We start from the raw sequence: 60,948 nt of genomic DNA, 5'->3' as shown, positions 1-60,948 counted from the left end.
TCCGCAGTTTTTTTGTTTTTATCTCAGTGAGTTGAGAGTGACTGTGCTTGACATCAGGCAGCATTTGACCGAGTGAGGCATCAAGGAGCCCCAGCAAACCTGGAGTCAATGGGAACCGGGATTCTCCATGTGTCTGTTTTGATGATGATGATTCTGGTCCGATCCTGCCCCCACTCGGCCTTTCGCCATGACTCAGAATATTTGGATTGCTATTTGAGAGAGCAAGTGCGGGCAGGCTGGGCCGAGTGGCCGTCCTCTGTGCTCTAAGATTGCCAATCGCATGGTATAGATGACAGGATCATGGTTTAAAGTCTCCGCCGTGTCGGTTACTAGGGGCGGGTCCGCGTTTTAAGTTCCCCCGTGCTCCGCCCCCCCGTCCCAGGTATATAGTTCCGGGTGCTGAGGGCCCCGGTATTCCGACAGTATGGTTACCAGTTCGGAGGCTCTGATCCTTGGCTCTCGGGTTCTGCTCTGCGCTGTGGTGGTGTTCGGGCTCCTGAGAGCGGCGGAGGCGGGAAGAAAACTGAAATTCGTCAACCTGGTGAGTGAGAAACAGGGAGAGAGGTGGAGGCGGGGAGAGTTTCAGAGACACAGATTGATTAGTGAAAGGAGACATGGACAGACCCAGGTGGATGTGAGAGAAAGTGAGATGAGCCATATGGGGGAGAGAGATACAGAGAGAAATTTTAGGGTGAGAGCTAGAGATGGGGAGTGAGATTGAATAGGAATGATGAGTGGAAGAGAATAAGATGGATAGAGGCAGGATGATAGGGGAGAGGGAGGGATGGAGAATGGGGTGAATAGGAACGATGCATTTAAGGGAAACTGGGCAAGTGTATGGGAGGGAAGGGAATAGAGGGTTTGATAGTGGATCTAGATGAGAGGAGGTGTGAGTGGAGCGTAAATACTGGCATAGATTGATTGGGCTGAATGGCCTGTTTCTTCATACTTATGTAATCTGATGTAAACTAAAAACAATTTATTTGGTTGTTGTCTCATTGCTGTTTGGGATCTTGCTGTGTGCAACTTCGTTGTGGTGTATTTGATATTATAACAAGTGTCTACCCTCAAGCTGGTGCATTGTCTATAGAGAGCTTTACCCTGAGGCACTAAAAAGGATGATAGAATACAAGTTTGTTCTTCAGCCATTGCCTAACCTGTTCTTAACTGTTGGCAATCTCTGCTTTAATCACGAACCTTGGAGTACATTCCACAATCCCAGGAACCCTTTGTGTGAAACAAGCTACTCCTGCTCTCTGCCCTAAATCTCTTGTGTTTGATTGTCTATGTCCGCTTGTTGTAGACCTCTCAACCACTGGAAACAGTCTGTTTGGTGCATGAATCAGTGACTTGTTTTACACCATGCCTTGTTTTTTTGTCTTTACCACTGATGTTGAGCATGGAATGATTCCATTCTCTCTACTCTGCACCAGTGCTTCATCACTTACAACAGTTCCATCGAATCACTGTGGAAGAGCTGACCAAGAGGATCAGCAGAGGTGAGCCACAAATACAAGCTGGCGTCTGAAATTGGCACTTTAACAAATTCAGTGACTTGTAATTTTTGCATCGGGTGTCTTTCATTGTGGTAACTCTTATTCACTGTGTCCAGATATGCTGCTTTATTTTGCACTTCTCCTCTTTCTGATTTCTTTGACTCTTTCTCTGTCTTGTACTTTTCCTTTTTACTGTGACCCTATTTTGTCTCTTTCCCCCTTTCTTGTGTTCTTTGTTTTGTGTCACCTCTCCTTGCATCCCCCTTGCCACTCTAGGGCAGAAAGAAATAAAACAGTTGACTGGGAATAAAATTGGGGGAAGTCAAGTGGTAACAGTGCAGACTGTCTACCTGGAAGGAACCATGAGACACTCTAAGGATAAGAGGGAGTTATAATAATAATCTGGGTAAAGGATGAAGAACTCTACTGGGCTATGTGATTTGAAAATGAGAAACAAGGGGCTGGCAGAGCGATGTTTATCAGGGAGAGTTTATGTCTTCAGAAGAAGAGGCTTGCAATTTTTTTTATTCATTCATGGGATATGGGCTTCGCTGGCTGGGTCAGCATTTATTATCCTTTAGAAGGTGGTGGTGAGCTGCCTAGGGGGAACATTTTTACTAGAATGGTTGGGGAGGGTTTAAACTAAAATGGCAGGGAACCTATGTAAGGAGTCAGAGGAAGGGGAATCAAAGACAAGAACAAAAGTGGAATAAGAAAAGTGATAGTCAGAGGAATCAAGGGCAAGAATCAAACAGGGCCTCAGTGAAAACTAGTGGGATGGTTAATGTTAAAGTAATGTTAAAAAGACCAGCCTTAAGGCTTTGTGCCTTAACGCAAGGAGCATTCGCAATAAAGTGGATGAATTAACTGCGCAAATAGATATAAACAGGTATGATATAGCCGGGATTACGGAGACATGGCTGTAGGGTGACCAGGGATGGGAACTGTACATCCAGGGGTATTTAGTATTTAGGAAGGACAGACAAAAAGGAAAAGGTGGTGGAGTTGCATTGCTGGTTAAAGAGGAAATTAACGCAATAATGAGGAAAGATATTAGCTCCGATGTGGAACCTGTATGGGTAGAGCTGAGAAACAGTAAGGGGCAAAACACATTAGTGGGGGTTGTATATAGACCCTCAAACTGTAGTGGTGATGTTGGGAATGGCATTAAACAGGAAATTAGAGATGCACATAGTAAAGGAACATCTGTAATTATGGGTGACTTTAATGTGCATATGGAATAGGCAAATCAAATTAGTAACAATACCGTAGAGGAGGAATTCTTGGAGTATATACGGGATGTTTTTCTGGACCGATAAATTGAGGAACCAACAAGAGAACAGGCCATCCTTGACTGGGTATTGTGTAATGAGAAAGGAATAATTGGTAATCTAATTGTGCGAGGCCCCTTGGGGATGAGCGACCATAAAAGGATAGAATTCTTCATCAAGATGGGGAGTGACGTGGTTGATTCTGAGACTTGGGTCCTGAATCTTAATAAAGGAAACTACGATGGTATGAGGCTTGAGTTGGCTATGATGGATTGGGAAACATTACTTAAAAGGATGACAGTGGATAGGCAATGGCAAACATTCAAAGAGCGCATGGGTGAGATGCGACAATTGTTTATTCCTGTCTGGCGCAAAAGTAAAACAGGAAAGGTGGCCAAACCATGGCTTACAAGGGAAATTAGAGATAGTATTAGATGCAAGGAAGAGGCATATGCATGGGCCAGAAAAAAACAACAGACCTGAGGATTGGGAGCTGTTTAGAATTCAGCAAAGGAGGACCAAGGGATTGATTAAGAAGGGGAAAATAGAGTACGGGAGTAAGCTTGCAGGGAACATAAAAACTGACTGTAAAAGTTTCTTTGGTATGTGAAGAGAAAAAGATTGGTGAAGACAAATGTCGGTCCCTTACAATCAGAAACAGGGGAATTTATAAAGGGGAACGAAGAAATGGCTGACCAGCTAAATAATACTTTGGTTCTGCCTTCATAAAGGAGGACACTAATAGCATACCAGAAATGTTAGGGAACACAGGGTTTAGCAAGAGGGAGGAACTGAAAGAAATCAGTATTAATAGGGAAATGGTGTTGGGGAAATTGATGGGATTGAAGGCCTGATAATCTACATCCCAGAGTACTTAAGGAAATGGCCCTAGAAATAGTGGATGCATTGGTGGTCATCTTCCGAGATTCTATAGACTCTGGAACAGTTCCTACAGATTGGAGGGTAGCTAATGTAACCCCACTATTTAAAAAGGGAGGCAGAGAGAAAACAGGGAATTATAGACCAGTCAGCCTGACGTCGGTAGTGGGGAAAATTCTAGAGTCCATCACAAAAGATTTAATAGCTGAGCATGTGGAAAATATTGGCAGAATCGGACACAGTCAGCATGGATTTATGAAAGGGAAATCATGCTTGACAAATCTACTGGAATTTTTCGAGGACGTAACTAGTAGAGTTGATGAGGGGGAGCCAGTGGATGTGGTTTATTTGGACTTTCAGAAGGCTTTCGACTAAGTCCTACATAAGAGATTGGTGTGTAAAATTAAAGTGCATGGGATTGGGGGTAGTGTATTGAGATGGATAGAAAACTGGTTGGCAGACAGGAAACAAAGAGTAGGAATAAACTGGCCTTTTTCTGAATGGCAGGCAGTGACTAGTGGTGTACTGCAGGGATTGGTGCTGGGACCCCAGTTATTCACAATATATATTAGTGATTTAGATGAGGGAATTAAATGTAATATCTCCAAATTTGCAGCTGACACAAAGCTGGGTGGGATGGTGAGCTGTGGGGAGGATGCAGAGATGCTTCAGTGTGATTTGGACAAGCTGAGTGAGTGGGCAAATGCATGGCAGATGCAGTAAAATGTGGATAAATGTGAGGTTATCCACTTTGGTAGCAAAAACAGGAAGGCAGATTATTATCTGAATGGCTATAAATTGAGAGGGGAATGTGCAACGAGACCTGGGTGTCCTTGTACACCAGTCACTGAAGGTAAGCATGCAGGCGCAGCAGGTGGTAAAGAAGGCAAATGGTATAAAAACAAAAAAACTGAGGATGCTGGAAATCCAAAACAAAAACAAAAACTATTTCACCCCATCCCCACTAGAGCTATCTGTACCTTGCGTGTCCTGCCATCCATTCTTAATTAGCACATTCTTTTAGATAATATCACCACCTTCAACACCTCTTTGTTCTTTTGTCTGTGACATCTTTTGATTATTTGCTCCTATCACTGCTTACTTGTCCCTACAACCACCTTCCCCCCACTTCTCTCCCCCACCACCCCCCCACCTTAAACCAGCTTATATTTCACACCTCTCCTATTTTTACTCAGTTCTGTTGAAGTGTCATGAGGACTCGAAACGTCAACTTTGTTCTTCTCTGCCGATGCTGCCAGACCTGCTGAGTTTTTCTAGATAATTCTGTTTTTGTTCTGGATTTCCAGCATCTGCAGTTTTTTATTTTTATCTCCGTTTAATTGACTGCCACTTCTCTTCAAGAAATGCCTACCTTGAAGAAGTATTGCTATTCTCTCCAACAGGATTTCTGTATCTCTCTTTAGCCTTGTTCACCTTCATTGCTTTCCATTTCTCTCCTGGTGTTTGACAAGGTGTTTACTAACACCCGCTTTCACAGCCATATTTCCTTTCTCAGTGACTGTCTCCGTCTCCGACTTACCCCACGTGGATTTCAACTGAAATTCCATCCCTCATGTCTTGAACCCACCTAGGATTACAGGTATCTCCGGGACATAAAAAGTTTCTCGGACTGCTGTTCCCATCGCATTCTGAGATCCACACTCAGTGCCATGCACTGCCATATGAACACACTCAACCTCTCCCTCCAGCAGCACCGAAGCACCCTTTTTCAAAGCTGCACGTGCCCCCAGTTTCATTTTATTCTTCGTCTCATCCGACGCCTCAACAAGAAACTTTTTCTCTTTCTCCTGTGCTAAGGAATGCAAGCTCCAACAACTCATCAACACCAACACCCACCAAGCACCCTTCACCCCTGCCTGTCCCTCCGTCCCCACCCATCTTCCAATCCCAGCCCCGGCCGTGTATTCACTATACCCCCTGACCTTCTCCTCTCCGATACTGAACGTTCAGTGCTCAGCAAAGGACTTAGTTTCATTCCCTTACGCCCTTATCTCAATGAATTTCGGGCTCGGCACGATGCTGAATTCTTCTTCCGCCGCCTTCATCTCCGTGCTCACTTCTTTGGGCAGGAGTCCTCTCCCCGTTCAACGGATCCTTTTACCCACCTCCAATATTCTTCCTCCACCTGGACCCCTCCCTCTGGATTCTTACCTTCTCTTGATCTTTTCATTGAGAACTGTCGGCGTGACATTAGTCGTCTCAATTTCTCTGCTCCTCTCACCCATTCTAACCTGCCTCTCTCTGAACTTACTGCACTCCCTTCTCTCAGGTCCAACCCTAACATTGTCATCAAACTCGCTGACAAGGGTGGTGCTGTTGTTGTCTGGCGCACTGACCTCTACCTCGCTGAGGCTGAGCGTCAACTCGCAGACACTTCCTCCAACTTCTCCCTGGACCATGACCCCACCACTGAACATCAAGCCATTGTTTCCAGGACTGTCACTGACCTCATCTCCTCTGGAGATCTTCCTCCCACAGCTTCCAACCTCGGACGACCCGCTTCTACCTCCTACCCAAAATCCACAAACAGGACTGTCCTGGCAGACCGATTGTGTCAGCCTGTTCCTGCCCCATGGAACTCATTTCTCGTTATCTTGACTCCCTTCTCTCTCCCCTTGTCCAGTCCCTTCCCACCTACATCCGTGATTCCTCTGACACCTTACGTCACATCAACAATTTCCAGTTCCCTGGCCCCAACCGCTTCCTCTTCACCATGTACGTCCAATCCCTCTACACCTCCATCCCCCACCAGGATGGTCTGAGGGCCCTTAGCTTCTTCCTTGAGCAGAGGCCCGAACAATCCCCATCCACCACTATTCTCTTCCATCTGGCTGAACTTGTTCTCACACTGAACAATTTCTCCTTTAACTCCTCTCACTTCCTCCAAATAAAAGGTGTGGCTATGGGTACCCGCATGGGCCCCAGCTATGCCTGTCTCTTTATGGGGTATGTGGAACATTCCTTGTTCCAGTCCTACTCCGGCCCCCTCCCACGACTCTTTCTCCGGTACATCGATGATTACTTCGGTGCTGCTTCATGCTCTTGTTGGGACCTGGAAAAATTTATTAATTTTGCTTCCAATCTCCACCCCTCCATCATTTTCACATGGTCCATCTCTGACACTTCCCTTCCCTTCCTTGACCTCTCTGTCTCAATCCCTGGTGATAGACTGTCCACCAATATCCATTACAAGCCACCGACTCCCACAGCTACATCGACTACAGCTCCTCACACCCCACTTCCTGTAAGGACTCCATCCCATTCTCTTCAGTTCCTTCACTTCCGTCGCATCTGTTCTGACGATGCAACCTTCAAAAACGGTTCCTCTGACATGTCCTCCTTCTTCCTTAACCGAGGTTTTCCACCCACGGTCGTTGACAGGGCCCTCAACCGTGTCCGGCCCATCTCCTGTGCATCTGCCCTCAGGCCTTCTCCTCCCTCCCAGAAACATGATAGGGTCCCCCTTGTCCTCACTTATCACCCCAACAGCCTCCGCATTCAAAGGATCATCCTCCGCCATTTCCTCCAACTCCAGCATGATGCCACCACCAAACACATCTTCCCTTCACCCCCCCGGTGGCATTCCATAGGGATCGTTCACTCCGGGACACCCTGGTCCACTCCTCCATCACCCCCTACTCCTCAACCCCCACCTACGGCACCTCCCCATGCATACGCAAAAGATGCAACACCTGCCCCTTCTTCCTCTCTCCTCACCGTCCAAGGCCCCAAACACTCCTTTGAAGTGAAACAGCATTTCACTTGCATTTCCCCCAACTTAGTCTACTGCATTCGTTGCTCCCAATGTGGTCTCCTCTATACTGGAGAGAGCAAACGCAAACTGGGCTTTGCAGAACACCTTCGGTCTGTCCGCTAGAATGACCCAAACCTCCCTGTCACTTGCCATTTTAACACTCCACCCTGCTCTCTTGCCCACATGCCTATCCTTGGCTTGCTGCATTGTTCCAGTGAAGCTCAACGCAAACTGGAGGAACAGCACCTCATCTTCTGACTAGGCACTTTACAGCCTTCCGGACTGAATATTGAATTCAACAACTTTAGATCTTGAACCCCCTTCCCCCATCCCCACCCCCTTTCCGTTTCTTCCCCCTCCCTTTTTGTTTTTTCCAATAATTTATATAGATTTTTCTTTTCCCACCTATTTCCATTATTTTTAAATCTATACCTTTTATACCCTGTTAGTCTTATTTCACCCCACCCCCACTAGAGCTGTACCTTGCATGTCCTGCCATCCATGCCTAATTAGCACATTCTTTTAGATAATATCACCACCTTCAACACCTATTTGTTCTTTTGTCTGTGACATCTTTTGATTATCTGCTCCTATCACTGCTTGCTTGTCCCTACAACCACCCACCCCCCCCAACTTCTCTCCACCCCCCCCCCCACCCCACCTGAAACAAGCTTATATTTCACCCCTCTCCTATTTTTACTCAGTTCTGTTGAAGTGTCATGAGGACTCGAAATGTCAATTTTGTTCTTCTCCGCTGATGCTGCCAGACCTGCTGAGTTTTTCAAGGCAAATGGTATGTTGGCCTTCATAGCCAGATGATTCAAGTACAGGAACAGGGATGTCTTGTTGCAATTGTACAGGGCCGTGGTGAGACCACACCTGGAACATTGTGTGCAGTTTTGGTCTCCTTATCTGAGGAAGGATGTACTTGCTATAGAGGGAGTGCAGCGAGGTGTCCGGCCCATCTCCTGTGCATCTGCCCTCAGGCCTTCTCCTCCCTCCCAGAAACATGTTAGGGTCCCCCTTGTCCTCACTTATCACCCCAACAGCCTTGCATGTACCTTGGATCATCCTCCGCCATTTCCTAAAGTGCCTAGTCAGAAGATGAGGTGCTGTTCCTCCAGTTTGCGTTGAGGTTCACTGGAACAATGCAGCAAGCCAAGGAGTGCACTGATTCCTGGGATGGCAGGACTGACATATGATGAGAGATTGATTCGATTAGGATTATATTCACTGGAGTTCAGAAGAATGAGAGGGAGATCTCATAGAAACCTATAAAATTCTAACAGGACTGGACAGGGTAGATGCAGGAAAGATGTTCCCGATGGTGGGGGAGTCCAGAACCATGGGTCACAGTCTGAGGATATGGGGTAGACCATTTAGGACTAATGAGGAGAAATTTCTTCACTCAGAGTGTGGAATTCGTTACCGCAAAGTAGTTGAGACCAAAACATTGTATGCTTTCAAGAAGGAGTTGGATATAGCTCTTGGGGCGAAAGGGATCAAAGGATATGGGGAGAAAGCGGGAGCAGGCTATTGAGTTGGATGTTCAGCCGTGATCATAACGAATGGCGGAGCAGACTCGAAGGGCCGAATGGCATACTCCTGCTCCTAGCTTCCATGTTTCTTGAACCACTGCTGTCCATGTGGTGTAGGTTATACCCACAGTGCTGTTCGGAAGGGAGTTCCAGGATTTTGACTCAGTGACAGTGAAGGAATGGTGATATATTTTCAAGTCAGGATGGTGAGTGACTTGGAGGGGAACTTCCAAGTGGTGGTGTTCCCACCTATCTACTGCCCTTATCCTTCTAGATGGCAGTGGTTGTGTGTTTTGAAGGTGCTATTAAAGGAGCCTTGGTGAGTCGTGGAGTACATCTTGTAGATGGTACACACTGCTGCTACTGTGCTTTGTTGGTGGAGGGAGTGAACGTTTGTGGATGGCTCGGAGATCTACCTCCGGGGGTTGGGGGAGGGGTGGTTGGGGTTGGGGGGGTGTTGGGGGGCGGGGGGGTGGTTGGGGGGGCAACAAATGTGTAATAAAGAAAGAATGTGTAACTTTATTGTGTTTTCCAGAAGATTCTAAAGCACTTCTTAGCTAGTTAAAGTAGTTTTTTGAATATAATGTCAAGAAAGTGGCAACTAATTTGCACATAACAAACTGCCATAAACAGCAATGATATCATGATGATGTGATTGAGGGATAACTGTTGGCGAGGAAACCAGGAAGAACTGTTGGATCTCTGACAGTGTAGCTCTAACTCCCTCAATACAGCACTAGAATATGTGCTCAAGACCTGATAGTAGCACTTGAACCTAAGCATTCTAACTTGAGCTTAGTGGTAGCATTCTCTCTCCCATGGATGGCACTTCATCAGATGTAATGGTAAGGGATTTTAATCTACCTGACAAATTGGGACAATCTATATGTGTATGAGACACTTCAAAAACCTTTTCTTAAATATCAAGTGAAGGAGCGTGTGGGGCAAAGTGATATTGGCTTTACTCCTGCGTTAGTCAGAAACAATGAGCCAAGCTGAAGTAAGGGAGATCTGATCTGAAGGTCATTAGTTTTCAGGTTGGAATGAAGGCAGATCATTAGCCATTGAGAAGTAGTCTTTGAGGGCAAGAAATGTTCCTGAAAGGGAAGGATATGGAAGGGAGATAGAAATACTTCTGAGGCAATATTGTGGAGGCATCTTATCTCAGAAATCAGTCAAGAATCGAATGATCCTGACATTGGATAACCAAGGACATCACAACTACAGAACAAAAGGGCTCCCAATACTGAAATGTACAGAGACAGGATTACTATAAACCAGAGTGAAGAAAGGCCAGGGAAGTGATGAGAAGTGTAAAGAGGCTGAAAATATTCAGGGTGACGGCAAGAAAAGGAGCATTTGAGGAAGTGGTGTCTCAAGACTCAAGTGCTGAAATAGTTTTATCTTGTGATCGTTTGTGGTTTACCATTTTGAAAGTTTGGAAGAGATGCCTGATTCACAGTGACAGTCTAAAGCAAACTGGTGAGGAAAGGTTTATTAGGTTAAGAGCACCTGAGGTAATCCAAAGCTCCAGGGGAGCAATATTCGGAGTGAGTTTAATGTGGGAGAGAAAAAAGAATTGCACAACATAGCATAGAGCAGACTCCGAGTCCAGCATCAAGATCATAAGTGAACCACCATGTATTGACTTCCCGTTCTACCTATATTTGCTTGTGCAATGACCAAACCACAAAGCAGATGCAGATTTCATTACATAAAACCTTGCTGAGTTGCACATGTAGAGTGCAGTCCAGCTGATTTGGACAGTCACTAACTACAACCAGTCACAGGGAGTAATCAAAAAGTGCAAATACACACAGTCTCTGTGCTTTGGAGTGAACGTGCTAGGTGACATGGTGCTAGAGTTGTTGAGAACAGAAAGTGTGGGCGGGGGGGGGGCTTAAATTGGTCCTGTGTGGTATTCGATCTAGCCGCCATCTTATAGAAAGATACAGAGGCACTGGAGAGTGTTCAAAAAAAAAATTTCCAAGGATGATACCAGAACTATGGGGGTATACAGGAAAGGAATGATAGCTTTGGAGGTCTTCGCGCGAAAAGAGAAGACTGAAGACAGGTGTTTCCTGGTGACAGGAATCCAGGAGGTGTTTGTCCCCTCTCCCCAACCCCCTTCATCAATGGCAGGCCACATTTCCTGTCATCAAATGTTGGGAACTTAATTTGAATGCATTTGCATCTCCTCATTATTGTGCCCACACGCTGGAATCATCCCTCCATGTCAGCATGAAGTTATAATGGCATAATTTGAAATTGCCTTTAAAAGATGTGCACCTGGTGACCTCAACTTCAAGGGGAACTTGGAGGTGAATGCATTGATGATCCCAATAGAAGGAAGAGGCTCTGGATTCAGTGGGGAGTGGTCAAAGGCTAGACCCCACAGTAGCTTCTTCGGTTTTGGTGCCAGGTCAAGGGGGGAAAAGGGAACCTTGGCAAGGGCGACAGTGCAAGGCGGGGGGTCATGGCAGCACGTTCTGAAGGTTTAATACAAACAAATGTTGGGGGGGCAGGGAGGAAGGAAACAGCCAGGCAGATGTCAAAGCATGTCAAAAATCAGCACTCTTCCGCAGCTGAGAACGTTTAGCTTGAACTCAGTTGACATGCTTGGAGTCTGCCTAGTCAAGTGATTATGTTCTCTCAAGCAGCACTACTTCCTCCCAGTGCCATGATTGCTCCTCTACTGTTAACCCCTTGCACACACCATTCAAACTTGAACAGGTGGTATGGTGCTGCAGAACCATTGGGTGACTGGAGGCTGCTTCACCTGTTCCCTTCAGCATCACACCTTCATCTATCAGGAATGGTGATGAGATGGAGGGGTGCAGTGCTTGGAGCATGAAACATCACGGGACCCAGTGATAGTCGGTCAACTGTGGCCTTGATGTCAAGGACAGTCACTCTCACCTCACCTCGGGAGTTCAGCTGTTTCTTTTTTTTTTCCATGTTTGAGCCAATACTGTAATGAGGTCAGGAGCTGAGTGACCCTGGTGGAACCCAAACTGAGTGGCAGTGAACAAGTCGTGGCTGACTAGGTGCCGCTTGATAGCACTGATGACTCCTTCTATCACTTTATTGATGATAGAAAGTAGACTGGGTAATTGGCTGGGTTGGATTTGCCCTGCTTTTTGTGGACAGGACACACCTTTTTTCACCATTGCCGGGTAGATACCAGTGTTGTAGCTTGGCTAGGGGCATGGCTAGTTCTGGAGCACAAGTTTTCAGTGCTGTTGCTGGAATATTGTCAGGGCTCCATAGCCTTTGCAGTATCCAGTGCCTTCAGCCATTTCTTGATGTTATAAATAAGGGATGATGACGATGACAACTGAGTTTTCCCAGGCAATTGCTGCCTGACTGTCTACCACCTCTGCCGCCACAGCTGGTGGGTCAGGACATGCCGAGTGATGGTGGTGTCTGGGACATTATCTATAAGGTATGATTCCATGAGGGTCACCTATGTTAAGCTGTTGCTTGACTAGTCTGAGCGACTACTCTCCTAATTTTGGTGCAAGCCCCCTAGATGCTAGTAAGGAGGACTTTGCAGGACTGAGTTTATGGTTTTTTCCGGTGCCTCGGGCTGGGTGGTCCGTCCGGTTTCATTCCTTTTTTAGGCTTTGTAGCGGTTTGTAACAACCAAGTGACTTGCTAGGCTGTTTTCAGAGGGCAGTTAAGAGTCACCACATTTGTTGTTTGTCTGGGGTCACATGTAGGCCAGACGAGGTAAGGACAGCAGATCTCCTTCCCTAAAGATGGGTTTTTACCACAATCGACAATGGTTTCATGGTCACTATTTTCAGACTAGCTTTATGTTCCAGATGTATTAATTGAACTTAAATTCCACCAGTTGCTGTGGTTGGATTTGAGCCCATATCCCCAGAGCCATTTGCCTGAGCCTCTTAATTACTAGTGAAATTACCACTACTCCATTGCCTTGCCTGCTGTGTCTTCCTTCCTCCCTCCGTGTCCACATTTTGAATGTTGTGGAGGAGGCTCGAGGGACTGTATGGCCTATTCTGCTCCTGCTCCTGTTTGTTCTACTTACTCCAGTAAGGTTTCTGGCTCTGCCACAGCACTCTAACAATCCCGATCAATGTCACGAATGATGTTCAATGTGATTGTGGCAAATTATCTTGTCCTTTTTTGACCTGTCTGTGATCTTTCACATGGTTGATCACGCCATCCTCCTCCAACACCTCTCCTCCATTGTCCAGCTGGGTGGGACTGTTCCTTGCCAGGTTCCTCTCAATTCTGGTGTAGCAATGGCTTCTCTTCCCACTCCCATACCATTTACCTCTCTCAACCCTACACTGTCTCTGACCTGTCAGATTGGGAGTCTGATATACAGTACTAGACGAGTGTACGTTTCTAACAAATATAAATTGTGAGAACTGAAGCCCTCTTTTCTCTCTCTCCTCCCACTTTTCCTCTCCCTCCTTTCCGCCCACCCTGCCATCCCACACTTTCTCCCAGGAGCTGAATGTAATCAACAATGCATCAATAAAGTATTAAATTCAGCCAGTGTAATCTGCAATCTATGTTCCCTAGATTTATCGCCATGGAGACCGATCACCTGTCTCAACTTACCCAAAGGATCCGCATACAGAGAAGGACTGGCCCCAAGGTTTTGGGCAGCTTACCCAGGTCAGTGGTTTCTGTCCTTGACTCTGGCCCCATCACAGTCTCTCCTTCCCTACATTCTAACAGGAGAGTTGCTTTCAGTGAGAACTGTGTGAATGGTCATTGTGAAGCTGCGGGTTAGACTGGGGAATCTGGATTCCCTTTGTCATGGTGTGCTGGGCCACTTCAGAGGACCTTCCCTGGGAGTCTAATAGTGCTGTATAAACTCTGTTTATTCCTGTTCAGCCTTTTGTATTGTTAACTGAGCTGTAAGATCACCACCAGTCATAGGCTCTCTGCATATGCTCCTGTGAAGCACCTTCGGTTTGATATTTTAAGTCAGGGTGGATAGAGCTCTGAACCCCAATAGCTTATGGCCTTCTCTATTTTCTGTCTTGAAGGTGCTGACCCTTGGGGATTTGCCAAGGTACCACTACCACACCCCACCACCACCCCCCCCCCCCTCCCCCAACTCGTCCCTCACTGAGTGCCAACTCTGGATTTGAGGTTGAGGGGTTGAAATACCATGTGGTTCATTGCAGCCCAGTGCAGTGGTATTCCCTGACCCCGCGACTCTGATATTTGAGCAATGAAGCCCAGTGCAACAGTATTCCCCGACCCCGTGATTCTGATATCCGAGCATTGCAGCCCAGTGTGATGGTATTCCCCTTCCCTCCCTGCATCTCTGACTGATAACCAAGCAGTGTTGACTGGATAGCTGGAATCCTGATTGGCCTCCCTTCCTTGGTCTAGGAAACTCTGGCCAATTGTGGCATCCCAATTGCCACATTTGCTAGGAAGAGTTAACCCAATCCCAGTACAAAACAAGGTTAGGCCCTGGGACCTACAGTCCATCCCCACTCTGTACTTGCTGCCTATCCCCACTCTGGGTGATGTGTGTACTCACGGAACTGTTAAAGGAATAACATTCCAGTACTTTGTGCTGGATTTCTTAAGGTGGAACACAAAGTTGTGGTGATTGTGGATTGAAGTCTGGTACTGACCTGTCTCCTCCAGTAATGACCAGGATTTCTGCTGCTCTTCTGTAGGTTGGGATGAGGCAACACTACAAACTGGGCCAATATCTACAACGTCGTTACAAAGACTTCCTCAACTCCTCGTACCACCGGGAAGAGGTGAGAGACTGAATGAAGGGATCACAGTTGGGGCGAGGGGTGAGTAAGGTTTGGGTAAGGGGTTTAGTGAGGGGGTGAGTGAAGGGGCAGGTGAGCAACTAAATGAAGGTGAGAAATTTATTGAAGGGATGAATGCCTAAGTGAGGAGTGAGCTATTCTCTATGAACTGAGGTCTCAACTCAGCATTGAATGTAATTGTGTGACGGTGGAGGAATTTTTCTTGGATGTTGTTATGCCAGTAACTCGTATTTAAAGCTCGGGTCTTTTGTTAGGTGTTTAATGTGTTGGCTCCTACCTTTGTTTTGCTTGTCTCGTAGCTATGGGCATTTCACATAACTCCCATGTGATGTGGTAAAGCAGATGTCAGTTCTCTTGTGTGAATCCTCAGTATAAAGCAATCTGCCCACTGAAATCAGTCGGCACAACTCTGTTCTGTTTAACAGGAATGTCCATCTCCAGAGCCCTAACTCTGAAATCTACCTTTTTTTTTAATTAAGCTCTAATCCCAAAATTTCTTTGTGCCTCTGTTTCAAGTAACACTTCAGTGAAGAAACAAAAACAGTAAATTCTGGAAAAACTCAGCAGGTCTGACAACATCTGCAGAGAGAGAGAGACAGTTAACGTTTCGAGTCCGTATGACTCCTCTTCTTCAGAGCTCTGGACTTCAGGACTCTTCTTCACTTCAGTGAAGAACCTTAATAAGCTAAAGGCACTACATCAATGCCATAACTTTTGTTTAACAGCTGACCAATCACCAGGGTCCCTCTGACCTGCCCTTTCCTATGTTGGTTTGGAGGATGAGTTAGATTTCTGTAAAGTGCTTTGGAGATTCTGAGAAACAAAGGAAAATTATTTTAAAATGTACCAATATGTCTCTCCTAACTTCTCAAAGTATTTGAACAATGACTCAGATTGTTGCTGTGACTTGGCTGCTAGGCTGCCTGGTGCCTTGGCTAAATGTTGTTGTCCTGTGAGGCAGTCATGCTCTACAACCTATTTCCAGCTGTTGAGTCATCAATGCAAGGAGCTTTTGATGATTTAAAAACTAGCTAACATAGGGGTGGCTGTCAAAGCAGCAACTCCATTATCTGGCCCAGGATCTGCTGGGTAGAGCTGTGTCCCTTCCAACTGAACTATGGTTGCATTTACAAAAATTGCTGGAAAAACTCAGCAGGTCTGACAGCATCTGTGGAGAGAAAGATAGAGTTAACGTTTTGAGTCTGTATGACTCTTCAGAGCTGAAGGGAAGTAGACATGTGGTGAAATATAAACTGTTTAAGGGGGGTGGGGACTGGTGAAGCTGGATAGAAGGCCAGAGACAGGTGGAGGCAAAGGAGAGATTGCAAAATATATCATAAACAAAAGGTCAGAGGGGTGTTGATGGTGATGATACTGGCTAAAGGAGGTGCTAATGGTGACATTAAGAGTAGAAAGCAGGATGAGCAAGTGACAGCTGGCCCTAGTAGGGGGAGGGGATGGTGGTGGGGGTAAAAAGATTGAAAATAGGCTAAAAGCTGCAGATAAAATAATGAATGGAAATTTAAAAAATAATAAAATAAGTGAGGAAAAATAAATAAAAAAAATAAATAAATATTTGACAAGGGGTGAGGATGGAGGAGAGTTCATGATCTGAAGTTGTTGAACTCAATGTTAAGTCCGGAAGGCTGTAAAATGCCTAGTCGGAAGATGAGGTGCTGTTCCTCCAGTTTGCGTTGAGCTTCATTGGAACATTGCAGCAGGCTAAGACAGACATGTGGGCATGAGATGGTGAGTGGAAATGGCAAGCGACAGGAAAGTCTTGGTCATGCTTGCAGACAGACAGAAGATGTTCCACAAAGTGGTCACCCAGTCTGCATTTGGCCTCTCCAGTGTAGAGGAGACCGCATTGGGAGCAGTGAATGCAGTAGGCTAAATTGAAGGAGGTGCAAGTGAAGTGCTGCTTCGTCTGAAAGGAGTGTTTGGGCCCTTGGATGGTGAGGAGGGGGGAAAGTAGAGAGGCAGGTGTTGCACCTTCTGCAATTAGAACATAAGAACCAGGAGCAGGAGTAGGTAATGCAGCACCTCGAGCCTGCCCCGCCATTCAATACAATCATGGCTGATCTCATTTCGGCCTCAACTCCAATTTCCCGCCCTCTCTCCATAACCTTTCAACCCTGTTACTAATTAAAAATCTGTATCTCCTCAAATTTATTCGGCGTCCCGGCATCCACTGCATCCTGAAGTAGTGAATTCCACAGATTCACGACCCTTTGAGAAAAGTAATTCTCCTCATCTCTGATTTAAATCTACCACCCCTTAGCCTAAAACGATGGCCTCTTGTTCTAGAATGTCCCACAAGGGGAAACATCTGCTCCACACCTACTTTGTCTACACCCTTTAGCATCTTTTATACCTCAATTAGATCTCCTCTCATCCTTCTAAACTCTAGCGAGTATAGGCCTAAACTGCTCAATCTCTCCTCATAAGACAAACACTGCATCTCTGGAATCAGTCTAGTGAACCTCCTCCGAACTGCCTCCAATGCAACCTTCCTCAAGTAAGGGGACCAAAACTGTGCACAGTACTCCAGGTGCGGTCTCACCAATGCCTTGTATGGTTGCAACAACACTTCCCTATTTTTATACTCTCTTCCTTTAGCAATAAATGCCAAAATTCCATTTGCCTTCCTTATTACCTGCTGTACCTGCATACTAGCTTTCAGCAATTCATGCACGAGGACACCCAGATCCCTTTGCACTGAAGCATTCTGAAGTTGCTTCCATTTAAATAAGTCACCTTTTTATTCTTCCGACCAAAATGGATAACCTTACACTTATCCACGTTAAATTCCATCTGCCAAATTTTGGCCCATTCACCTAACCTGTCCATATCCATTTGTAAATTTCTTATTTCTTCATTGCAACTTACATTCCCACCTATTTTGGTGTCATCTGCAATTTAGCTATAGTATCTTCTATCTCTGAATCCAAGTCATTACTATAGATTGTAAATAGTTGGGGCCCAAGGACCGAACCCTGTGGCACCCCACAAGTTACAGCTTGCCATCCAGAAAAAGACCCATTTATTCCGACTCTCTGCTTTCTGTTGGTTAGCCAATCCTCTATCCAAGCTAATATATTATCCCTAACTTCGTGTGATCTTATCTGTGTATTAATCTTTTGTGCAGCACCTTATCAAAGGCCTCCTGGAAGTCCAGATATATAACATCTACAGGATCCCCATTATTCACTTTATTTCTCACATCTTCAAAGAACTCTAGCAAATTAGTCAAACACAATTTACTCTTCATAAAGCCATGCTGACTCTGATTAGATTATATTTTGACTTTCCAAATGCCCCATTACTACTTCCTTAATAATAGATTCCAACAACTTCACAACGACAGACATTAAACTAATTGGTCTATAGTTTCCTACTTTCTGCCACTTTTTTGAATAAGGGCGTTATATTAGCATTTTTCCAATCCATTGGAATCTTTTGCAGAATCCAGGGAATTTTGGAATATTATAGCCAATGCATCCACTATCTCTGCCACTTTCTTTAAGACCCTGGGATGTAGGCCATCAGGTCCTGGGGACTTGTCACCCTTTAATCCCAATAATTTGCTCAGTACTTTTTCTCTAGTGATGGTGATTGTTCTAAGTTCCTCCTTCTCTATACCCTCTGAACTACCTGTTACTATTGGGGAGGAACTAGTGTTCTCCACTGTGAAAACTGAGGCAAAATATTGATTAAGCTTCTCTGCCATTTCTGCGTTCCCCACTATTTACTCTCCAGTCTCATCTTCCAAGGGACCAACATTCATTTTAGCTACTTTCTTTCCTTTTATAAACTTGTAGAAGCTTTTGCTATCAGTTTTTACATTTTGCTCTAGTTTTCATTCATAATTTACCTTTGCTCTTTTTATTTTTTTTTGGTAACCCTTTGTTGATCTTTAAAAGTTTCTCAATCTTTCAGACTGCCCCTGACCTTTGCAATTTGGTCTGCCTTAGTTTTTGCCTTTGTTATCTTTAACTTCCTTGCTCAGCCATGGATGCTTTTATCCTCCCCCCCCCCCCGCAACCTTACCATTTTTCTTCCTCTTTGGAATTTATTTTACTTGGGAGGAATTGAATATCTTCTTAAATATCTGCCACTGTTCATCAACTGTCCTACCTTGTAGTTTTCCTGCCCGGTCCACTAGGGCCAAATCTGCCCTCATGCCTATGTTTAACTCCAGAACACTAGTTTGGGACTCCAGTTTTTCACACTCAAACTGAATTTGAAATTCTAGCATCTATGATCACTCTTCTCTAGAGGATCCTTTACTATGAGATCATTAATTAATCCCATCTCATTACACAAAACCAAATCCAGAATAGCCTGTGGTTCTACAACATATATTGCTCCAAGTAACAATCTCTAATACATTCTATGAACTCTCCCTTGAGACTACCCTTTGCCAATTTGATTTGTCCAATCTATATGCATGTTAAAATCACCCATGATTGTTGTTGTGCCTTTTTTACATGCTCCCAGTATTTCCTATGCTCTACTGCTGAACTACTGTTTGGGGACCTTTAGACCACTAGGGCGGTCTTTTCCTTGCTATTTCTTATTTCTACCCTGACTGACTCTACGTCTTACTCTCTAGTGCCTATATCATTCCTCACTATAGCACTGATCTCTTCCTTTACTAAACAAAGCTACACCGCGTTCTCCTTTTCCTTCCTGCCTATCCTTCCGAAACACAGTACCCATTACCTGTTCTCCTTGTAACCACGTCTCAGTAATCGCCACCAAATCATACCTAATTATCTCTGCACTGTTAACTCATTAGTTTTATTCTGAATGCTATGCGCATTCGGATAAAAAGCCTTTAAGTTTGCCCTACTGTCAATTTTCCCTACTCTTATATGATTCTTTCATGCAATATCGTGTTCACACACTCTGTCCCTTCCTTTCACCTTTTTGGTAACAATTGTCACTAACCTGCACTCTTACCCTCTCCTTAAACTATGATTTTTTTTTAATATTTCCATGTAACTGAGCCCTCCCCCCGCCACCAGCTATTTAGTTTAAAGCCCTATCTACAATCCTAGTCCTAGCATGATTCAAGTGGAGTCCGTCCGAATGGAATAGCTCCCTCTTTCCCCAGTACTGGTGCCAATGTCCCATGAATTCGAACCCATTTCTCCCACACCAATCTTTGAGCTACGCATTTACCTCTTTAATCTTATTGATCTGGTGCAAATTTGCTCGTGGCTCAGGTAGTAATCCGGAGATTATTACCTTTTTGGTTCTGCTTTTTAATTTAGCCCCAAGCTGCTCATGTTCCCTCAGCAGAACCTCTTTCCTTGTTTTACCTATATCATTGGTACCTACCTGGACCACGACAACTGGATCTCTCCCCTCCTGCTCCAAGTTCCTCTGCAGCTCGGATGAGATATCCTTAACCCTGGCACCAGGTAGGCAATACAGCCTTCAGGACTCTCGATTCTGGCTACAGAGAACAGTATCTATTCACCTAACTATACTATCCCCGATTACAACTACATTTCTCTTTTCTCCCCCTGCTTGAATGGCTCCCTGTCCCATGGTGCTATGGTCAGTTTGCTCATCCTCTCCACAGTCCCTGCTCACGTCCACACAAAGCGCAAGAATCTCTAACCTGTTGGATAAGGGCAAGGACTGAGGCTCCTGCAGTACTACTTCCTGGTACACACTGCTCCACAGTGTGTCGGTGGTGGAGAGAGTGAATGGTACCCCATTCACAAACAATCAAGTGGGCTACTTTAATAATAAATGAAAACAGAAAATGATGGAAAATTTCAGCAGGTCTGACAGCATCTGTTGAGAGAGAAACAGAGTTAATGTTTCGAGTCTGGCTCTTATTCAGAGCAGGCTGCTTTGTCCTGGATGGTGTCGAGCTCCTTGTATTGTTGGAGCTGCATTCATCCAGGCAAGTGGCACCTATTCCATCACGCTCCTGACTTGTGCCTTGTAGAGGGTGCACAGGCTTTGGGGGGTCAGGAGGTGAGTTATTTGCTGCAGGATTCCTAGCCTATGACCTGCTCTTGCAGACACAGTTTTTATATGGCTAGTCCAGTTCAGTTTCTGGTCAATGGTACCCCTCAGGATGTTGATAGTGGGGGAATTCAGTGATGGTAATGCCACTAAACATCAAGGGGCAATGGTTAGATTCTGTGTTGTTGAAGATGGTCATTGCCTGGCACTTTGTGTGGCATGAATGTTACTTGCCCTTGTCAGTGTTATGGCAGGTGGATGATGAATGCCAAGCTGCCCAAATCCCAGAGGGATTTACAATTTGTCCTTTTTTCGAGATGCGGGCTTTGAATTAAAAAGGCAACCAAGTCTTATAGGTTTCTTACAAAACTAAATTAAACTCTAATTAATTTGAGGAAGTGATTTTAAGCACATAGTCAAATTACTATTATTATTACTTCTAATTCCCTTAATTAATCTAAACCCAAGTTGCGCCTCCGTTAAGGCAACAGAAAAACGCACAGATTTTAAAAGACCCAGGCAAATAACACACAATACCCAGAACAGCTGAATTCAAAGTGAGTTTTCCTCTGCTTCAGTTCCTTGTAGACAGTAGCTTGAGGCTTAGATGCTGGAGGCTTTTCACACTTGTGTTAGATCTTAGAATGCCTGCCCTTACACATAGCCTTCGCTCCTTTATACATATTTTCCCCTTTGAATGCAAATTGCCATTGGTTCACTCTGTCCCACCTACATGTGCAGCCCACATTTTTGCAAAACCTCATCCAAGGGCAGGATAAAAAGGGTCTGCAGCATTACCAGTGTGCGGAGCAAAGAGTTTAGGAGATAGTTTGCTGCTGGTTGCTTATTTGATGATGACAGCTTCATTCTTAGCATTTCTAGGCTCTGTCCAGTGGAGCTTGTGCTGACCCCGCTTGGAAGGGAGTGGCCAGTGACATGGTTGGCATCTCCCCAGTCACTGCAGCCTCATTAGATGCCACAGCCCCTTGAAGAGGGGTGGAGGAGCTGCTGCCATCATCCAGAGTGCCCTGAGAGGAGTAGGTAGAGATGACAAGCAGCTCGTGTGCCAACACTTGTGTTGGTCTGGACCTCCCTGCTCGCCATTGGTAGATGGACACCTAGCTGGGATACTGGGTGCCTCATTCATCTCCCACATTGACACTGGCACTGACCACCTGAGGTCAGTGCTTGCGTGAAGGCTTGCTAGTCTGAGTGGAACCCCTGATTATGTCCCTGGAGCTGCCACTAGTCACCACTCAATGGATGAGGCAGTGTACTCAGCCATGAGGGTCAAGGCAGTGCTTAAGCTCTGCATGGACTCCTCCACACAGAGAGACCATGGCACGCAGACCCTCATGGATCTCTGCCAGATCCTCCCGCACGTCACGCTGGACATCAGCATCTGCCGCCTAATGGACGACTCCACAGGCTCATCATCAGCCTTCGACTGAGCATCGTCCTGGTCTCCAGCAGTCCTCTGACTGCCGGTGCCCTAGGCACTCTGTGCCTCCACTTGCTCCTCAAGTGAGTGTGAAGTGCCCTCACTGCTGTGCTCCGACATTATAGCCAAAGATCTAACGCCCACCCGAGGTGCTGGTATCTGCGCTGGTGCCTGGTTCAGAGAGTGGGTGTGACGTAGGTGCAAGTGAAGCTTGACGGCCCTCTGGCGTCAGGGGTGCCCCTTCAGGGTCCTGCGATTGTGTGCTGGTGAAGCTAAGGGAGAACAGGATATGTTATTTGTTTAAGTCATCACACTCTCACTGTGCATACCAGGCACCCTGGTGAGACAATGGAGATCTGCATCATGGTGCTATCTTTCAATAATCAATGAGGACTCCAGTTTTGAGGCTCCCACCTATGATCAGACTACACAATGTTTACACAGTCCGACACTCTTACCTCTGTGCACTCTTGCCTTCATCTGACACCCCAGCCTCTCCGCGGCTGGTTGACCGAAGTGCGTGGCGGCTCTCCAGCTCCAAGGCTTGCTTGAATCTGGTTAGGATTTAGGAGGCTTGGGGGTGCCTCCGTCTGTCCGTGAACTTTCAATGTTATGGGTCGTCTTCTTCTGACAGGACAGAGGAGCATTGATTAGCCCACTCTCTACCTGCGGTGCCATTGCAGCCTGGCCAACCCCAGCTGAGGAACAGCTTGCCAGGCATACCCGAGTTGTGGCCCTTGAGCTGCAGGGCACTCAGTCCAAGCAGCCATGGCTCACCCCCTTGGCCAGCTCCGGTGCCATTGACAGTTGGCACTTGGACTCCAACACCCCAGAACTCCATGGGGGGGATGGCCAGCCCTTAACACCTTCACCACACCTGATCCTTGCCTACATAGTACCCTTCCCAAGTGTAGCAGGTCGTTAAACCTTTTGCAGCACTGTACCCATGTGCGCCGCACAGTGTCGTAGCTGCTGACCTATGCTGCCACCTCCTCTCAAGCTCTCTTTGTCAGGTGCGGTAGCCTCCTCCTCCTTCCTTCCATCTCTGGGTCAAGGGTGTCTTGCCTGGGAGCCACCACCTCCAGGTGGACCATGAGGCACTTGCCTGAAAACCGGGGGGGTGGGGGGGTGGGGGTGGGGTGGTGGTGGGGGGGTGGGTGGGGGTGCGGGGGGGTGGTCACTAAGTGCCCACCCGACCTTCCCTCCCGCCTGGCATCTCCAGCCGCATTTGAGTTCATAACTTTAGTCTTCAGAGTGCTGAAAATATGTTCTTTTCTGGTAGCCTTCATGGAGCTGCCCGTGCCATTTTTAAACCCCGTGCCGGGTTGCCATTGAAGCTGACAGGCTGCCACCAGGCCCTTCCCAACCATTGGGAAGATGCATTTCACACTGGGTGGGCCTTAATTGGCCAGCCAGCGTGAAATTGCATTCAGGTGGCATCCCTTCTCCCTTACAGTCACAATCTCGCCGATCACACGCCCACCAAGGTAAAATTCAGGCTTTGGAAATGTGTAATGAGTTTCCGGGAAAGGCACTAAAATGTAAGAAATGAATTGGGCCCAGAAGCAATTGGATGTGATTATGCCATGCCAGACTGATAGAATTTGATAAGAAAGTGGGTGGATAGGCATGGTTAATCTCTGAACAAGGAACTGCCTTTTGTATTCCTACACATACAGTTGTTTTCTCTCCACTGTAGATTTATGTTCGGAGTACAGATGTTGACCGGACTCTAATGAGCGCTCTGTCGGATCTCGCTGGTCTGTACCCTCCACATGGACATCAGATCTTTAAACCTGACCTTAACTGGCAACCAATTCCTGTGCATACAGTACCTGCGGAAGATGAAAAGGCAAGTATCCATAACACTGAGTGAAGAGCAATAATGCACAATATACTGGTAGATACAGGGGGGAGAGCACGGCACCATATACAGGTAGATATAGGGAGCGAGCTACAGTGAGCATTCGGGGGAGACTTCAGGGTCATAAAGTTCAAGAGGGACTTTGAAAGAGATTTTTAAAAAACTATGACATCACCAAAGGTCATAAGATGATTGGCTGGTGGCTGGTGAGTATTGCTGGTTAGGGATTGAGTCAACAGCTGGTAGATTAAAAATCTTTATTAATTCTTGATATTTTTAATGACTAGAGAGGAACTAGTGAGTCTTATCTTTACTAGTAATAAATCTTATTTAAAAATAATGTCTTAAGTATTAAGAGGATTTGTCAGTATTAGTAAAAGTTTATTAAAAGCAGTAAGGTTTACTAGTATTAGTAAAGCTTATTAGCTGCAAGATTAACTAATAAATAATGGAATGACTGGGCTGCTCTAGCCTCGAGTGCATGTCCTGTGATGAGGGGACTCTAGGATGCTTCTCAAGTTCTGGATGACCATTTGTGCAGGAAGTGTCATCGGTTTCAGCAGCTTGAGCTCTGAGTTTCGGAACTTGAGCAGCATTTGGGGTCACTGTGGTGCATCCATGAGGTTAAGAGCTTTATGGAAAACACATTGTATAGTTGTGATCACCCTGCAGCTTAAGAGTATGCAGGGAGAGAGGGAACGGGTGACCACCCGTCAAAAAGGAACAGGCAGGTACTGAGTGCATCCCATTTCTGAATACTGATGACAGTGATGGTTCATCTGGGAAGTGCAGCCAGAGCCAAGTCCATGGCACCATGGCTGGCTGAGCTGTACAAAAGAGTATAATGAAGTCTGGAAGTGCAATGGCAGTAGGTGATTTGAACATTAGGGGAATAGATAGGTGCTTCCACAGCTACAGACGTGAATCCAGGATGGTGTTGGCACCAAGGAGGCAGAGTCAAGGATGTCACTGAGCAGTTGCAGGGCATCCTGAGAGGGTAGCCAGGAGTTGTGGTCCACATTGGCACCAATGACATGGGTAGAAAGAGGGATGCTATTCTGCAGTCAGAATTTAGGGAGTTGGGTAGGAAATTAGCATTCAGGACCTCAAAAATAGTAATCTCTGGATTGCTCCACATGCAAGTGAGTATAGAAATAGGAGGATAAAGCAGATGAATACTTGGCTGGAAAGATGGTGCAGGAGGGAGGACTTGAGATTCTTGGGACGCTGGAGCCAACTCTGGGGGAAATGAGAGATATATAGACCTAAAGAGAGCTGGGACAGAGTTCCTTGTTTAAACTAACTTTACAGGGCTGCAGGAAGGTAATATCAGAGAGGAATACCAAGGTACACAGAATACTGGGAGAGATGGATAGCATTAGAATAGGGAATAGTAAATTAATAGAATAGTTAATAGAACAATTTGGCCAGAGTAAGGGAGAAAGTAATAAAGTCTAAATCACGGTTACTATGCATGTATGTGAATGCATGGAATGTGGTAAATAAGACTAATGAGTTGTAGATGCAGATTGCATGTGGGAATATGATGTTGGGCTACAACAGAGACCTGGCTCAAAATAGAGCAGGACTTGGTGTTAAATATTCCTGGATGCAGGTGTTCAGCAAAGGAAGGAAAGGAGAGGGGGCAGCAGTATTGATTTAAGGAGAGCATTGCAGTGGAGATGGAGGGTGTCCCAGAGGGGCCAAGGACCGAAACTATTTGACTAGAGCTAAGGAACTAAAAAGGTGCAATTACATGGCTCGGTGTAGTCTGTAGGCCACCAACTAGTGGGAAAGATGTAGAGGATCAAATTGGCAAGGTAGTTACGGAGAGGTGGAAGAATTATAGAGTAGTTATAAGGGGAGACTTTAATTATCTGACTATAGACTGGGGTAGCAGTAGGGTGAAGGGCAGAGGGTCAAGAGTTCCTAAAATGTGTTCAGGAGAATTTTCTACAGCTGTATGCTTCCAGCCCAATGAGAAAGAAGGCACTTCTAGACCTGGTTCTTGGGAATAAGGTGGATCAAGTGTCAATAGGAGTTAGGGGACAGTGATCATTGTATCATAAGGTTCAGGCTGACTATGGAAAAAGACAAAGAGCAATTCAGCTTAAAATAATTATTCAACATCTGGGCCAGGGCTGGATGAGATGCATCCAAGGATACTAAGGGAAGTGAGAGTGGAAAATGTGGAGGCACTGGCCATAATTTTCAGTCTTCCTTAGACTCCAGGGTGGTCCCAGAGGACTAGAGAATTGTAAACATTACACCCTCCTTCAAAAAAGGGCGTAAAGGTAAGCCCAGCAACTTCAGGCCGGTCAGTTTAACTTTGGTGGTTGAGAAACTTCTAGAAACAATAATTCAGGACAAAATTAATAGTCACATGGACAAATGTGGGTTAATTAAGGAAAGCCAGCATGGGTTCCTTAAGGGTTTTTAACTAACTTGCTGGAGCTTTTTTTGAAAAGCTAACAGAGCAAGTTGATGGGGGAAATGCTGTTGATGTGGTTTACATAGACTTCCAAAAAGCATTTGATACAGTGATGCACAACAGACTTGTGAGCAAAGTTAACATTCATGGAATAAAAGGGACAGTAGCAACATGGATATGGAATTGACTAAGTGACAGGAAACAGTAGTGGTTCTGGATGTTTTTCAGGCTGGAGGAAGGTTGGTAGTAGAGTTCCCCAGAATCAGTGTTGGTTTGCTTTTCCTGACATATATTAATGACCTAGACCTTGGTGTACAGGGCATGATTTCAAAATTTACAGATGATACGACACTTGGAAGCATTGTGAATTATGAGGGGGATAGTGTAGAACTTCAAAAGGACATAGACAAGTTGGTGGAATGGGTGGGCAAGTAGCAGATGAAGTTCAATGTGATATGATTCATTTTGGGATGATGAACATGGAGGGACACTGTGAAGTAATGGGTACAACTCTAGGGGATGAAAGAGCAGAGGTACCTGGGTGTATATGTGCATAAATCATTGAAAGTGGCAGGATAGCTTGAGAGAGTGTTTAATAAAACATACAGTGTCCTAGGCTTTATCAATAGGGCATTACAAGAGCAAGGAGGTTATGTTGATCTTGTATAAGATACTAGTTTGGCCTCAGCTGGAGTATTGTGTCCAGATGTGGTGTCACACATTAGGGAAAAATTTACAGACATTGGAAAGAGTGCAGAAAAGGTTGACAAGAATGGTTCCAGGAATGAATGAAGCCCAGTTATGAAGATAGATTGGAGAAGTTAGGCTTGTTTTCCTTGGAGAAGAGAAGGTTGAGAGGAGATTTGACACAGGTATTCAAGATCACAAGGGATCTGGACAGTGTCGATGGGGAGAAACTATTCCCATTGATGGAAGGGCTGAGAACCAGAAGGCACAGATATAAAATAATTGGCAAAAAAGCCAAAGCGACAGGAGAAAAACCATTTTGATGCAGCGAGTGGTGAGGGTCTGGAATGCACTGCCTGAGTGTGGCGGAGATGGTCAATTGAGGCTTTCAGCAGGAAACTAGATTACCTGAAAAGGAAGAATGTGCGGGTTTATGGGGAGAAGGTAGGGGAACGGTACTAGGTGAATTGCTCATTTGAAAAGCCGGTGCAGAAACGATGGGCCAAATGGCCTCCGTCTGCAGTGTAACAATTCTGTGATTCTGAGAACAGTGCACTGTACGTGGAGGGGGCAGTGTGGAGCACTGCGCACTGGTACACTGGGTGAGGGGGGGAATTCGGCAGCGCGGGGTCTGTGGACCAGTGCATGGACGGACGGGGGCGGAGGAGAGCATTGGGCTCTGTGGACCAGTGCAAGGACGGACGGGGGGCGGGGTAGAGCACTGGGCCCTGTGGACCAGTGCATGGAAGGACGGACAGGGGCGGGGGAGAGCACTGGGCTCTGTGGACCAGTGCAAGGACGGATGGGGGTGGGGTAGAGCACTGGACCCTGTGGACCGGTGCACAGACGGATGGACGGGGGTGGGGTAGAGCACTGGGCTCTGTGGACCAGTGCAAGGACGGACGGGGGTGGGGTAGAGCACTGGGCCCTGTGGACCGGTGCACAGACGGACGGACGGGGGCGGGGTAGAGCACTGGGCCCTGTGGACCGGTGCACAGACGGACGGACGGGGGCGGGGGAGAGCACTGGGCTCTGTGGACCAGTGCAAGGACGGACGGGGGTGGGGTAGAGCACTGGGCCCTGTGGACCGGTGCACAGACGGACGGATGGGGGCGGGGGAGAGCACTGGGCCCTGTGGACCGGTGCACGGACGGATGGACGGGGGCGGGTGACAGCACTGGGCCCTGTGCACCGGTGCACGGACGGACGGGCAGGGTGAGAGCACTGGGCCCTGTGCACCGGTGCACGGACGGACGGGCGGGCGGGTGAGAGCACTGGGCCCTGTGCACCGGTGCACGGACGGACGGGCGGGCGGGTGAGAGCACTGGGCCCTGTGCACCAGTGCACGGACGGACGGGCGGGCGGGTGAGAGCACTGGGCCCTGTGCACCGGTGCACGGACGGATGGACGGGGGCGAGGGAGAGCACTGGACCCTGTGGACCGGTGCACGGACGGACGGACGGGGGCGGGTGAGAGCACTGCGCCCTGTGCACCGGTGCATGGACAGACGGACGGGCAGGTGAGAGCACTGGGCTTTGTGCACCGGTGCACGGACGGACGGGCGGGTGAGAGCACTGGGCTTTGTGCACCGGTGCACGGACGGACGGGCGGGTGAGAGCACTGGGCTTTGTGCACCGGTGCACGGACGGACGGGCGGGTGAGAGCACTGGGCCCTGTGCACCGGTGCACGGACGGAAGGACGGGGGCGGGGGAGAGCACTGGGACCGGTGCACAGACAGACGGGGGTGGGAGAGAACACTGGGCCCTGTGCACCGGTGCACGGACGGACAGAGGGGCGGATGAGAGCATTGGGCCCTGTGGACCGGTGCAGGGATGGACGGGGGCAGGGAAGAGCACTGGGCGGAAGCCGTGCCTTGAAACAGGTGTTGAGAGTCACCTGTGGACAGCTAAAGGGGTGTCAGTGAGATTGACGGCCCTCTGGCGGGGCCGGGGGCGGGGTAGTGGTGGGAGCGGTGGCCCTCGGTGGTGGGGGGAGGGGAGCGGTGGCCATCAGGCGGGGCCAGGGCAGTGGGGTGGCGGGGGGGGTGGGAGCAGTGGCCCTCGGGCGGGGCCGGGGTGTGGGAGCGGTGGCCCCCCAGTGGGTCTGGGGTGGGAGCGCCAAGGGGGGTGGGCTGCGGCCCCCAAGCGAGGTCGGCGGGGGGGGAGCGGCGGAGCCAGGCTGTGGCCTTTGCACTTGCACTGAGCGGGGTGGAGATGGTGTGAACGTCATGCTGGCACTGATGCAATCCAAATCTCTTTAGTTGCTGATGTACCCATTGAAAAACTGCCCTCGCTATGAAGAGTTGTTGAATGCGACAATGAATTGCCCACAATACAAGGCAATAATGCGGGAGAACCATGTAAGTGTCAAGCACAATTCACCAACACAAATCTATCTAATCTCTCCGTCGCGCTCCCGCCCACCGCTCTCAGCCAGGCAGCAAGCGAGACTCAAAACATTAACTCTGTTTCTCTCTCCACAAATGCTGCCAAACATGCTGAGTTTTTATACGATATTTAAAATGCTACCCCAGATCCCTGGGGTGAGTTGGTCACCTGGTCACCTCCCCTTCACCCCCCTCTACTCTCTGTTAAAGACAGAAGTGGGCAGGTTGGAGGCAGGTTTATTCCAGAAAGCTGACTTTTAAGATTTTAAAACGCAGCCCCTGCCCCCAAACCGCCTAATGATTTTTACTTGGTTATCATTCTCCTTAGAGTATCGGAACTAATTCCAAGGAAGCTTTGGTGCTTTTGCACCTGGATCAGTATGTCCAAGAGTAATGTTTCACAGCATGGATGAGGGAGGTGTAACTCTGACCATCTTGGGGACGTTCTCACCAAGATGGGAGTAACTCTCTCAGGGACCCTCCCTCCCCAATTTCAACAACATCCTTTTGGCAATTAACATTTGCATTTTCTCATGTGTTCTATTACTGGTCACTTGTGTAGGACTTTCTGAAGATGTTATCTATAAATGTGGGGGTTCCCTTTCAGCAAGTTTCGCTGCTTACTGTGTGGTGGATTTACGACATCCTGTACTGTGAGGTGAGTAGCACAGAGTTGTGATAAACTGGTTTTCAATGGGATCTAAAACTGCAAGCTGCAGGGTAAGGGTGACAGCAGTGTGCACGTAGGTATGCATGTGCACTCACACCTGTACTAGTGCTATACCACCCTCCCTGTTCATCCTGCCTCTACTCTGTGGGTATGGTCTGATTGCAAACTAGGGTTTGATCACAGAGAGTTAGCAGGGTAGAAGGGTTGGTACTTGAGAATAAACCCTGACTGTGTCTCAACAGTTACAGAAAGTAATCAAAATAAGGATGTGCATTTCACAGCTCCATGATGTCCTAAAGTGCTTTACAACCAATGAAACATGTTTGAAGTGTAACCACTGTTGTAATGTAGGAAGTGCTGCAGCCAATTTGCACCCAGAAAGATCCCAGGAGCAGAAATGTGACAGTGGCTGCGGTGACCACAAGTTAGGGAGGAGGCATGTGTAATCTGTAACGGATAGAGAGATGATAGGGTAGTTCCTCTTTTTTTTTTCCCATCTCTTGACTAACCGCAACAAGATGTGTTTGAAAGAAAACTGTTTTAACCCCTCGTGCTGTGACTATCAAGAAAGAATAAATGTTTATTTCTCTATACCCGAATATAATCGCAACAGCACCCAATCACACAAAAGAGGAGCATGCATACTTGCTCTCATACACTTGCGCACGCACACATAAGAAAAGGTGATTACAAAAGCGGTAGCATGCACCTCAGTTTTTCAAGAGCCCATAAAGTCACTATTAACCCTGTCTTTCAAGATGGAAGCTGGAAATGTTGCAGATCTTTGGTTTCCTTTTGGCTCACCTGAAGAAAATGTATGCTGGAAGTTTCTGGGGATGAGTTCAGTGGCTTACAGCTTATAACAACTGGTTTCTGGCTTTGCTCCAGTTGGAGGTGCAGTTGAGCCCCTGTTGTGAAGATCTGGCTGGGCTTTTCAAATCTGCAGGTAAAAGGATAGCTCCAGTCCTCTGCATGTTAATGGATTCTGGGCAGGATCTCTTCCCCCTGTGGTCTCTGTCTCCCATACACCTTGACATTGGAGGCTGCTTCAAGATGTGTGTTAATAAAGCGTTTCTTAATCACAAGCTGGTTTGTGTCAAGTGACCAGAGTACTGGTGTTCCATTTGTCCATACAAGCGGTCCCTGGTGATGTTAGCATTGATGCACAATGGGTTTGAATCTCAGCTGGTTGCATCCCCTTGTGATAGAATGTTTGTTTTTTATTCTCTTGCTCCCATTCTGTGGAATTTCATTCTGCAGCCACCAGGTATGTGGGGTCATTGTGCATCAGTTTTGGGAATAGTAGCTGTTAAATCTGTTTCATTTTTAATATCCTTTCCAAGGAATGTTCTAAAAAGGTTATTTACATTTTAACGTCCTGAGCAAACAACCAGACTAAAGTTCCATCCTTGGGCCGTTTCATGTAGTTTTGCAGACAAGGAGGGAGATCATCTGACTCCCTTGTTACAATGCTTGTCCAGTCTCCAATTTTTTTTTTTAAGATGGTGTTTGTTTTTCATATACCTGTGAGTACAGCTGTGTCCCCTGTGCAAAAAGGGGGAAAAAAACAAAATTTCCTGACAGTTCTTTTTTTTTCTTTGTTATAATTTATAATTAAATTAAAGACACATAATAGCAAACTTTCTCTCACACTCATTCACATGAATTCATCAATGGCATTGTCACTAAGCCTTCTACAGCTTATTTGTGACATTTGCTTATTTTAAATTCTGGATAGAGCATTCACAATTACATTGTTCCTTCCTGCAATATGTATGATTTTGAAACTAAATAGTTGAAGCAACAGACTCCACCTGAAAAATCTTGCTTTGGCATTAAATTTCACTAAGAAGGTTAGTGGGTTGCGGTCAGTGTATTTTCCTGTGTCCAGTGTTAACATAAACCTCCAATGTTGAAGTATTAGCAGAGGTCCCAGAGCTGCCTCCTTCTCCATGGTGGAATATTTCTGTTGGTGCTTATTTAACTTTTTTGAAAAATATCCAATTGGCTTTTCAATACCTGATTCATCTTCCTGAGTAAAACAGCTCCTATTCTTATATCGCTTGAGTCAATGGCCACCTTAAGTGATCAGTTAAAGTCTGGGGCTGCTAATACAGATTCATTTGTTAGGATAGCCTTCAACCCTTCAAAAGCCACCTGGCACAGAACTGACCACGCTATCTTGACATTTTTCTTCAGAGTGCTGAAGAAGGGTCATACAGACTCAATGTTAATTCTGTTTCTGTCTCCAGAGATGCTGTCAGACCTGCTGAGTTTTTCCAGCATTTTCTGTTTTTATACTATTGTGTAAACTTTGAAATAGTGCTCTCAAATGGTTTAGATGGTCTTCCCAGTTGTTGCTATATTACCAGTAAGTCATCAATATACACAACATAGTTGTGTAAGCTAGCCACTTCGGTTTATTAACCTTTGAAAGGTGACTGCGGTGTTCTTGAAACTGAAAGGCATTACTTTGCACTGGAATAAGCCATCTAGGGGGTCATGAAAGCTGAGATTTCTTTCACTTGGGTGGTTATGGGGACTTGCCAGAACCCTCTCAATCAATCAGTTTTGCGACTGTACGTGGAGTTGCCTGCTCAGTTGATAGTCTTCAATGCGAGGAATAGGGTTTGGACCACGGCATTAAGTTTTCAATAGTCGAAACAGAACATTTTGGAACCATTTGGCCTGGGGACTAATACGATAGGAGAACTCCAACTGCTTTGACTCGGTTTGATTGTAATTTTTCAAAATGTCTCAAATCTCCTCTCGAACTTGGGCTAATTTATTGGGGCTCGGCCAACGCTGGTTTTGTTTAGTAGGTGGGGTCTCTCCTACATGAAGGGCAAAGGAAGAGCAACTTGGCTTGTCCCTACATACTTACTTAAACTGTCCAAGCAGTTTGGTCATATCTTTCCTCTGCTCAGCATTAAAATAATTAATTAAATGCTGTGTCTAATTCCCCTAATACTGTTGGCTAGCTTCACATAGGGGTTCAATTTGGGAATTTGCTAGGTCATTTTCTTCCTCATTTACCTCACTACTGCCCCCATTTTCTGTGTCAAAGCACTCGGGCACCCCTTCCCTCCGCGCGCCCCCCCACCTTCTGCTTTGGTCTCAGAATTGATGGTCTGTGCGATTCATTTTAAATCTGGATCTGCTTGTTGGGCCTCAATCAAGGAGGGTCTGCTGAATACCTCCTTCTTCTGTTCATTTAAGTCGTCAAAGAAAGTTTCAGACAGCCAGGCCATTGGACCATCTGTCTGAAGTGCTGATTCAGCTCCCTCTGGAGTTGCTTAGCCATGGATCAATCAGGGAAGATATCAGGGATTTGTGCCATCTCCCTGACCTCACTTGGCTTATATGAGACTACTGGGGAGGCTACCCACTCTGTGTGCTGTCGCTCCCCCAATTATTCCGCAGGAGCATCCTATTCGATCCACAACCAGACAAGAGACGATCCCTATTGTAAATGGTCCCAAAACAAGGTCACACTCCAGTTGGACCCGATTTTATAGGGCTATGGGCATAAACCCACCCTCGATACCCTTCACTAGAACCTTCACCTTGACTGCACTCTCTGGTGGGAATGTCATGCTTTCCACCGTTAGTGATTGGGTGGCCCCTGGAGTTCTCCTATCGTATCAGTCCCCAGGCCAAATGGTTCCAAAACGTTCTGTTTCGACTATTGAAAACTTAATGCCGTGGTCCAAACCCTATTCCTCGCATTGAAGACTATCGACTGAGCAGGCAACTCCACTTAGTCGCAAAATTGATTGATTGAGAAGGTTCTGGCAAGTCCCCATGACCACCCAAGTGAAAGAGATCTCAGTTTTCATGACCCCCCTAGATGGCTTATTCCAGTGCAAAGTAATGCCTTTCAGTTTCAAGTTTCACTGCAGTCACCTTTCAAAGGTTAATAAACCGAAGTGGCTAGCTTACACAACTATGTTGTGTATATTGATGACTTACTGGTAATATAGCAACAACTGGGAAGACCATCTAAATCATTTGAGAGCACTATTTCAAAGTCTACACAATGCTATAAAATTAGAAAATGCTGGAAAAATTCAGCAGGTCTGACAGCATCTGTGGAGACAGAAACAGAATTAACGTTTTGAGTCTGTATGACCCTTCTTCAGTGCTCTGATATGATTGGGTGGCCCTTGTATCCCTGAGCAGGATAATGGGCTTGCTTTCCTCGCTAGAGGGGAAAAACAAAACTTGGTAACCCTCAGAGATTTTGTCAAACTGTACTACATCCATGGAAGGGTCGATCACTGTGGTTAGGGCCACAGACTTGCCTGTCATGATCCCTGACAAGATATCCTTTCCTCTGCTGGCCTTGTGAACCCCAATAAAACCCACTGTATTCCCCTTCAGCCTCCAGCAATTAGCTTTAACATGCCCTGCCTTATTGCAGTGAAAGCACATTGGTTGTTGGGATTGTTCCTACCCCCTACCCCTTCCTTCCTGAATTGTGTTCTCATTCTTTCTTTCATATTTCCCCATCTCCTATTGTTCCCTCACTTCTGTCCTTCTGGGACTGCTGGGCATTACTAGAGATTAGTCTTTCATTTTTCACCATTTTGCGTCTTCACCTCTTCAGGCCACGGCCTTTATTAAAGGGTTTCTGTGTAAGCTCATAGTTGTCTACCATTAGAGCAGCATCCTTCACTCTTTTGTGATGCTTTGTTCCTCAATATGTTAATGGGGGTACAGTTTTTAAATTCTTTTAGTAGAATTAGCTTTGATTAGGGAGATCTAATTTTAGAGGTTTTACCCGGTGTTCAAAAGCCATGTGTTTTTCTCTGGTGTCACAGGGTGGGTTGGGGGTTTTTTAAAAATGGGTAGGGTGTACAGTGAAATAAAAACAAAAAATGCTGGAAAAACTCAGCAGCAGAGGGAAACAAAGTTAACATTTCGAGTCCAATATGAGTCATCTTCAGAAATATTGGACTGAAACGTTAACTCTATTTCTCTCCACAGCTGCTGCCAGACCTGCTGGGGTTTTCCAGCATTTTCTGTTTTTGTTTTGGATTTCCAGTATCTGCAGTATCTTTCTTTTATTAAGGCATGTACTATGGTTGGGGTGGGTGTGTCCAGGACCGGAGCCAAGGCTGGTGCGTGGGGCATGGGCTCTGCTTTCTTTTGGTGGAGGTTCTGGGACAGTGACTGCAAGTCATCATTACAGCTCAGCTTGAGCTTTTGCTCAGCCACCAATCCACGAGGGTCACTGGTGTTAGTTGTGACACTCCAAAGACCTGTTGGCACTGAGGCCAACTGGGCAAAGCTGGGATGAGCTCTGTGTCCCTGTTGCAAGCTGGATAGTCCTGATCAATTATTAACTTGTTCTTCCATTTTATTTGGACAGCGAGCTCACAACTTCACCCTTCCAGCCTGGGTGACTCCTGACAGAATGGAGCATATGAGGCAACTGAAGGAATTTGCCCTCAAGTCTGACTATGAAATGTACAAGTGGAAGGAGAAATCACGGCTCCAAGGGGGTGAGTGAGGGCTGATGGTTTGGGCTGAAGCCTGAAGATGTGAAGGGGCAGGATGGTGAAAGATGAAAGAAGACTGTTCCCATAGTATCTGGTCTAGTCTTGCTCAGCAGCACCTAGCTCTCCCTATGTCACTGTTGAAGCCCCAGATCTTGAGTATCTGGTTTTCCAGCAACAGAACTCTTGCCACAGTGACATTATTAATGAAAATTAAGAAAATCAAGGACATGTTGAATAATGACTTTGTCAGTATTTACAGTAGAGGAAGGGGTCAGCATGTCTGACATCCCAAGGAAAATAATATTAGATTATTGAAAAATAATATGGAAATAGGCCCTCCCATCCACTCTATCCAGGACCCATACAATTTTGTACACCTCAATCTAATCTACCCTCAGCCCCCTCTGTTCCAAGGAGAACAACCCCAGCCTATCCAGTCTTTCCTCATGGCTGCAATTTTCCAGTCCTGGTACCATCCTTGTCAATCTCCCCTATACCCCCTCGCTACTGCAATTGCATCCTTTTTGTAATGAGGTGACCAGAATTGCACACAGTACTCAACTTGTGGCCTAACTGATATTTTATATAGTTCCAGCATAACTTCCCTGCTCTTATATTCTATGCTTCAACTAATAAAGAAAAGTATTCCATATGACTTCTTAACCATCAGTCTACTCTTGATCATCAGCAAAGTGATGCAAGGTGTCGTCAACAGTGCTATCAAGTGGCACATCCTCAGCAATAACCTCACTGATGCTCAGTTTGGGTTCAGCCAGGGTCACTCAGCTCCTGACTGCATTACAGGCTTGATTTAAACATGGATAAAAGAGCTGAACTCCAGAAGTGAGGTGAGAGTGACTGCCCTTGATATCAAGGCAGCATTTGACCAAGTGTGACATTGAAGAGCCCTAAAAAAAAAGTGAAGTCAATGGGTATCAGTGGTTATGCTAGTTGGAGTCATGCCTAGCGAAGGAAGATGTTTGTGGTTGTTGGAGGTCAATCATTTCAGTCCCAGGACATCACTGTAGGAGTTTTTCAGGGTAGTGTCCTCAGCCCAACCATCTTCAGTTGCTTCATCATAAAGTCAGGAATGGGAATGTTCACTATACAATGTTCAGCACCACTTGTGACTCCTAGGATACTGAAGCAGTCCATGTCCAAATGCAGCAAGACCTGGACAATATTTAGTCTTGGGCTGATGTGCGGCATGAATGTTACTTGCCACTTAAGTGCCAGGCAATGACAATCTCCAAAAATAATCTAACCATCGTCCCTTGACATTCAATGCCATTACCATCACTGAATCCCCCACTATCAACATCCTGAGGGTTACTGTTGACCATAAACGGAACAGGACTAGCCATATAAATACTGTGGCTACAAGAGCTGGTCAGAGGCTAGGAACCCTACAGTGAGTAACTCGCCTCCTGACTCCCCAAACCCTGTTCACGTTCTACAAGGCATATGTCAGGAGTGTGATGGAATACTCTCCACTTGCCTGGATGAGTGCAGCTCCCACAACACTCAAGAAGCTTGACACCGTCCAGGACAAAGCAGCCTGCTTGATTGACACCACATCCACATTCACTCCCTCCACCACCAATGAACAGTGGCAGCAGTGTATATCTACAAGATGTGCTGCAGAAACTCACCAAGGCTCCTTAGACAGCATCTTCCAAACTCATGACCGCTAACATCAAGAAGGACAAGGGCAGCAAAAACATGGGAACACCACCACCTGGAAGTTCCCCTCTAAGTCACTCCCCAGCCTTACTTGGAAATATATTGCTGTTCCTTCACAGTTGCTGGGTCACAATCCTGGAACTCCCACTCCCTAACAGCACCGTGGGTGCCAACACATGGGCAACAAATGCTGGCCTAACCAGTGATGCCCACACTTTGTGGAAGAATTGAAAATAAATGCAGCCCATCACTCTAAAACTTCCTCGGTGGGACTGTGTGGAGGAGCCATCCTGATGCAGTTCCCCGGCATTCCATCAGCTTGCCTGCCTCCCACACCCTTGTCCCAGTGCCATAGCATCATAACACACAAATGTCCATGCTGGCTCCCTGTAGAACAGCCCAATCAGTCCCATTGCTTCTATTTGATCCCTGTAGCTCTGCAAGTTTATTTCCCTCAGCTGCCCACCCAATTTCCTTTTGAAATGATTCTCCCCTCTTCCACAACCCTTGTAATCAGAGTTCCACTCACTGTGTACAAAAAAAATGTTGTTCTTCGCATTGCCCCCTTTCATTTTTCCTCCAAAACCTTAAATCTGTGTCCCCTCGTCCTTGTACCATCAGCTAACGGGAAGAGCTTTTCCTTGTCTAACTGATCCAAATCTGTCATAATCTTGTACACCTCTATCAAATCTCCCCTCAATTCCCTTTGCTCCAAGGAGAACAACCCTAGCTTCTCCAACCTAACCTTGTAACTAAAATCCCTCATCCCTGGAACTGTTCTGGTAAATCTCCTCTGCACTATCTCAAGGACCCTCACAAAGTATGGTAACCTGAACAGGATGCAGCACTCCAGTTGCAGCCTAAACTGAGCTTTATAAAGGTTCAGTATAATTCCCTTTTGTACGCAATACCTCTGTAAAGTCTAAGATCTCATGCTTTGCTAGCTATTCTCTCATATGCCCTGCCATCTTCCGAGATCGATGCACATGAGCCCCCATTGTCCCTCTGGTCCTGTATATGCTTTAGAAATGTGCTATTTAGTCTATATTGCCTCTCCCTATCCCTTTTGCCAGAATGCACACCTCACACTTCTCTGTATTAAATTCCATCTGCAGTTTGTCTGCCCTTTCTGCTAGCCTATCCATGCCCTGTTGTAGTTGATTAGTAACCTCCTCACTGTTTGCTGTACCTCCAAGTTTGGCATAATTGGTAAATTTTGAAATTTTATACATATCAAAAATGCATTGGTCTTGGCACTGACCTTGGGGAAACACCATCCTCCAGTCTGAAAAACAAGCATTTACCTCATGTACTGTTTTCTATCCTGAAGTAAATATTTTATCCAAGTTAATACTGATCCTCAATTTTGTTAATTAGCCTTTTATGTGGTGTCTTGTCAAACGATTTCTTAAAATCCATATAGACAACAGCTACATCAACCTTCTCTATCACTTCATCAAATAATTCCATTTAGATTAGTCAAATTTGATATTTCTCACCATTTCCATACATTATTGTTTCTAAAATCTTACTGATGTTAAATGGATCAGCCTGTAGTTACTAGGCATGTCCTTACACCCTTTCTTCACCAGGGATGGCACCTGATTGAATTTTTTTTGAAGAGATGATTAAAATAGTGGACAGGGGATGTCATTTATATGGAAAGCATTTGATAAAATCCTTCAAGAGATTATTAGCTAAAGTTGAAGCCTTTGGAATTAAAAGCAAATTATTGATGTGTTTAGGAATTGGCTGAGTGACAGGAGACAGAGGGTAGAGATAATGGGCAGGTACTGTGATTGTCAGGATGTGACTGGTGGTGCCCTGCCAGGATCTGTGTTGGGATCTCAAATATTCATCATAATTATTAACAACTTAGATGATTGGATAGAAAGCCACATATGCTAATGAGTTAATGACACTAAGATAGGCAGCATTGTCAGCAGTGTAGATGGAAGTATAAAATTAAAGAGATATTAATAGATTAAGTGAATGAAATCCATTTGCCACAATTTTGTCAAATGTAGACGAAGGTGAGGTCATCCACTTTGCATCTAAAAAGGAGAGAACAGGACTTCCTAAATGGTGAAAAACTAGAAACAGTGAAGGTCCAAATGAGACTTGGGCTCCAGGTACACAGATCATTAATTTCCTGAACAGGTACAGAAAAGATTCAGAAAGGCTAATGGAATTCTGCTCTTTACGTATGGAGAACTGGAGTAGAAGGGGGTAGAAATCATGCTTCAGCTACACAAAGCCCTGGTTAGACCACACCTGGAGTATTGTGAACAGTTCTGGCACCACACCTTAGGAGGATAGGTTGGCCTTGGAAGGAGTACAGTGAGTTTACCAGAATGATTCCAAGGCTCCAAAGGTTAAGTTATAGGTGAGATTACACAAACTCAGGTTATATTCCCTTGGATTTAGAAGGTTAAAGTTGCTTTGATTGAAGTTTTTAACAGATTAAGGGGAATGATTGAGCAGGCAGAGAGAAACTATTTCCAATGGTTGGGACATAGTTTAGAAAATAAAACCAGACGTTTCAAAGTGAAATTAGGAAACACATCCACACACACAGGGTGGGAGACATTTGGAACTCATCCACGAATAGCAATTGTTGCTCAATCAAATGTTCATTTTAAATCTGAGATTGATGGTTTTTGTTAACGAAAGGTATGAAGTTAAAAAAGCAAACAAAGGCCAATATGTTATTGAATGGTGAAACAGCCTTGGATACTATTTGGCCAACTGCTGTTACATTGTCTCCACACTGACCAGTCTCTGGGAGGGTCTGGTTTCACAATAACTGCCCCCACAGGTTTCACAGTTACTGTCCTCATGCTGACCAGTCTCTGGGAGGGTCTGGTTTCACAGTAACTGCCCCCACAGGTTTCATAGTAACTGTCCCCACACTGACCAGTCTCTGGGAGGGTCTGGTTTCACAGTAACTGCCCCCACGCTGACCAGTCTCTGGGAGGGTCTGGTTTCACAATAACTGCCCCCACAGGTTTCACAGTTACTGTCCTCATGCTGACCAGTCTCTGGGAGGGTCTGGTTTCACAGTAACTGCCCCCACAGGTTTCATAGAAACTGTCCCCACACTGACCAGTCTCTGGGAGGGTCTGGTTTCACAGTAACTGCCCCCACGCTGACCAGTCTCTGGGAGGGTCTGGTTTCACAGTAACTGCCCCCACACAGACCAGTCTCTGGGAGGGGCTGGTTTCACATTTTTGCTTGACTGGAATGGTAATATGCAATCTGAGTGCTGTAACTGAATAACTCTGTGTTGATCAGTCTTTATTGTTATTGTACTGCTGTGTGCTGTGTTTACCTCTTCTTTTATTCTGTGGCTAAAGATTTGTTCTTGTTACAGGTGTGCTCCTCAAGCAAATCCTCCAAAACATTACTCGAGCAACATGTGACAGCAATTCCAATCCCCGTCTCAAATTGATCATGTATTCGGCGGTGAGTCTCCCATCAGAAATATTGAATATAAATGTTTGTATTAAATACACCATAAACAACAGTAGTCAATAAAACTGACTAACAGGATTATATACAAGGCCATGTTTCTTCATATTTATTATTTACACCAGGATCAGTAATAATTACACCAGGATTGGCGGTGCTATTAAACACGCCACGATCGATGCCCATATTTATTTGTTGGTGCTTGCAGTCAATTCACTTTAGCAATTTGATCCATTCTGAACTTGCTCATTTTTCACAGCATGACACAACAATCGCAGCCCTTCAAATGGCTCTCGGTGTTTACAGCCTTGCTCCAACATATGCTGCCTGTCAAATATTTGAGCTTTACCAAGAGAAAGATGGGTACGTCTGAAATTTGTTTTAAAAGCATCTGCCCTACACACAGCTGTTTGGGCTCCATTTCCCCAGCCTCTATCTTGGTCTGTTCTCTGCTGATTAGTAAAGGGGGGTATAAACTCAAGGCGAGGATCTGCATTCAACTACACTAGGCCTTCATCTTTTGGGTTGCATTCATTCAGATAGTCAGGATGCTGGCACCTCTTCGATCCATCAAATTGATTGTTTTTGTCAGTGTGGGGACAGTTACTGTGAAACCAGACCCTCCTCGAGACTGGTCAACGTGGGGACAGTTACTGTGAAACCAGACCCTCCTAATTGGACCAAACAAGATTGAGATTTGATTAACAGACAGGAAGCCGAGAACAGGGAGAAAGGGAACCTTTTCAAGTTGGCTGGCTGTGACAAGTCTAGTGCCCCGAGGATCAGTGCTGTGGCCTCAACTAGATGTCGGGACAAAAAGTAATGTATCTAAGTTTGCTGATATAAAGCTTGGTGGAAATGCAAGCTGCTAAGAGGACACACAGAGGCAGTAAAGAAATATAGACATATTAAGTGAGTGGGCAACCAGATGGTAGATGGAGAATAATGTGGAGAAATGTGAGGTTATTCATTTGGTGCTAAGAATAGAAAAGTAGAATATTTTTTTAAAAGGCATGACATTTTTAAATGTTTGGGTCTCTTGTCACCAAGTGAATACTTCGTTAATATGCAGGTGCAGCAAGCAATGAGGAAGACAAATGGCATGTTGGCCTTTATTGCAAGGGGATTGGAACACAAGAATAAAGAAGTCTTGCTACATTGTACAGGGTTTTGGTGAGCCCACAACTGGAATACTGTGTTTTGGTCTCCACATTTAAGAAAGGATATTCTTGTATTGAAGGTGGTAAAGTGAAGGTTCTGTAGAACTGGGATAAGGGGGTTGGCCTATGATGAGAGGCTGAGGAAATTGGGATTATATTCTCTGGAGTTTAGAAGAATGAGAGGTGACCTCATTGAAACGTTCAAGATTCTGAAGGGGCTTGATAGGGTAGACACAGATTGTTTCTGCTGGTAGGGGAATCTAAAACAACGTGAGAGAAATGGGGCCAGTGTGAGGGAGTGAGAGAAATGGGATTATGTAAAATGCATCCCTCTGAGAGGGGAGGCTAATTTGAGCAGCAGAAGAAGTGAAATGACCTCTTCCTGTTCTAAAGGTTGCACGTGGCTTTTACAGGTCCTTCACTGTGGAGATGTACTACAGAAATGAGAGCAATTCTGAGGCATACCTTCTCACTTTGCCATCTTGTACCAAAAGCTGCCCATTAAAAAAATTCATCCAAATTACTGCAGACGTGATCCCAAAGAACTGGGAAAAGGAATGCCGAGTTCATCACAGCAGCATCCAAATAGGTATTGTATTGACAAACAACTCAATAAGCTCATTGATGGTGACTTTTGACTAATGATAGTTTGGAATGGTCCATCTATTCTGCCATTGATCATTCCATCCAATCTGACAGGAGGGTTTGCTCCAATTTCAGCAGTGCTGGTCAGTCCACCAAGTGGTTCCTGGATCTCTTGTTGAGGAGTGCTCTAACCTGGCCCCTAATTGTATGATAGCATAATTAAATGGAGAGGGGGGGGGGCTTCAGTAGCACCCCATTTGGTCAGGATATACATTATGTCTTTCTCGTGTGCGTTTCTGATCTTTCAGATGGCAGACATTAAACAATTGTGTGACAAGGTCAGAAGCAATTGATCAAGTTTACACAAAGCTGCAGTTCACAGATCAGACTTTTTTTTTTGCCTAACGCTCAGCAAACCACCCCACCTAACTGGCTTTGTATACAGATAAAAGTCAAAAACTGCAGATGCTGGAAATCCAAAACAAAAATAAAAATACCTGGAAAAGCTCAGCAGGTCTGGCAGCATCTGCGGAGAGGAACACAGTTAATGTTTCAAGACCGTATGACTCTTCAACAGAACTAAGTAAAAATGGAAAAGAGGTGAAATATAAGCTCGTTTAAGGGGAGGGGGTGGGATAGGTAGAGCTGGATAGAGGGCCAGTGATAGGTGGAGATAGACAAAAGGACAAAGAGGTGTTGAAGGTGGTGATATTATCTAAGGAATGTGCTAATTGAGGGTAGAAAGCAGAACAAGCAACGTACAGATAGCTAGTGGGGGTGGGGTGAAGGGAAGGGATTGAAATAGGCTAAAAGGTAGAATTAAAACAATGGATGGAAATATATTTAAGAATAATGGAAATAGGTGGGAAAAGAAAAATCTATATAAACTATTGGGGGAATAAAAGGGGGGATCGGAAAGGGGGTGGGGGTGGAGGAGAGAGTTCATGATCTAAAATTGTTGAACTCAATATTCAGTCCGGAAGGCTGTAAAGAGCCTAGTCGGAAGATGAGGTACTGTTCCTCCAGTTTGCATTGAGCTTCACTGGAACAATGTAACAGTCCAAGGACGGACATGTGGGCATGAGAGCAGGGTGGAGTGTTGAAATGGCAAGCGACGGGGAGATCTGGGTCATGCTTGCGGACAGACCGAAGGTTCTGCAAAGCGGTCACCCAGTTTGCATTTGGTCTCTCCAATATAGAGGAAACCGCATTGGGAGCAATGAATGCAGTAGACTAAATTGAGGGAAGTGCAAGTGAAATGCTGCTTCACTTGAAAGGAGTGTTTGGGCCCTTGGACGATGAGGAGAGGGGAAGTAAAGGGGCAGGTGTTTCACCTTCTGTGGTTACATGGGAAGGTGCCATAAGAGGGGGTTGAGGTGTAGGGGTGATGGAGGAGTGGACCAGGGTGTCACGGAGGGAACGATCCCTGCGGAATGCCGCCGGGGGGGGTGAAGGGAAGATGTGTTTGGTGGTGGCATCATGCTGGAGTTGGCGGAAATGGTGGAGGATGATCCTTTGAATGCAGAGCCTGGTGGGGTGATAAGTGAGGACAAGGGGGACCCTATCATGGTTCTGCAAGAGAGAGGAAGGTGTGAGGGCGGATGCGCGGGAGATGGGCTGGACACGGTTGAGGGCCCTGTTAACCACCGTGGGTGGTAAACCTCGGTTAAGGAAGAAAGAAGACATGTCAGAGGAACTGTTTTTGAAAGTGGCATCACCAGAACAGATGCGACGGAGGTGAAGGAACTGAGAGAATGGGACAGAGTCCTTACAGGAAGTGGGGTGTGAGGAGCTGTAGTCGAGGTAGCTGTGGGAGTCGGTAGGCTTGCAATGAATATTGATGGACAGTCTATCACCAGAAATTGAAACAGAGAGATCAAGGAAGTGAAGGGAAGTGTCAGAGATGGACCATGTGAAAATGATGGAGGGGTGGAAATTGGAAGCAAAATTAATAAATTTTTCCAGGTTCTGACGAGAGCATGAAGCAGCACCATAATAATTATCGATGTACCGGAGAAAGAGTTGTGGGAGGGGGTTGGAGTAGTGTATAGCAGGTATACGCAACAAGGAGCAAATGAGGTACTTGTAGAGTATAGAAAATGTAAGAAAATACTAAAAAAGGAAATCGGGAAGGCAAAAACAAGAAATGAGGTTGCTTTGGCAGATAATGCGAAAGTAAACCCAAAGGGTTTCTACAAGTATATTAAGAGGAAAAGGATAATAAGGGACACAATTGGTCCCCTTGAAGATCAGAGTGGTTGTCTATGTGTGGAGCCTCACGAGATGGGGGAGATCTTAAACAGTTGTTTTGCAACAGTATTTACTCAGGAAACTGGCATAGTGTATAAGGAAGGAAGGGAAACAACCAGTAGTGTCATGGAACATATACAGATTAAAGAGGAGGAGGTGCTTGCTGCCTTACAGCAAATAAAGGTAGATAAATCCCCCGGGCCTGACATGATATTCCCTCGGACCTTGAGGGAGACTAGTGTAGAAATTGCAGGGACCCTGGCAGAAATATTTAAAATGTCCTTAGCCATGGGTGAGGTGCCGGAGGATTGGAGGGTAGCTCATGTTGTTCCGTTGTTTAAAAAAGGCTCCAAAAGTAAACCAGGTAATTACAGGCCAGTGAGCCTGATGTCAGTAGTAGGTAAATTATTGGAAGGTGTTCTGAGAGATTGGATATATAATTATTTGGATAGCCAAGAGCTGATTAAGGATAGTCAGCATGGCTTTGTGCGTGGTAGGTCGTGTTTAACGAACCTTGTAGAGTTTTTTGAGGAGGTTACCAAGAAAGTAGATGAAGGAAAGGCTGTGGATGTTGCCTACATGGACATTAGTAAGACCTTTGACAAGGTCCCACATATGAGGTTAGTTCAGAAGGTTCAGACACTTGGTATCCATGGAGAGGTTGTAAACTGGATTCGAAATTGGCTGTGTGGGAGAAGACAGAGAGTGGTAGTGGATGATTGCTTCTCAGAAAGGAGGTCAGTGACTAGTGGTGTGCCTCAGGGATCTGTGCTGGGACCATTGTTGTTTGTTGTCAATAATTTGGTAAATTGGATCAGCAAGTTTGCTGATGACACTAAGATTAGAGGCGTTGTGAACAGTGAGGAAGGCTTTCAAAGTTTGCAGAGGGATCTGGACCAACTGGGAAAATGGGCCAGAAAATGGCAGATGGAATTTAATGGGGAAAAGTGTGAGGTGTTGCATTTTGGAAGGTCAAACCAAGATAGGACATACACAGTAAATGGTAAGTCACTGAGGAGTGCGGAGGAACAAAGGGACCTGGGAGTTCAGATACATAATTCCCTGAAAGTGGCGTCAAAGGTAGACAAGGTTGTAAAGAAAGCTTTTGACATACTGGCCTTCAAAATCAAAGTATTGAGTGTAGGAATTGGGATGTTATGGTGAGGTTGTATAAGACATTGGTGAGGCCAACTTTGGAGTATTATGTGCAGTTCTGGTCCCCTAACTACAGGAAGGATATCAGTAAGATTGAGAGAGTGCAGAGAAGATTTACTAGGATGTTGCTGGGTCTTAAGGAGTTGAGTTACAGGGAAAGATTAAATAGGTTAGGACTTTATTCCTTGGAGCGTAGAAGAATGAGGGGAGATTTGATAGAAGTTTACAAAATTATGAGGGGTATAGACAGAGTAAATGCGAGTAGGCTCTTTCCACTTAGATTAGGAGAGATAAACACGGGAGGATATGGCTTTAGGGTGAAAGGGGAAAGGTTTAAGGGGAACATTAGGGGGAACTTCTTCACTCAGAGTGGTGAGAGTGTGGAACAAGCTACCATCTGACGTGGTAAATGCGGGCTCACTCTTAAGTTTTAAGAATAAATTGGATAGATACATGGATGGGAGAGGTCTGGAGGGTTATGGGCTAGGTGCAGGTCAATGGGACTAGCAGAATAATATTTCGGCACAGACTAGAAGGGCCTGTTTTCTGTGCTGTAGTGTTCTATGGTTCTAGGACTGGAACAATACGGACTCGAACTATTACCTGTGTTCCTCTCGGCAGATGCTGCCAAACCTGTTGGCTTTGTATACAGGCTTTCTGACAGCTTCCCCGTTTGCCATTAGAACTGTCAACAATTCCAGCAAATTCCCCCTCTAATAGAGTGGCAGAGTGCTCACAGGAGATCAAAAGAATGGGTGATCCAATAATAATGGAGCTGGATGTTTCCTGGAAGTCCGAGATTAACTAACAAACTAACTATTAACCAACAAATGAACAACTAACTAATTAACTACTGTCTCTGCTCATTATTGAACTATAAAATCTTGCAACAGAAGGAGGCCGTTCAGCCCATGTCTATGCTGGCACGTTGAAGGAACTATCTAATTCCCTTCCTCCAAGCTTTCAGCTTGTATCAGGGACAGGTTGGGTTGAGCTCTTGTTTCTGCTCTAACTCTGTTCAGTTCAATGACTGCTGGAATTGTCCATTTGCTATAATCCACGCAGCCCCCCCCCCCCCTCACCCTTTACTGAGGGGGATTGGGTTTTAAAGTGAGCAGCCTCTTAGAAATTGTTCAGTTTGTTTGTAGGGCTGTAGTAAAGTCGGGTGTGGGGGGCATGGATGCTGTGTTAGGATGAAGCTTTGCGAAAATCCTGAAGTCGTCACTATTTAAAAAGTTGCTCTATGCTAGCATTGGCATACTGAGGAACACCTTCAACGGCAAATGGACAGACTCACGCCCATAAAGAGTTTGGTTTGACCATCGGCATCAGGAAGTTAAATGTCATGGTCCAGGATGTTGCCACACTACAATCTATCAGCTTGAACAATGTGACGCTGGAGCTCGGATGGATGACGGCTGTATATCCAAATACCATATGGTGAACTGACCACTGGATCACATCCTCTTGCATGTCCATACCTCTGCTGCAAGGACATCTGCAAGTGAGATATGAAGATGTTGGACACTGACACTGACAACCGGGCAGCAGTCGCTGATGGCCATGATCTCTGGAGACTGACTGGAAGGGCATTGGAAGAGGTGAGCAGAAACGGAAAGCTCAGCTGGCCGAGAGAGGGCCCAGAGAAAACAGACCAGTGAATTGTGCACCTTCTCAGCCCACTGTCTCCCTCTGCAGCAAATGTGGCAGAGACTGCCATGCCAGAGTGGGGCTTCTGAGCCACAGCAAGTGATGTTTAACACAGAGTTGACCATCACGGCACAAAGCAGCGTCTTACGAGACAGAAGGCTGCCACATTAGGAACAAAAGTCAGAAGTTACAATGAGACCATTTACCACCTCCTCCCAAATTCACCCCCTCCTCTTCCAGTCTGTTCCCCTCCTTCCCAAGGTGCTGACTCTATCTGGTGAGCAGATTCCAAGGATTTTGTTGGTACCTGTCCCCTGTCCCCTAAAATGACTGTCATCCATGTATAAGCCAGCACAACAAGTCTTTGCTGAAGGATGGGGCAGTTTTGTAGTTAATTGTACAAATACCATGTCTCCAATGTATAAGAAAGTAACGTATGTAATTCCCCATCATTGGTACCTATCTGAAGTATGTATCACTCTCTCTCTTCTATCCTTGCAGAGCTGATTCTGGGATTGGCCATTGGCTCCTGCTTTCTGCTAGTGATCCTTTTTGTGTGTTTGAAGCTCTGGCGTCGAGACATGGACCAACCTCTGGGCTACCAGAAACTCACCACCCACAATGAAGAGACTGAGAAAATGCTCTCGGCCTGAGTAGGGCAAGAAAGATAATGAGACTAGGAGCGGTCTAAAGCCTGTGGGGAGGCGAGGCTGCTAGCTTTAAATGGGCTTTTATTTGTTTGATAAGCAGGCATTTTAATTCTGCTCTTTTGATCATCATGGGGTTGAAAAAATAGTTTTTGCTTCAGAAAACTAGCATTGATTAGAAAATAGGAGTTTAAACTGTGGGAGGAAAGAGGAGAAATGGCAATTGTTTTGTTTTAAAGTGCTGTAGTGAAGTGAGTTTTTTTTAAATAGCTTGTGGTGTGCGGGGTGGGTTAGTTCAATTGTCTTTACTGTGACACAGGCCTTTTAAAACATCTCAATGGACACAAGTTGGTCAGCACCTGTCCCAAGTTACTACTAACCATAATGCAGAGACAGCAGATCTTGTGGTGACCTGTGGATGTGGATATATCCCTGATACTGATACACTCATGTATCCAGGGTTACAGGCAAGCTGCTTCCTCCAGTTAGCCACTGGTTACATGAAAGTCATTGCTATAAGAAAGACTTGCATTTATATAGTGCCTTTCACAGTCCCAGGTCACTCAAAGCTCATTGAAATGTAGTCACTTTTGTAGTGTAAGAAACATTGCAGCCAATTTATGCACAGCAAGGTCCCACAAGCAGCAATGAGTTTAAAAAACCAGATCCTTTATTTAGTGATGGTTGTAGGATAAATATTGGCTGGAATACTAGAGAGAACTGCCCTGCTCTTCTTCCAAATACTGCCATGGGATCCATTACATCCCCACCCCTCTCCAACCAGGAGGATCTGTGAATCAGTGAGCGGGGGGTGCGGGTGGTGGTCTGTGAATTGTGGGGGTGCTCTGAATTGGGAGGAGGGGCTCTGTGAATCGTGGGGGTGCTCTGAATTGGGGGAGGCCTTGTGAATTGGCAGGTCGACGGGGCAGTGAGTTGATGGGTCAATGGATTAGTGCGTTTGTAACGTGTGATTTGGAATGTGTGCTTGCTGGTCTCAGTAAGTCAGGTAACTGTTTTATTAGGGGCAGCAATGCAGTAATGCACAATGTATTCATCTTCTACCAGTGTGAGACTGTGAAACCCACTCCCTTTATTAAGGCAATTTAACTGCTATATTGTATTTGGGGCTTATTAGAAATCAGCAGGAAATAATTAGCTTTTTTTGAAATGCTGTTTTTTCTTGAAGTTGTGACAGAAATGTGAACTCCTTTTAGGTTTGTGAACCTCCACTGGCATTGCTCACATGGCCTGTTTAAGCAAACAGAATGTGGGCATCATTTGAGTAAGGTGACATTGTCAACACTGCAGGAGATAGTTATGACCAGTTCTTTTGCAGTATTATCCACTGAATTCATTGTTAGATTATATCTCACAGGTGGAGGTGTTCACAACCTTTGTTTAATTTGTCGTCTCTTGGCCATCTCTACACAAGATAACCATTCAAGGTGGGCTAGGATACTGGAGCCGGCTTGACACGTGTTTTGTTCTCATGATGTGGGAGTTGTAGGTTTTCAAGGAAGTATGTGGAGAGACCATCTTTACAGACTTGCGATGGTGAAGATCTCTACCCTCCTCCTATTTCTAATGTCAATCCTTACCACTCCAACCCCTTGTCTCTCTCAGCAGTTTCTATTTGTAAACACCAATGCTTTCATATGGTGGTTGAGTTAGTGGATAAGTAATCCAGATGTTTGGGAATCGAAATCACACTATGGAAATGTGAGAATTTGGAAGTAAAAAGTTGGGATTGGTAAAAGTGATGATGAAATTGTCTTGTCTTAAAAAGCCAAAAAATTTATAAATGCCCTTTAGGGAAGGGAATCTGGGAATCTGGTGTCCTGGCCCATTATGGCCCATCCATCTGGTGTCCTGGCCCAGTATGGCCCACCCATGACTCCAGACCAACCGCAGTGTGGTTGACTCAATTGCCCTTAGTTCAAAGAGAAGGCAAGCCCACCACCTTCTCAGTGATGGGCAGTGAATGACAACCTTACCAGTAGGAGTATGAATACTGTTACAATCACTGTAGAAACAATTTCCTAACAAGATTTCACTTTAAAACTAAAATAAGCATGATTCAAATATTAACCAAGGAAAATGGTGTATCGATTTAAAAAAAAAACAGTAAAGTTCTTTAACTTGACGTCATACTTTGGACACACAGGCAGTGCCAGCTTCTCCCAGCTCCCGGGCTGAGCTCAGTCACTCCTCACCATGCCGAGTCTAATCTTCCAATGTCCACACCAACTGCTCCACTCCCACTGAGTCATCCAGATACGCTTATCATCAACAAGGCACACCTTGATCAATCCCTCTCCATCAGGTCATAACTCTTCTGACAATCCAGAGATTCCTGTATCCAACCCCTTTAAACAGTTTTTCCCACTTCTGCTCCCAACCATTTTCTACAGAACAGAGAAGACCTGTTCCTGGGAGAACTCCAATTCTCTTCTGTTGTGCCTCAGCTGCGGCCTTTTGTTCTGTGAGCTTTTGTTGGAGCTGCTAGAAACTACAACACAACACCTCAGTGGGGAAACTAATGATCCTCCTTTCTCAACTTCCATCCCCGTGGCAACCCAAAGTCACGTGAGCACTTCTCTGAACTGAGATGTTTACCAGGAATTTGCCTCCCACCCTTTCAGAATTACCTTTCACTTTGAAAGTTAAAGGGACATTTCAAACATAATTGTCAGCATTCATGACAGTACATAACTTTGAGAGAGGCTGTGCCTAGAAACACTTCTTTTTAAAGGTCCTTATGAAAGGGAGATTTTTAAAAAAATTTTTTGTGGGATGCGGGTGTTGCTGTCAAGTCCAGCATTTGTTGCCCATCCCTAATTGCCTTTGAGCTAAGTGGCTTACCAGGCTCTTGCCATTTAAGAGTCAACCACATTGTTCTGGGTCCAGACCCAGCAGATTTCCTTCCCTAAAGGACATTAGTGAATCAGATGGGTTTTTACAACAATCAATGATAATTTCATGGTCACCATTGCTGGGACTAGCTTTATATTCAGGAATTTATTAACTGAATTTAAATTTCACCACTGCTGTGGTGAGATTTGAACCGGTGTCCCCAGACCATGAGCTGGGGCCTTTGGATTATGAGTCCAATGACATTAATATTACGCCATCATCTGAAAACATAAAACAGTAAGACAAACTGCACCCTCCCCTGCCAGTAATTTCATCCTCTGTTTTTCTATAAACCCTGTTGATCCATATTTTACAGTTGTTGAAAATCTAAAACAAAACTGAACATGCTAGAAAAACTCAGCAGGTCTGACAGCATTTGTGGAGAGAGAAACAGAGTTAACGTTTCAGGTTGAATATGATTCTCCTTTCAAGACTGGGGTGAATAGATTTTATCGATAGCGTTACCTAGGGAAATAGAGCAAAAGTGGACAAATAGAACAGAGATACAAATTATCTGTAAATATAGGCAAAATACTGCAGATGCTGGAAATCTGGAACAAAAACAAAAAATGCTGGAAAAACGCAGGCCTGGCAGCATCCGTGGAGAGAGAGAGAGAGACAAGGTTGACATTTCAAGTCCATATGACTCTTCTGTGATGCGAATGAGGGGCGGAATGACACTGGAGGGCTGAACAACCTCCTTCTAGTTCAGTGATCTCTGTTGAATTAAGAAAGTACTTGAGTGTTACAATTTCATCAATTTTCATGTGTTGAATGCAATAAAGTTTAATTTTTTTCTCCCCAGTTCATCAGACTGAGTCTCATTTATTCACATCAGTGATGGTGTTCTGTGTAAATATAGATAACATCCCAGTGCAAGAGCTGTTTCACCCTCGCACCCCATATTCCTGTTTAAAAACCTATCTCCTCCCTCTCCCTCTCTTTCTCCCTTTCTTCCTTCTTCCCCCCCACCTACCCAACTGCTCTTGTCCCTCCACAGGACACCCGGCAAGGTCACTACAGACAGGGTGTAACAGTCAACAGGCTGCCTCCACCTCTGCTGTGGATGTCGGGGGAGCACCAAGATGTAGTGGCAGGATTTGGAAAGTTAATATGTAACTCTTTTAAGTCAACCAAATAAACTAACACCAAAATTGGGGACAAATTAAAAAGCAGCCCCTTAAGGGGAAACTGCAACAAAAGACAGAATTTAAAGGAAACTTCTGAACACTAAATCAAAATGTGATTAAGAGGGTCAATAAAACACCCCAGTCCCTGTGGTGCCCACTGAGCATGGAAAGCCTCAGTGGTGCCGCCAGACACCGCATGCTCCCTCTCCAGAGACATCCGGCCACGAGTGTAGCCACGGAGGAAGGGCAGACAGTTGGGCCGGATGACCTCTCCCAATTGCCTGCCGCCTGGACCTGTTAATGACCTCCCTTCTGCCCCCCCACCCCCCACCGAGCACTGGGTGCTCATAGACCAGGAGCATGGGATTGAAGTGCAAACAAAGTAGAAGTAAAAGGTTTTTCAACTAACTAAAAAGGGGGTGGAGCTTACAACAACATATATGTGTGGTCCATGGACTCCACAAGGCCGCAAAAAAACGCAGATATGTCGGGAGTCCATGAACTGATACATCCTACATGCAACACCCTCCACTGCAGGTCCCCAACGGATAACGGTAATGGGCTCCCCACTGAGGACCGTGCTGCTGCATGGCAACAAGGTACATCCAGGTGGCAGGCACAGCAAGGAAGTGAAGGGTGTGTTGCAGCAGCCCATACAGGAAACCCCTCCATACCGTGCTAATGGGCACCCTCTGCATTTCCATGATGCGACTCAGGTTGCGGGGCGCCGGTGCCCGAGGGAGGGTTTGGGGCTTGGGCCCATTGTGGAATTCAGACGGAAGATCTCTGCACCACCTCAAGTCCCAGTATGACGTCAGGGCCGAGCACGGCCATCCTAAGGTCATGAATGGCCTTGGCCGTGAGCTGGATGTCCACTGATGCACAATGCACCAACTCATGTGGAAGCATCCAGCCCACTCATCAGCCACCCAGCATGTCCCCGATCCTGGTCACCCTGGCAGGCACAGCCCTCCTCTCTGCCAGCTGCTGAAAAGGGCAAAAGTGTGGATTCCTGAGTAGCGGCTCTCTGACAATAGCCGCTACTCCTGACGGCAGAGAGCTGCATCACGAGGTGACCATGTTCCAGACGCTGATCAGGTCATGGTGTTATGATAATGCAGTTGTTAAAGGCTGAGTTATTTCAAATTCCAGAGTAAAACTTTAAACAACTGTCATAACCTATATTTTCAATTGGTATGTTTTGAGTTGCAGTTGTAAATTCAGGAGTAAAATTACCAAGTCTCAAGAGGTCTTTATATCAAACTAAATGAAACATTTATTAATTTACAACAAATTAAACACATACACATGGCTACAAGTTACTAGTATCATAACTTTTTAACAAATCCCCAAATTAATCTCCACTAAGGCAACACTAATCAATAGACTTAAACAGGCACCAGGCAAAGTATTTTTCACCTTACAAATTCAAAATGAGGTTCCTTTCAATTTGGTTCCTTTGCAGATAGTTATAGGCCTCTGTCCTGCACACATATACTCCTTTTTGTTATACCCAGCCTTTCCGTTTGAATGCAAATTCTCATTGTATCACCAAGCCCTTTGAACCCCTTTCATAGTACCAATTTTATTAGTAATCTAAACATATTGCTTGGTGTCTCCTAGCTAGGTGCAAGATTTCACCTCCAGTCTTTGAATGATTTATCCAACAAAATACAAATGTACCCTCGACCTTATTGTTTACATCTCAAAACTACTATTTATCAAAGCACCCAGATCAGCTGGCTTTTATTCAATTAGCGCACACACTCAGACACAGAATAAACCTCTATTTAAAAAAAATCCAATAACATTATATACATTAATATTGCTTCATGACATCCGCCTCCTGGCATGAACTGTCATAACTCCAAAAGATGGCTTCAGTTTTTTAACATTTATATACATCCTTAGTATGGTAACAATAGAAATCGCTCCAGTTCAGTGTCCAGGTTTTTTTTTCAAAAAATGTCCAATTCTCCTTTAAGCTTCAAACTCTTGATAGCGCATCTGCAAACAGATTCTCTATCCCAGCATCATGTCAATCCGTAGATTAAATGGTTGCAATAATAGACTCCATCTGAAAAGTCTTGAAATTTGTCCAAAAACTTTAAAGGACTGTGGTCTGTATAAAAAAATTGTTTCTGAAGAAATGCTTGCAACATAAATTTCAAAATGCTGTAATGCTAACACCAAACCCAAGGTCTCTTTCTCAATCATTAAATATCTTCTCTGTTGTACATTCGACTTCCGTGAAAAATACCCTATCGGTTTTTCTATTTCTGATGAATTGTTTGCAACATAAATTTCAAAATGCTGCGATGCTAACACCAAATCCAAGGTCTCTTTTTCAGTCATTGAATATCTTCTCTGTTGTATGTTCAGCTTCCATGAAAAATACCCTATCAATTTTACAATTCCAGTGTCATCTTCTTATAACAGTTCAGCCCCAATGCCTATATCACTTGCATCAACGGCCAACTTGAATTGCTTGGCATAATTGGACACTGCGAATACTAGTGTTGTAGTTAATACAGTTTTCAAACTATCAAATGACTTCTGGCACTTCAGTGTCCATTGAAACTTCTTGTTCGTTTTTAATAGTTCAGCCAGTTGAGCAACCACTCGGCTAAAATTTGGTACAAATTTTCAGTAAAACCCACTCATGCCCAGAAATCTCAAAGCTTCTCATTTTGTTGTAGGCACTGGGAAATCCATGATAGCCCTGACTTTCGCATCTCCCGGAGCCACCTTACCACGTCCAATGGTATGGCCTAGATGTGTAACTTGTGCTTTTGCAAATTCACTTTTAGCCAAACTCATCACCAAATTAGCTTCTTGTAGTCGAATAAATAATTATTCGAGATGATGTAAATGCTCCTCCCACTGAAAACGATTAGATCATCAATATAAACAGCACAATTGCTTATATCTGCAATTACTTTTTTTGTCAGTCTTTGAAACATTGCAGGTGCAGTCTTCATACCAAATAGCGTGATTTTAAACTGATATAGACCACTTGGCATTATGAAAGTTGATATCTCCTTTGCTCTCTCTGACAATGGTACCCGCCAATATCCTTTTAGGAAGTCAATTTTTGTGATAAATTTTGATTGTCCCAATTTCTCAATGCAATATTCCAAATGTGGTATAGAATAAGAATTTGCTTTTGTCACTGCATTCACTTTTTGATAATCCACACACAGTCTGTGTGTTCCATCTGGTTTTGGTACAAGTACAATGGCGAATTCCAGTTACTGCAACTAGACTCAATGATATTTTAAAGCTTTGCTGGATTGAATCTATAAGGAAGTTACCTTATTGAAGATGAAACTTGTACAGAGACATCAAGTATAGCTAAATATGTCTTTCCTAATTTATTCATACAAATAGGTTTGTGTGACTGCAATAGCTTTTCCAAATCACTTTAACACTTGCTTGGGAGGTAACTCAATATTTCATTTAATTTTTTAAGCACCCCCTCATTATTCATTTTGATTAGAGGAAAATCAATTTCAGAGTCCTGCACTTCTACCTCTTTCTCATCATCCACAATCACTAAAATCTCTTTTTGTTCCTCTTCCCTGTCAAAGTACTGTTTAAGCATATTTACATGACACACTCTCTGCTTCTTTCTTCTATCTGGAGTATTTATTTCTTTTGAATATATAAGGCCCACTAAATCTTGCATTTAATGAATCACATAGTACTGGTAACAAAATTAGTACTTTCCAGAATCAAAACTGCGAATTTTTGCTTTTTTATCTGCCTTCATTTTCATCACTTGCTGTGATATCTTTAAATGTTCCCTAGCTAGCTCATATGCTCTGTCCAATCTCTCACTGAAGTTTAATACATTATCCAGGAGAATGGTTTCTGAATTTTGACCCACCAATTTCTCATAAATCAATTTCAGTGGTCCCCTTACCTCATGACCATAAACTAGTGAAAAAGGGCATTTGGAGTGTCTCTAATAGCAAATAACAAGAATGGAATTCCTGTATCCCAATCCTGTGGATAATCCTGACTGTATGCTCTCATCATAGTTTTTGAAGTTTGATACCATCTTTCCAAAGTTCCTTGAGATTTCAGGATGATAAGCTGTTGACTTAAACTGTGTTATCCCCAGACTGTTCATTACTTTCTTGAACAGCTGTGACATGAAATTTGAACCCCGATCTGATTGTATTTCTTTAGGTAAACCTTATCTTGTAAAATATTTAATTAACTCCTCCACAATATTCTTGGTTGCAAAGTTTCTTAAAGATATAGCTTCAGGAAACCTAGTAGACACATCCATTATTGTCAGCAAATACTGATTTCCATTTTTAGTCTTAGGAAGGGATTCTACACAATCAATCATGACCCTGGTAAAAGGTTCTTCAAATGTTGGTATTGGAGTTAAAGGCACCGGCTTAATCACTGCTGGTAGTTTTCCTGTTATTTGACATCCCTATGCAATCCTGGCGAAAAAAACCTCTATCTTTTCCTGTTTTCCTAATTCCAAAATGTCCCTCCATTGGAATTTCACAAGCAATCCTCAGAATCTCATTTCTATACGCTAATGGGATAACAATATGATGCACCGCCCTCCAGTTTTCATTGGCTGAGACATGATCTGACCTCCATTTTTTCATTAAAATATCACCCTTAAGGTAATAACATTCAGGAATACATTTTGCTTCTGGTTCTGAGGAAGCTTTCTGATATAACTGCTTTAATTGCAAATCATTTTTCTGTAACTCAACTAGCCTCGAGTCAAACACTTCAGCTGAACTGTCCTGTAGTCCTTCCTCCCAAACAATGTTATCAAACACAGTGCCAGCTAATTGGATTTCAACACCTTCTTCTTGCCTTTGAACTGCCGCCCTTTTTGTTTTTCTTGTTCTTCCCTATGAACGTTTGATCTCATTACAACACCATGAGGAAACAATCCAGGATGTTCCCTCTGTAGCACTTCTATTGAAAACACTTCTACAGGCTGCTCAACTACCATAGGCATCACCCACATTTGCAATCCAGCTATATCATTACCTGGAATAAATTGAACACCTGCAATGAGCATTTTTCCACAAGTCCAACTATAACTTCACCTGTCTTCCATTTGCTCTTTAAATTTACCTTCCACAATGGAATAGATTAGGCATCTCCGTGAACCCCACAATTATTTCCTGCTCCTTCAATGCTCCCTTTGAACAACAAATGTCACTATCCCACAACATTAAGGATTGACTAGCCTCTATGTCTCTTAAAATTTAAACATCTTTACCTACTCCACCCTGTACACATAGGAAGACTTTCCCTTCACATACAAAGTCTTTAAACATGTCTGCAACCTGCTCCTCAGAATTCTCTTGAGTAAACTGTGAATACGTTCCCACTTCTTTACCTTTCACTGATTCCCCCTGTTTCACCTGTATACAAACCACTGGTTTCTCCTGTGCCTGAACCTCAGAACCCACAGTACTTTTACTTCAAGAGATTTTCTGTACCCCAACAATTCCAACAGATTTTTCCTGCAATCTCCAAAACACTGACTTTGTGTGCCTCGCTTTATTGCAATGAAAACACCTCAATTTTCGAATGTCACTTCTACCCTCAGCACCTTCCATTTTATTCAGAGTAAAAACTTCCTGGGAACTTCCAGCAACTCCTTCTATTCTCTGACTACCTGCCGTCCTTTCACCTTCCCACTTTTTATCCTTTTCCAATTTGAAAGGGTGATGAAAGAAAGGTTTAGCTGTATGCACTATCTCATAGGGGAGAATTTTCTCCCCATCGGGTGGGCCGGTCAGGAGTGGGTGTGGGTGGGCACGGAGCCAATCGCCGCCCATGATCAGCTGCACGCCACCATTTTGCGTGGGCAGGCCAATTAAGGCCCGCCCAATGTGACATGCACCCGGAAGCGCTCAGTGCTACCTGTGCAGGTGGGGGGAAGAGGGAGAGTTGGGGCCTGTGCTATTTCATGCAGGAGCTGCCTTAGGGAGAATAATTTCATAATATGAACTTTAAATAAAGAGCCTAAAAAATCATTTACACATGTCCCCTTATGTCACAATGTCACATGAGCTGGAACATGTTTTTCAAGTGTTCCAGAAATATTTATTAATGTTATAAACCCTTCATGAAACCTCATCTCACCCAATGAAAATGCGAAGGCTGCTTGGGCTCTTCGACTGCCACCAACCTTAAGGTTGGAGGGGCAGCTTTTTCAATTGTCTTGATTGTTTGATTAATGGCCTTAATAGGCCTTTGACAGTTCGGCGGGCACACAGCTGACTCTGGTGCATGCCTGCTGATTGGAAGATCAGAGTGACGCGTGATGATGTCGGGGTGCATGCCCGACGTCACCACGCATCATTTTACACGTGGGCCCACCCCCACACACCCAACAGAAGTTTCTGCCTATAATCATCAGCTATCACAGAATCACAGAACCACACAGTGCAGAAGAGGCCCTTCAGCACATTGAGTCTGCACCGACACGTGACAAACACCTGACCTACCTACCTAATCCCATCTACCAGCACTTGGCCCAGAGCCTTCAATGTTATGATGTGCCAAGTGCTCATCCAGGTACTTTTTAAAGGATGTGAGGCAACCCGCCTTCACCACCCTCCCAGGCAGCGCGTTCCAGACCGTCACCACCCTCTGGGTAAAAAAGATTTTCCTCACATCCCCCCTAAACCTCCTGCCCCTCACCTTGAACTTATGCCCCCTTGTGACTGATCCTTCAACTAAGGGGAACAGCTGCTCTCTATCCACCTTGTCCATGCCCCTCATAATCTTGTACACCTCGATCAGGTCGGCCCTCAGTCTTCTCTGCTCCAACAAAAACAACCCAAGTCTATCCAACCTCTCTTCATAACTTAAGGTTTCATCCCAGGCAACATCCTGGTGAATCTTCTCTGCACCCCCTCCTTCCTTCCTATAATGTGGCAACCAGAACTACACATAGTCCTCCAGCTGTGGCCTCACCAAGGTTCTATACAATTCCAACATGACCTCCTTACTTTTGTAATCTATGCCTCGATTGATAAAGGCAAGTGTCCCATATGCCTTTTTCACCACCCCACTAACATGCCCCTCCGCCTTCAGAGATGTATGGACACACACGCCAAGGTCCCTTTGTTCCTCAGAACTTACTAGTGCCATGCCATTCATTGAATACTTCCTTGTCAAATTACTCCTTCCAAAGTGTATCACCTCACACTTTTCAGGGTTAAATTCCATCTGCCACTTATCTACCCATTTGACCATCCCGTCTCTATCTCCCTGTAGCCCAAGACACTCAACCTCACTGTTAACCACCCGGCCAATTTTTGTGTCATCCACAAACTTATCAATCCTACCCCCCACATAGTCATCTATGTTGTTTATATAAATGACAAATAATAGGGGACCGAGCACAGATCCCTGTGGTACACCACCAGTCACTAAAGAATCCTTCTGTCATCACCCTCTGCCTCATACAACTAAGCCAATTTTGAATCTACCTTATCAAATTACCCTGTATCCCATGTGCATTTGCCTTCTTTTTAAGTCTCCCATGTGGGACCTTGTCAAAGGCTTTGCTGAAATCCATATAAACTACATCAACTGCACTACCCTCATCTACACACCTGGTCACCTCTTCAAAAAATTCAATCAAATTTGTTAGGCATGACCTCCCTCTAACAAAGCCATGTTAACTATCCCTGATTAAACCTTGCCTCTCGAAGTGGAGATAGATACTCTCCTTCAGAAATTTCTCCAATCGTTTCCCTACCACTGACGTGAGACTCACTGACCTTTAGTTCCCTGGCTTATCTCTACAACCCTTCTTAAATAGCGGAACCACATTAGCTGTTCTCCAATCCTCTGGCACCTCCCCCATGGCCAGAGAGGAATTAAAAATTCAGCTCAGGGCCCCTGTGATCTCCTCCCTTGCCTCCCTCAGCAGTCTGGGACACAAAACACAAAGATATCTCTGCTGCTTGTCTTACAGAATCAACCCTCTGTTCCTCCACATGAGTTCTCACTACTGAAGGGATTGAATCTTTAAATTCTTCCAGGAGAATTACTTCCCTAAGAACTGCATACATTGTCTCTATTTTTAACATCCATATCCACTCATTAAAATTACTTTGTTTTACTCTTTCAAACTCAATAGAAGTTTGCCCAGGCTGTTTTCTCATATTCCTAAATTTCTGCCTGTGTGCTTCAGGAGCCAACTCATATGCAGTCAAAATATCCTTTTTCACCACATCGTAGCTCACCGACATTTCTTCAATAGAGAAGCATATAGCTCATGTGTTCTACCCAGCAACTTAGACTGTCATAATAACGTCCAGCTTTCCTGTGGCCATTTTATCTGTTTAGCTAGCTTTTCAAATGAAATAAAGAATACTTCAATATCTTTTTCCTCAAACTTTGTAAGAGCTTGTACAAATTTAAACATCTCCCCACTGAGTTCTACTCTGGATATAAACCCTTCCTCACCTACTGGCATCTCTTTTTTTAACATTCTCAGTTGGAATTCTCTATCTCTCTTTTTCTCTTTCCTCCTTTTCTATCTTCACAACTTCTAATTCCCTTTCCTGTTTTCTCTCTC

General features: G+C 45.0%; 1 protein-coding gene across 4 annotated transcripts; it reads left to right on the top strand.

Annotated features, from left to right (window-relative positions):
- Nucleotides 1-203: 203 nt before the first annotated feature.
- On the top strand, nucleotides 204-52,032 carry LOC121283241 (prostatic acid phosphatase-like). Of its 4 annotated transcripts, none has more exons than XM_041197586.1 (11): nucleotides 204-541; nucleotides 13,517-13,612; nucleotides 14,638-14,724; nucleotides 23,871-24,023; nucleotides 29,415-29,513; nucleotides 30,148-30,198; nucleotides 35,585-35,717; nucleotides 40,771-40,862; nucleotides 41,128-41,231; nucleotides 42,442-42,617; nucleotides 48,170-52,032. In XM_041197586.1, the coding sequence occupies exons 1-11, from the start codon at nucleotides 425-427 to the stop codon at nucleotides 48,319-48,321; spliced, it is 1,260 nt and encodes a 419-aa protein (XP_041053520.1). In that variant the 5' UTR covers nucleotides 204-424; the 3' UTR covers nucleotides 48,322-52,032. The 4 variants fall into 4 exon arrangements, with proteins under 4 accessions (XP_041053520.1, XP_041053521.1, XP_041053519.1 ...); XM_041197585.1 differs by having other exon boundaries at nucleotides 205-541; nucleotides 30,103-30,198; XM_041197588.1 differs by lacking the exon at nucleotides 204-541 and adding an exon at nucleotides 1,433-1,499 and having other exon boundaries at nucleotides 30,103-30,198.
- Nucleotides 52,033-60,948: the final 8,916 nt, after the last annotated feature.

Source organism: Carcharodon carcharias, chromosome 10 (genome assembly GCF_017639515.1).
Source record: "Carcharodon carcharias isolate sCarCar2 chromosome 10, sCarCar2.pri, whole genome shotgun sequence".
In the NCBI taxonomy this organism is placed as follows: domain Eukaryota; kingdom Metazoa; phylum Chordata; class Chondrichthyes; order Lamniformes; family Lamnidae; genus Carcharodon; species Carcharodon carcharias.
This window is presented reverse-complemented; position numbering and strand designations above follow the sequence as displayed.

Bases quoted from the DNA above. Each gene is read 5' to 3' on its own strand.
- LOC121283241 (XM_041197585.1), top strand. From the start codon at position 425: ATGGTTACCAGTTCGGAGGCTCTGATCCTTGGCTCTCGGGTTCTGCTC. The intron at 14,725-23,870 runs GTGAGAGACTGA...TCTCCACTGTAG, and splicing joins CCTCGTACCACCGGGAAGAG to ATTTATGTTCGGAGTACAGA. The intron at 41,232-42,441 runs GTACGTCTGAAA...TGGCTTTTACAG, and splicing joins CTTTACCAAGAGAAAGATGG to GTCCTTCACTGTGGAGATGT.